At 38.9% G+C, this 72,089-nt stretch overlaps 1 protein-coding gene and 1 long non-coding RNA gene across 2 annotated transcripts in view; one reads left to right on the top strand and one right to left on the bottom strand.

The window, feature by feature from the left end:
• Positions 1 to 1,811, bottom strand: part of LOC113463703 — a 5,671-nt gene extending 3,860 nt beyond the window's left edge. Inside the window, exon 1 of the long non-coding RNA XR_003388443.2 lies at positions 1,536 to 1,811. This is a non-coding gene — a long non-coding RNA (uncharacterized LOC113463703). The remainder of the gene's footprint in view (positions 1 to 1,535) is intronic.
• A 38,044-nt stretch (positions 1,812 to 39,855) lies between these two features.
• LOC103721640 (AP-4 complex subunit epsilon) lies at positions 39,856 to 69,358 on the top strand. Its single transcript, XM_008811929.4, has 11 exons — positions 39,856 to 40,795; positions 42,201 to 42,386; positions 44,838 to 45,053; positions 45,165 to 45,275; positions 50,821 to 51,018; positions 51,128 to 51,259; positions 53,326 to 53,382; positions 53,503 to 53,619; positions 62,013 to 62,090; positions 66,623 to 66,766; positions 67,768 to 69,358. The coding sequence occupies exons 1-11, from the start codon at positions 40,229 to 40,231 to the stop codon at positions 68,839 to 68,841; spliced, it is 2,880 nt and encodes a 959-aa protein (XP_008810151.1). The 5' UTR covers positions 39,856 to 40,228; the 3' UTR covers positions 68,842 to 69,358.
• Positions 69,359 to 72,089: the final 2,731 nt, after the last annotated feature.

Below are 72,089 nucleotides of genomic sequence, written 5' to 3'. Positions count from 1 at the left end.
TAATAATTTTATAATTGGCCGATAACTTTATAGAAAAAGGGTTATATTACTAATCTCACAGTTACACTAATAGATCCAAAAAAATTTGAAAAATTCCTCTCTTTTCAAAATCCTTAATTTATTGATTATATCACAGTATCCCAGTATTGGACATCTTTCTATCTAAACAATTCTACCTCTACAAGATCCAATCCGAGAATTAGAGAATCTATGGAAATTCAAGATAATGATGGAGAGTATAAGAAAATGGTGAAGGAAAGGCAAGGCTGGCTAAGCAGCAGTGCCCGACAATTCAAATTAGTCTGATTAAGATAATCCGACTGAATATAGATTAAGAATTAGTATAGGGTACAAATAGGTCAACAAAATTGATGATGCAGTCTTGTAGTATTCAACAAGGATTAAGATGATGTTGATATACTGCCCAAATAGTAGAGAAATGCAAGGACCCTCTACTAGGGTCAACTTAGATCTAAATCAAAGGGGCCCGAGACCCTCTATTGGTTCATAGATCAAGTAGAGAGAATGATAGAAAAGAAGAGATTTCTAAGAGGGTGAAACAGGGCTGATTATGCGGCATTGCCTAACGGCCTATCCAACCATGGCAGCTTCATTCGCTCAAGACCAGACTAAGATAGGTTCTATAGGGATCGAGGGCGACTACATCTAGTGGTGTTTGATAAGAACTAAGGTGGAGTATCGTATGACGTTCCATAATAAGGGTTAATTCAATCGAGCAACTTCATCTAATTAGCGTCACTTAGGACTCGACAGAGCCTAGGTGGTGCCAACATGCTGTCAAACTAACCAGATGATTCAAAGCCCCTTAACTGGGTCAACTCAGGCTCAAAACAAAAGGGCTCGGGAACCCCACCTTTGCATCGACTCAATGTTAGCCAGAGCAAGAGGAGAAGAGAGAGAGAAAGGGAGTAAATAGAGAAAAAACTTAGAGAGAGAAAGGAACCGGGAAAAGAGGTTTTTTTTTTTCTTCTTTTCGTTTTCCTTTCTTCTTCTTTTTTTTTATTTATAATTTCTTCTTCTTCTTCGTTTGTATGGAAAAAATATGGAAAGATGCCTGTGCCCCCGTTTCTAAAGCAAAGGAATAGGTGGAAAGGAGAGGATGATGGTCCGACAAGGCGCAGCGGCCAGCGGCACAACCGAAGGTCCGACAATGGTAAGGAAGTAAGGAACGGCCAGCGGTGATGGGCGTCCGGTGATGAAAAAAATAAAACAAAAATCACCAAAATAGGGGGCAGCAATGATTTATCATTGAATCATGCCTCAACCACTTGCCAGCGGTAGGATATTTAGCATCCCATCTCAAGGTACCATCCCAGAGCTCCATCGTCATGCGGTGATGACCACGGTGGCCGGAAAGAAGAAAAAAGGGGCCGATTATCAAATCTAAAACTAGGGAAAGCAAACAGAGTATCCCTTTCTGGACCAAATCCGGCAACGACCCGGCCTTTAAGCCACAATCTAAAGCCTGAAAATAACATGAAGAAGGATCAATGAGAGAAAGGGAGCATCTTTACCTTGATTCCGGTCATGTTAGGCTTGCAGTTTCTGACGGTGGCGGACTGCAATTGAGACGAAGAAGAGGGAAGACACAAGTGATCTTCACCCTTGATGCCGGAACTTCGGTGGTGGAGGTCGGAGGGAAGCTGGGGATGAGATTTATAGGACCGAGGGGCGGGAGTCCTGTGCTCCGGGTGCCAAACTCCTACACATAGTCGCGGATAAAGACGACTCCCATCGGGAGTCCGTCTCATCCTCCGGAACGAGAAGCATGCGTGCATAATTATTCTTTAACTTTTATTTTGGGACGGTTTCTTTGTGCCTGCGAGTCGGGTGGACCAGACTGAGCCCTGTATTAGCCCATTGGGCTGTCACCTTGCCCCCCTACAAAAAAATCATACCTGAAATTTCTCACCAAAGCTTTCAGAAACTTTAGGGTATTACTCTCATGATCTCATTTTCAAGTTTCTAAATATTCTACTTATCAATTTCGTCATTGGATCTTATCATAAGAATAAGGTCTAATACCTCAAGTTCGACCTTCTTGTTAATAATCTGAATCAGATATACTTCATCTTTTACAAACAAGAATCCACATCTTAATTTTAGATAAGAATACCAAGTTTCTTTGCTAAAGATGTCAATTGATCTTAATTTAATCAATCTATCACATGGTCATAAATGACTCCAATCTACTAACATTTGAGGATAGAATATTCTTCGAGATAAATGATCTCAATTTCTTTCAAATAGATAAAGAAGTATAAGCTTCAGATTTAGAAAAAAAGATATCCACACTAAACCATTCCAAATTTGAGATCAAGAACCAATGGTCCACTAACCCTAGACTCAAGACTCTAAAACTTTTCTTGGCACAACATAAGATAGGAAAACCCATTAGTGAAAATCGCAAGGCGACATCTAGATTAGCCAAAACTCAAAAATTTTGTTATTTCTTTGCCAATGAAATCCTCTATAAGAATTTCCCATTAGCATACCGATAAAGATATATTGTGGTCATAATTCAACAATAAAGATTCTCCAATAGTATGAAGAGTACAAGCACCTATAAGCACATTGATGTTAAATACCTTGCTCTTCGCAAGAGAATAAAATACAACATAGTGTCAGTGGAACATATTAGTACGAGGTTGATGATTGCTGATCCAGCGACTAAAGTACTCATTCCTAGGATTTTTAGGAATCATTTGGCTCATATAGGACTCATTACCTCATTTTATAAATGATATGTATTAGGCACTTTGTAATAAAATGATCACATTTAGTTTTATAATAAAGTTTAGTTTATTGCATTTTATGCTGATCAGCTATTTACCATGAGATAAAGAGATAAAGTTTGTCTATTCATGAAGTAAAATTTTGCATTAAGAACTTGATTATGAGGTGTCATCAGTGTTATAATATTTGGAATTGATAATGCATTTATCGCCATGGTTAACATTGATTAGTACTTTGTATCCTATACTTTACAGAGAAATTATTTTTTTTTAAATGTGGATCCACATCAGTTTTCAATTAGCATATTCAAATAAAAAATTTATTAAACGTTCAAATAGTTAAAATGAAGGTGATTGTGTTAGGTTGGACCAAGTGAGAGAATGCTGGAATTTTATCCGATTGAGCCCATTCAGATGTGGCCCAACTAATAAATATTAGGATTTATTTTAATTGTTTTAATTTGATCTAGACTCTAATTCAAGATAAGCCTCTGATACGATGATGGGATATATTTTGTGATGGTTGCGATAAAGTTAAATTCTACATAACTGTAATGGAGATAATGTCCATTTTAGTCTCCATAGCTGACTCTGATAGCGTATTTGATGGGTAAGGCATGTTATAGAAGGACAACTACATACTTGATCTTCGACTCATTCAAGAGTGCATGTGAGATCCTTCCTATCATAAATACTTGGCATTGGGTTTAGAAAATCAAGATGCTGCTCGTGGGTGGCAAGGAGCACAACCAGATCTTCTTCTTGTAATTATAATCATGCTAGTTCTAGAGATTACGACAATATCAATGGCTTCATCTTCATGTAAGTTATATTGCCCCATACAATTTATTAACTTCGTGATTTTTTAGGTCTAGCAATTGTGCCACACCTATATTGATGACTTTCTATTTGACACTAGAATAACTCATTCCATGACCATGCAAGCATTAGTTAACGACATAATCCAATATTACACAAATCATGAAAATATTGTTACACTATTTATGATTACAATAAAAATCTTTTTTATAACCTTTTAAAATGCAACTCAATTAAACTTATCAATATCTATAAACTTTGTTTATGCATATCTAATGCCATGTGATGCACATGTGCATATAAAATGCCGTTAGCTAATTCACTCTCTCTTGGGATCCAATTGTTAGAATATTATAGGGATCACGTAACAACCTGCATCACTCATAATATTTTTCTTTATCTGCGTGACTCTGTATCAATCTGTATTAGTTTTCTTCGTTAGCATAATTTTGTTAGAGTGATTTGAGGGATCACATCACAACCTGTATCACCTATAATATTTTTCATTGTTAGTGAGATCTTATATCAGCCTATATTATTTTCTATATATGGAGTTTGTACACAAGTATATATAACCCCTGAGATGTACCGAATATGAAAGAAATAAAGAAATAAAATCACTTTCTCTCTTTCTTTTTCTTTTGTTTTCCTCTTCTTCTCCAAATATTTCAAACATGGTATCAGAGCTACTGATCACGTAACCTGTTGCCATCACCTCTTTTGCCTTTGCTGTGGTCATCGTCGTTGCTTGCAGATCCTTTGTTTCTCCTGCCTCATTTGGGGGATAGTCGGGGCTCCGGCTTCAGCGGCTTTCAAAGCCCCCTTCTTCAAATTGAGAGAAATCTAGCCTTTTCTTTTACTTCATTTTTACAGTAATCACGAAGAGATGCCATCATTGCCTGCATAGGCACTACAGTCGCCCCTCTAGGTGCTCCTGTTCCTCCGTGTCGGTGACCTCCTCTTCCACAGTCTCGTCGGGCAAGGACACACCGGCGCCACGAAAATGAGGGAGTTAAGCTCCCTAAGCACCCTCTTCCGGCGCTCCTATTCCTCCGTATCAATGACCTCCCTCCTCCACATCCATCTCGGGCAAGGACATGCTGCGCACCACCGAAGATGAGAGAGCTAATCTCCCTGAGCACTTACTTATGGTGCTCCTGTTCCTTCATGTCGGGCAAGGACATGCCGGCGTCAAAGGAGATGAGAGAGTTTAAGCTCTCTGAGCACCGATTTCTGGTACTCTTGTTCCTCTATGTCGGGCAAGGACACACCAGCGCATCGGAGATGAGGGAGTTAAGCTCCCTGAGCACTCGCTTTGGGTGCTCTTGTTCCTCTAACGAGGTGGCGGGCGCGGCACCCAGGAGAAGCCCTGGAAGTCGATGGTGGTGGCCATGAAAGCCTCCATCATAGAGGGTGTTGTCATTAGTCCACAGGTTCATTGAGGGCGCGACATTGCTCGGACTTCGTTACATCAAGCGGTTCCAGCCAGCGGGGTAACCACAGTATCCTTAACTCCGAGACTGGATCAGAGCTGCCCCGACTCCATCAATCCTGTGGAGTGATTGATTATAACCCTATTTGATTTTGATGAGCTCAAAGCATTTGAGTATATCTTTTGCTTACTAATGAATTCAAATCGGTGTTTCAGTGAAAATCTTGTAAATTTATGGTTAAGTGTCTCTAGATTTGGTTCAAGACCATTTTGGATAGTTAAGAAGTCAATTTGGAAACCAAAGTCTGAGACTCGAGACGACTCCGGACTATTATGAGTCGACTCAAGCGTACTCAGAAAGCACTGCACAGGCTCGAGGTCGATCCTGAACATATACGAGTCACTCCGACTGGAGAACAGACAGACGAACAGAAAGATCCAACTCAAAATCTGTCAGCGAGTCGACTCCGATGCTTGCCGAGTCGACTCCAGAATAGTATGAGTCGACTCCCAGGGAGTTACAGATAAAAAGACAGCAGAAGTTATTTTGGACCCTGAGAAGAGCCGAGCCGACTCCTGAGGAACGCGAGTCGACTCCGATGGGTTGCCAGGTCGACTCCAAAAGGAACGCGAGAGTCGACTCTCAGTGTAATACAAGGCCAAAAGTCAGAGAGCAACTTTCAGACACTGAGAGCCCGAGTCGACTCCCGCAAAGCTCGAGTCGACTCCGAGACAGCGCGACTCCAAAAAGACAGAAGACAGTATTTTTGTCTCTGAGAGGCGAGTCGACTCCAAGACAGTTCGAGTCGACTCTAAGGCAGCGCTACCCCAAAAAGACAGAAGACTGTTTTTCGGATAATGAGAGCCGAGTCGACTCCGAAACAGTCCGAGTCGACTCCAAGACGGCACGAGCCAAAAGACAGAAGATCGGCGAGTTCGGACTCTGAGCGCCGAGTCGACTCCCAGAATTTCCGAGTCGACTCGAGTGAGCAAGTTGAAGAATACATCTATGAATTCCTTGGAATGAGTCGACTCCAAAAGTGCCAGGGTTAAGTCGAGTCGACTCCCAGTCGACTCAGCTCCAGACTTTGGGGAGTCGACTCCGGGTTAAGTCGAGTCGACTCCCCAGTCGAGAAGTGCACTTTAATTCAAATCCGGAACAGTTGCCGAGGCCGACTCCAGAAAAGCATGAGTCGACTCCTGCTGCAGCCGAGTCGACTCCAGATCGCGCGAGTCGACTCCGATCCAACGAAAACCATTGTCAGGATGTGCAGAATGTGCAGAACGGCTAGAAGATTTGTGTCAACGGCTAGTTCTCCGTGGGGAAGGCTTAAATAGCACAGAGAACTGGAGCACGGCAGAGAAGTGACATTCCACTCTAAGAAAACAAGAAATCTTATCTGCAAAAGGATTTCAACGGAAAAGAAGGAAGAGGGCCATTAACTCGCATTCAACCAACTCTTTCCAGCAAAAAAGAAGTCTCCTTCAGCCTTCAAGTCTTCAAGACATTCAAGAGGAGATCCAGAGTTCGAGAAGCCCTCCTCTACATCGTCATAAACTTGTTTGAGGGCTCTTAACTTCTCTATTATTTAAATTGCTGAATATCTGCTTTCTAGAAGCTGGTATTTTTTCTCTTTGTTCTTTCTATCCATTTCGGTCCTTACTTGATTCAATCAGGGGATTGATCAAGGGTGTAAAGGTTTGTTGGTGAGCCTAGGTTGAACCAATGTGTAAGGTTTGATTGTGATCCCGAAAAAACAATCGGGTGGTCTAGTCGGTGAGCCTGGGAAACCGACCGAGTTCGTTGTGATCTCGTAAAACAACAAGTTAGGTTGTGAGCTTGTAAAACAACCGGCTGTAATCGAGGGGTTATAGTGAATTCCCAAGTGAGGCTTGGGGAGTGGACGTAGGAGCAAGGTTAGCTCCGAACCACTATAACATTGTGTTTGTGATTGCCTTTGTGTCTCTTACTTTCATTTCATTCACTAACATGCATTAATTATTACTCGCAAAAGTATTAATTAGTATTTCACAACCATTTAATTGTAATATTATTTTAAAACCCAATTCACCCCCCCTCTTGGGTTGTCAATCTGGGCAACAGTGGTTCAGAGCTGGAATTATACCAAAGAGTAAAGATAAAATGACAACCCATTTGGATCTTCTCCATTGAGGGTAGTCCACACTAGACCTCCATTCTTTAATGGATCCGACTATCATATTGGAAGCTAGGATGAGATATTTATCCAAGCCAAGCTATGAGATGTGGACACCATTCTAAATGGACATACATCCATCCATTTAGTGAGGGGTGTACCATACCCAAGCTTGAAAGGATTGGGATGAAACGACATTAGGAAGGCACAACTAAATGCAAAGCAATGAATGTGCTTTATTGGTGCATTAGATAGAAATGAATTCAATAGAGTCTCTACTTGCATTTCTGCAAAGAGATTTGGGATAGATTGAAGTGACCCACGAGGGACAAATCAAGTAAAAGATCCAAAATAATATATTAGTTCATAGTATGATTATTTTAAATGGATTCTAATGAACAATACTTGCATGTTCACTAGATTACTGACATTGTCAATGGCTAAAAGCCTTGGCAAAATATACTAAAGTGAGCTTGTCAGGAAGATTCTTCGTTGTCTACAAGGTATGGAAAGCCAGGTGACGGCAATCCAGAAGCCAAGGACTTAAACAAGCTGCCTCGAGGAGCTACTTGGATCCCTCATGAACATGAGCTAACAATAGAAAAACACAATGAAGAAGGTCCTCTCACAAGAAAAGGTATAGCACTAAAATCTGTTTCTACTAACAAAGATTTGTTTGCAGCAGTAGCAGTGAAGAGGAAGACAATGAGGGAGATGATGATGAGGCTCTCTTGTAAGGAAATTCGTAGATTCATCAACCGGAAGAAGTCCTCAATCAAGGAGAGGCCCTCAATTCCTATCACAAGGATAAGGTAAGGAAAGGAAAATGAGGGGATCGTTGTTATGAGTGTAAGAAGCGGGGCATTTAAGCTGAGTGTCCTTTGCTGAAGAAGGGGAGCAAGTACAAGAAAAGAAGTCTCGTCTCCACCCTATGGACTCCGATACATCATCATCATCATCGGATGAGGAAAGAAGAAAGGCAACCTATGTTTTATGGCTAACGACAATGAGGTAACATCGGAAACATTTAGACTTTACTTTCGATGATTATATGATGCTTTAATGAATTAATGGACGAGTATAGACAATAACTTAAACAAGAATTGAAATAACTAACCAAACTCACCTCCGTAAGTATGAACATTAGTTAAGGATAAAGATGTTATCATTAAAGAAAATTCAGAACTTAAGACAAGCCAAATCTTATTCAAAAGACTAATACCTTAATTAAAGATAACGAAAGGTGACCAAAGAAATATTAGAACTTAAGAACAATAAACAAATCTTAAAAGAGAGTTCACAAAAGATCTAAATGGACTAAAAACAGAAAAACAAAAATTGGCACTAGAATTGAAAGTACAAGCCTTTTGTAGAAAAATTACATATAGCTCAGAAAATTAAGAATGATACTTAATAGTCAACGAGCTGTGTTCAATAGAGCGGGTTAGGGTATAAACCTAAAATAAGCAAAAACTCCTTAATAATTTCTTTGTTAAAGCAGGAAAAGCAAACTAAGAAAATACATGCTTTTGCTGTGTAACATTAGGACATAAGCAATGTGTGTGATTATAGAAAGAAAACTAAAGAAAATTAAAGGGTTTGGGTTCCAAAGGAAACATTATACCATGAAGGACCCAAGAAACTTGGGTACTAAATTGTATGATTTGCTTGTGTAGGAGTGTCTTGCCAGAAGGCGACAAAATTGTTGGTATTGGACAGTGCTGCTCAGACACATGGGGTGAAAGGACCATCTTCCCCTTGGCCTAAGAAGGAGGTGCTGTGACATTTGGAGACTACAAGGTCACATCATTGGTATATGGTAAAGTAAATCACCCTTAACCTTTATTGATAATGTTCGATATGTTGATGGTTTAAGCATATTCTTAGCATTAGTCAATTGTGTGATAGAGGTTTCGATGTTTTGTTCAGCCATCTTATGCATATACCACTCAATGACAATAGTTTAGTTTTTAAGGAATAAGATGTGGGAATGTGTATGTAGTAGACTTGAGGATCTGCCAAACATACTCATGTTTAGTTGTTAATGAACTAAGATAATGATGCCTAGTTGGTTTGGCCCGTAAGTTAGGTCTGCAAGTATGGACACATATCAAAACTAGTTAAAAGAGATTCCGTGATAGGTTTTGCCAAACTAAAGTTTGAAAGAATAAAATATGTGAAGCTTGTCATATGGCAAACATCAAGGAACTCTTTAATCCATAAATTGTGTCTCTACCTCTAGACCTCTAGAATACTACACATGGATCTATTCGGACAACTAGAACCACAAGTCTAGGAGGAATAATATGGTCTAGTTATTGTAGTGACTTTTCTAGATATCTTGGGTATGTTCTTAGTCATAAAGATCAAGCATTTTCAGTTTTTAGAATTTCATAAGAAAGTATAAATGCTAGAGATACTTCAGTCATAGCCATTAGAGTGACATGGAACCGAATTTGAAAATCATTTATTTGATTAGTTTTGTAGTAAAAAGGAATAATATATTTTCTGACTAGGACACCCAACAAAATGGAGTTGTAGAAGAAAAAATAGAACCTAAAGAAATGGCTAGAACCATGCTATGTGAAAGTAACCTCCTAAGTATTTGGGGAGAAGCCATTAAACTCATTTATATATTAATAGAGTTCTATTGAGACCCATTATAAGAAAACACCTTATGAACTTTGGAAAAACAGAAAACCAAAAGTAAACTTTTTTCATGTCTTTGGATGTAGGTGTTTTGTTCATAATAATGGAAAGACAATCAGGTAATTTGACTCTAAATCTGATGAGGGTATATTTTTGGGGTACTCTACAATAGTAAAGCTATAGAGTATTTAATAAAGAACCTAGTTATGAAGAATCTATACATGTTGTTTTTGATGATCTAGTGATATCTTTCTAGCAAGAGAGTTGATCTTGATGATGATGCTGAAATTCTTGAAGAAAGATTGATGAGATGAATTACAAGATGATGAACAAATTATTGGAAATGCATCATCAAGCCAAGAGGCTATTGTGGATCATGGGCTGACTAAGGCTTGGAGGTATGGCTCACGGGCATCCTAAGAAATTAATTTTAGATGATCCATCTCAACTTGTTAGGACTAGAGCATCTCTTAGGAACTTAAATAATCATCTAGCTTTGTCTCACATTTTTGAACCCAAACACATAGAAGAAGCTGAAAACAGATGTAAATTGGATAAATGCAATGCAAGAAGAACTAAACCAATTTACTAGAAACAAGTATGGAACCTAGTTGAACGGACCCTCTGAATATTCAATTATAGGTACCAAATGGATATATAAAAATAAACTTGATGAAATGGAATTGTAATTAGGAATAAGGCTAGACTAGTGGCAAAAGGGTATAATCAAGAAGAAGGTATAGATTTTGATGAACCTTTGCTCCTGTAGCTAGACTTGACGGCAATTAGATTATTACTAGCCTTTGCATGCTCTAAGGATTTCAAATTATTTCAAATGGATGTAAAAGTGCATTTTTAAATGGGTATATTATGAGGAGGTGTATGTAGAACAAACCTCCTGGTTTTGAAATCATCAATACCCTAATCATGTGTATAAATTGAACAAAGTACTTTATGGTTTGAAACAAGCACCTAGAGCATGGTATGAAAGACTTAGCACAATTTCTACTAGACAATGAGTTCACTAGGGAAAATGTAGATACAACACTGTTTTTAAAGAAGAAAAACAAAGATATGTTAGTAGTGCCAGATTTATGTTGATGATATTATTTTTGGTGCTACTAACAATCGCCTCTGCGAAGAATTTGCTGACTTGATGCAGAGTGAGTTTGAAATGAGCATGATGGGAGAGCTGAACTATTTCCTCGGGCTTCAAATCAAACAATCTAAAGAAGGGATCTTCATCAATCAAGCTAAATACATCAAAGGAGATGCTTAAGAAGTTTGATATGGAGGAAGCAAGTCAATCAGCACACCCATCGAGCTCCATCATGCAAACTAGACCAAGATTGAATCAGGTAAATCTGTAAGATCAAAAGAGGTATAGAGGTATGATAGGTCTTTATTAATCTCACTGCAAGTAGACCTGATATATGTTTAGTGTATGCATGTGTGCTAGATATCAGTCTAATCCTAAGGAATTCATCTATTGCAGTCAAAAAATCTTTAAATACTAATAGGAACGAAAATATAGGCTTATGGTATTCTAAAGAATCTAGCCTGAACTTAATAGGATACACAGATTCAGACTTTGCTGGTTGTAAACTTGATAGAAAAGCACCAGCGGGTCATGTCATTCTTAGGAGAAAATTTAATCTCATGGTTCAGCAAGAAACAAAACTCGATTGCATTATCTACTGCTGAAGCAGAATATGTTGCTGCCGGGAGTTGTTGTGCTCAATCATGTGGATCAAACAACAATTGGAAGATTATGGAATTAAACAAGATAAAATTCCCATTAATTGTGATAACACAAGTGCTATTAACTTAACTAGAATCCAATTCAGCACTCAAGAACCAAACACATTGAATAAGACATCACTCATAAGAAATCATGTATTGAATGGTGATGTTACACTTTAATTCATTTGCACAGATGATCAACTAGCTGACATTTTCACAAAACCCTTGAGTGAAGTGCGATTTAGTGCTGCTTAGGAGAGGATTAGGAGTGATTGATCCATCCTAGTGATGTTCTCTTCTAGTTCATTGATTTTGATGATTAGATTGTGTTAAATATAGAGTTTCTCATCTATGATCATCAAATCAGATCATAACTTAGTGATTGTCCCTTGTTTGGTACGAAAATAGCATGATTTTTAGGTGCGTGCCAGAGTTCGAGTCGACTCGGATACGTTTTCAGAGTCGGCTCATGAGGGGGAGTCGACTCGCACATAGACGGGAGTCGACTCGAGGTCGATGGCAGCATCAGGGGAGTCGACTCGCACATAGACGGGAGTCGACTCGAGGACGATGGCAACATAAGGGAGTCGACTCGTGCAATATTTTTGGAGTCGACTCGAGGTCGAGTCGAACTCGCGACTTACTGGAGTCGACTCGCGATCGGGAGCGAGGTTTTAACCCTAATCCAAGCGTTTAATCAACACTTCTATTCACCGCCTCCACTGTTCACAAACCCTAGAGCCGTCTCCGACATCGTCTTCGACCTCCATTAGGTTTTTCCGTCGAGCTCTTCCGTCCATTAGGTTTATTCCCCACTCCCTAGGTCAAGCATGCCTCGTAAGATGGTTGTTCCCAAGCCGGAAGAGCCCCAACCCGCGAGCGGCAGCACCGAAGCGACGGTCCCAAAGCTCGAATGATCCCGTGAGGCCACAACCTCCGGTTCGTTCCCCGTCGAGGCCGGTTCCCCTGCGTCCGTGCGCCCGGGAAGGCGGTCTCCACCGGGAGATATGTCAACTTCGACTAACTCTCCCGGGAAGGCTTCACTATAGGGGATAGGTTGAGGGCCTAAAAGACTAGAGTTCTTTTGCTCACTAGATCTCCCCCACTTACCCCAGGGCTAGTTAGAGAGTCTATGGGACTGCTGTCAGGGGGTAATGGTGGGAATACAGGGAACCGTAGCGGGTGTCCCTCTATTCATTTCTGAGGATTTTATAGCACAAATCCTACATCTTTCCCAAGTAGGGGTATTTCCTACACACCCGACCGATAGGACTGAGGCCCTTACGGCCATATTAGGAAGTCCACCCCAGTCCCACTAGATGAGGTGTCCGCTAGTTCACTTTTCTGTTGAGATGCGGCTCCTCCTGAGTATTATATCTAGGACCCTATTTCCTAAGACCGGCCGTTTTGACTTTGTGTCGCGAGAGGGACCTAGCCCTCATGTATTACATTCTCCAAGACACCCCTATTAAACTTCCCTAAGATGATCTACAAATACCTATGTGAGCCACTAGACAAATCTAGGCTCACCCTTCCATATGGGATGATGTATACCCTGACATTTAGGGAGTCTGAGATCCCCATTTCTGAGGGGGAACCCTCTCGCGCATTGCGATACCCAGATCGCATGGGTGAGGGAACCCTTCACAGGATGGGTTTGTTGGAATTTGTATCCTAAATGTCAATCGTCAGCATATTGATGATTGAATTTTGTAAATGAATTGACAAATTAATAAAGTGTTATTTGGCATTATTCATCATTTCATCTTCAAATGAACTCTTATATGATAAAGTCCTTAGGACTTATGTTATGATAAAGGAGGATTTATCTTTGAGTCCTTAAACTTGTTTGCGACGAAATGATATGTTGTTACTAGGATGAACAACATTATCGAGATTAGGTCGTTGTGTGACATATACGTTGGTTGTCCTCTTAACCAAGGAGTGTGGAGACACTGGTATGCCACACAAGTGAAGTGTAGAAGTACATTTCACTAAACGTGACCAATTCCGGAATGCTCTACTGTCGAGAGATGTTCCGAGTGGATATGGGTATAAGTTTGGCCCTCTGACCTGAGACCGCAACCTGTGACTAGCAAGCAACTCACTGTACTTTGGTACCGGACTACCTGAATTTCTAATTCAGTGACGGAAGGTCACTGGGTGCAGTCAAGTACTTGCGTAGTCAGTTGTGAGTCAAGATGGAATTGACCCCTCCTGAAAACAGGAGATAATGTCTTGTGATTAATTTAGCAAAACCTTGGCCAGGGTAATCCCAGTGAGGAGTCACGGGATATCTAAAGTTAATTACATAATGGATGTACTAATTATAGGGTTGACAGTGAGCTCTATGTCATCCTGGCATTAGGAGTCAAAGGGATTGAATTATACAGTAACCATAGTTCAGGGTTCCAGAATATTTGCTTCGCATATATTCGACCTATCCGGACGTCGGGTACCATTGCTAGATGGTGACATCGATTAGTGTAGAAAATTGTTCCTATACTACCGGCTTAGGTTCGAACCTATGAGGTCACACGCATAGAAGATTCCTGATTGATCAAGAAAGCTGGTGAATGATTAAGAATCATTTAGGGGTAATTTGGTCAATTTGATTGGCAAATTATCTTATAAAATAATTAAAGTAATTATTGAATGATTAATTAGTAATTAAATTACTAATAAACTCAATTTGATTGAGTAATTGTGCTAAGGATGAGCCAAATTGAATTGGATTCAAGTTTGGGCTCAATCAGGGTTTCGACCTGATTGGATTAGGTCAGAACCAAAAAGGACTTAAGCTGATCAAATTAATTTTAAATTAATTTGTTCTTAATTGGGGATTGACCTAATTGAATTAGGTCCAACACAAAGTAATAATTCAATTTGATTGAGTTTGCATGAGCCAAAATTGAATTGGATTCAATTTGAGCTCAATCAGGGTCTGACCTGATTAGATTGGGTTCAACCAAATTGCTTTGTTTTAATTCGGGTTTGACCAAATTTGATTAGGTGCAATCCAAGGGGATTAGGCTAAGATGATGTGGCAATTATTGGTGACATGGAATTGGATTTCATGAATTTTAAATAAACCAAAATTATTGCATGGCACATGGACCCATTGCTTGACACATGGCGACATTGTTTGTTATTTGAATTTAAATTCAAACATTAAGCAATGTGTTAAATGATTTTAATCACTCAAACCATCAGCCAAGGTGGCGTCTGAGTTTTTGAATGGATTAAATTCGAATTTCAAGAGGTGATTTCGAAATTATGAAGTGTTTTACCTTGCCGCATGGATTTCAAATTCCTTCCCTCTTGCACATGTGTTTAAAATTTGAATTTAAATCAGATTTGGTTGAGATCTGATTTGGGTTGTTCCTATTCCTTTGCATGTGCCAACTAAAAGAGGTTTTCTGAAAATAAATTTCGAATTTTGAATGAAAATTCGGAGGCCATTAAAAGGGGTCAAACATGGGCACCAAAAACACATCCATTGCAGCCTTCTTCCTCACCCGCCTCCTCCTCCTCTTCTTCTCCATTTTACATAGGGTTTTCAGGGTGAATATCTAGAAGATTCAAGATCAAATCTGAGTCCTCTACTTCCCTTACAAATCTCATCTCTATCTGCTTCAAGACGATTGATCAAAAGTTGATTGAATCCCGGCGGGCAGATTTCAGCTTTCAAGTGTTCTGCAGCTGCTAGCACTGTTGCGGAAGAAGATCCTTCAGGACTTCACGTGTACTTCTCGTAGAGGCCATTCGTGTGCGTGGCTGCGAAGTCAAGAATCAGATTCACAACTTTCATCCATCATAAAAGGTATTAATCTAGCATTAATCATTTATTATGGTGTCAAGGTCTAGGTCCAATTTTCCGAGGTTTTACCCTCTTTTGGGGCTCCTCACGGAGATATCTTCCGAATCCATTCGATGGATATTCGGAGATTAATTGGAATAGAGTTCTTAAGTTTCAGATCTGATAGTTAATCATGCATAAAAGTTTTAGCATAATTGTTTAAACGATTCCGGCATAATCCTATATGTTCTTAAGGTGCTGATTTCTAGATTTGATCTTGTAAGCATGCATGAATTAAATTGTTTGATTCGGTTTTTTCCGCTGCGTTTTAAAACTTAAAAAGAACTACGTATGGCTTGATCCCCCTTATGAAGGGGTACGTAGGCAACCCGATCAGGTTCAGCCATGGTTTTCAAAAAAAAAAAAAAAAAAATTCAGCATGCTAAACACCGAAGAACCTAGGATTCACTTTCAGTGGTATGAGAGCCAGGTTTATGTTTAAACTTTTATGTTTTAATTCTTGCAATTAAATCTGAAATCATTAACATGTTTAGATTAGATCTAAAGTGCTTTTTATGATTGATTTAATTGCTGATTATGCATGATTAAGTAGATCTGAAATTTTGGATGCATATGATGCATGTTTGTGTTAGGATTAGTAATATGAATAAATCTGAAATCATAATATTGTTTAGATTAGATCTAAATAAAGTTTATGATTCATATGATCTCTGATTTTAATGAACAAATCAGATCTGAAAATAAAAGTGAAAAAACAAATACATAAGATGTATGTTGTTTGTATTAATTCATGTTGTTATGTATATGTGATGCATGAACATAAAACATAATGACTTAAACATGAATTAAATCTGATTACATGTGATTAATTACAAAAACTCAGATCTGAAAATGTGTTTTAAGAACTGAAAGACTGTAATTAATATGTAATTAAAAAGAAATATGCAATGATCAAAACTTTCATAAGTCTAAACTTAATTGAGAATTAAGTGTTATGAAATAGAATTGTAACTCAATTAATTGACATTGCATAATTCTTTGGGCATATGGGTTAGCTTGAATCAAGTTCTTAGGATTGGGTTAGACCTAAGGTTAGAATCAAACATGGTCTAATTAGAGTTAATTGATCAAATCTAATTAAGTAGTAACTAGATTAGGTCAAGGAAACTCTAGGTTAAATACAATAGTTGTAGATTGATCAATTCCATGTCTTTGATTAGACCAAGATGGAACTTGATTTAGGCTCAGAGGTGTAGCCCGAGTCATTTGAGTAATCAAATCGAAATTGATTAACCAGTCGGTGTCTAAGGTAAGTTTGGCAGTTTTGACCGGTGGTTTTTAATTGGGAGCTACTCGCACTGATTCGTCTTTGTCAAGTTAATGGCATATCTCTTCCACCGATCTCACTTACCTGGCCGACATGGTCAATCACATTTTGATTGGATCACTTAATGATTTGAGTTAGCCCATGCCTTAAGGAAAATCAGTATGACTGATTTAGGTGTCTCCTTAACCGGTTTGAGTCTAATCTGATTTGGTAAAGTCAGTGGGAGAAAATTAGACTAACCGGATCTTCTCATCTATCCTAATTATGAAATCCTCTAAAATTATTAGGTCCTTAAAATGAAATGGTTATGGAGATAACTAGGTCATAGCCTCCCATTAAGTTGGGTGATAATGGGTCCAATGTTTTGATAATTATTGGAGGCGCCACACGCCTGGTACTTATCAAGCATTGGAATTGTTATTCAATATATGATGAGTTAAGTGTACCTTCAATAGGCGGTCAGGTGAGCCGAGCCACACTCGGGCTTGGTCGTCTATTAGTTGATTAGACTTAACCCTATCATTTAATGGTTGGACCTGACTAGGGTATTCGGTGGAGGCGCCACACGCCTGCCGGAAAACCTAGGGCAAAATCATCACTAGAAGTTGCTTGGTGAAGCAATTGGTTAAGAACCTACCAATAGGTGCATATGGGTTGGCCGAGCCACACTCGGGCCTATATGGGATCTATTGGATTCTAGTGCCCACTAAAGAATTAGGAGTAATTTTTCGAATTAGAGGTAGAGGCTACCAATTTGTATAAAATAGTGGAAATATCTTTAGACTAAAGTCCAAGTCTACTGTGTTTAGTCAATTCATATACTAATAGCCAAATTTTCTTTTTATGCAGAAATGGCCACTAATTTATCACTTCGCTCATTGTTGGACAATGACAAGTTGACTGGTCCAAATTTCAATAATTGGCATAGGAAACTAAAAATAGTGCTAGAGCATGAGAGGATCCTTTATGTGATAACGGATCAAGCACCTGAGCAGCCCGCTGCTAATGCATCAAGATCGGCCAGAGACACTTATCAGAAGTGGCTCAGTGACCGGATCACTGTTCGATGCATCATGTTGGCAGCAATGAGTGATGAGTTTAGTAGGCGTTTTGAGAATACGCAGCCGGAAGATATCATTCAAGTGTTGAATGAATCATTCGGCGTTCCTGACGACGTTGAGAGGCACAAAACTAGTTGTGCCATCTTCAGCGCCCGAATGAAAGATGGGACCTCGGTAACTGATCATGTACTGTACATGATTGAGTTGATCGAGCATCTAAGCTCTCTTGGCTTTTCCCTTCATGATCAATTGGGGAAGGATGCCATACTAAACTCATTGCCTGAATCATACCGTCCTTTTCTCACTCATTTTCGTATGACGAAACCTGTAGTGAATTATCACCAATTGTTGGGGTTACTACAGACGTTTGAGAATGATCACCAACTTCTTAAGAAGACGGTGAATTTAGTGGGAGGTTCATCCAAGGGTCGCTCCTTTAAGAAAGGGAAAAAGAAAAATAAAATCCAAAAGAAACAGGTGCACCATGCTCAGCCTAATCAGAAAAAGAATAAAAAGGCTGATCAGAGCAAGGCGGAGTGCTTCTTCTGCAAGAAGCAAGGACATTGGAAGAGGAACTGTCCTCTTTACATTGCATCCCTCGATCCGAACCGGCCTAAGAAAAGTGGGCAATCAGTTGCCAATCAAGGTACTTATATGATAACACCTTGCAATTTTTCTATTTGTGATAATTCGACCTGGGTATTGGATACCGGTAGTCCTTTTAATATTTGCAATTCGTTGCAGGGGCTACAAGTCAGTAAGAGGTTTGAAGAAGGAGAAAGGTTCCTGAATGTTGGAGATGGAAGACCAGTTCCAGTTCTAGCTTTAGGAATTCTTAAACTTGAATTCAGCTCTCATGTAAATGTCCTTAGTGATTGTCACTATTGTCCAAGTTTTCTATTGAATATCATTTCTGTAGGCCTTTTGGCCAAAAATGGTTATGAAATGTCAATAAAAAAGGATTATTGCAATGTCATTTGGAATGGTGTTGTTGTAATGAATGGAATTCTGAGTAATGGCATTTACATTTTGTCACAGCCTGTTCATGTAATGTATAAATCCAATAAGCGTCCTAGAATAGATAATGTCACGGATGTCTACCTTTGGCATCATAGGCTAGGTCATATTAACAAGAATAGGATGAACAGGTTAAGTAAAAAGGGAATCCTTGATGTTAATGATTGTGAATCATTGACAACCTGTGAATCATGTCTTTTTGGTAAAATGACCAAATCACCTTTTACCGGAAAAGGTGAACGAGCCAGTGATTTATTGACCCTTGTACATTCTGATGTATGTGGGCCAATGAGCACAGATGCTAGAGGTGGGTATTCATATTTCATTACGTTTACAGACGACCTTTCTAGGTATGGTTATGTCTATTTAATGAGACATAAATCTGAATCATTTGAAATGTTCAAATTATATCGTAATGAAGTAGAAAAACAAACTGGAAAGAGTATTAAAACTCTTCGATCAGATCGAGGAGGTGAATACCTCTCCAGTGAATTTTTGACATATCTAGGAGAAAATGGAATTCTCTCCCAATGGACTCCTCCTGGTACGCCACAATATAATGGTGTGTCAGAAAGGAGAAATCGAACTCTGTTAGACATGGTTCGATCCATGATGGGGTTTGCTAATCTGCCCATATCCTTTTGGGGATATGCTCTTGAGTCAGCCTGCTATATTCTAAATAAGGTTCCAAGTAAGTCTGTAAATAAAACACCATATGAGATGTGGACTGGACGTAAGCCGATGCTCTCTCACCTTAGGATTTGGGGGTGTCTGGCGTACGTCAAACGTTTGAAGACGGACAAACTTGAACCCAAGTCTGACAAATGTTTCTTTGTTGGTTACCCTAAAGAAACTAAAGGATATTACTTCTACTTTGCTGAAGAACAAAAGTTGTTCGTAAGCAATAAAGCAATTTTCTTAGAAAAGGAATTCCTTGGTGAAGGAACAAATAGCTCTAATGTTGAGCTTAGAGAAGTTCAACATGTAGAAGATCCGACACCATCTACTGAACCAGTTGAGTCGGATTTGATTAGATCAGATCCAGAACCCATATTAGATGCACCATTAAGGCGATCGGGTAGAGTACCACGTCAGCCGGACAGATACTACGGTTTCTTGGTCCGGGATGGGGATCCTATCGAACTTGATGAAAACGATGAGGATCCGATCACATATATGGATGCAATGCAGAGGTATGACTCTGATAAATGGCTTGGAGCCATGCAATCCGAAATGGAATCCATGAAGGTCAATGATGTTTGGACATTAGTTGACCCACTCGAAGGAATTAAATCCATAGGGTGTAACTGGATATTCAAAAGGAAACGGGGCGCAGACGGAAAGGTAGAGACCTATAAAGCCCGTTTGGTTGCCAAGGGTTATCGTCAACGTTATGGTATTGACTATGACGAGACGTTTTCTCCTGTGGCAATGCTCAAGTCCATTCGGATTGTGCTTGCGATAGCAGCATATTTAGACTATGAAATCTGGCAAATGGATGTAAAGACCGCATTTCTAAATGGAGATTTAGAAGAGGAAGTGTATATGATACAACCTGAAGGTTTTACATCTGCAGATGAGTCTAAAGTGTGCAAGCTTCAAAAATCCATTTATGGATTAAAGCAAGCTTCACGGAGTTGGAATATACGTTTTGATAAGGTAATCAAAACATATGGCTTCATTAAGAATGAAGAGGAACCTTGCATTTATAAATGGGCAAATGGTTTAGTTATTATATTCCTTATTTTGTATGTGGATGACATTCTTTTAATCGGAAATGACATTCCTGCATTACAAGGAATAAAGGTTTGGCTATCATCTCAATTTGCCATGAAGGATTTGGGAGAAGCATCTTACATCCTAAGGATGAAGATCTATAGAGATAGATCTAGAAGATTGCTTGGATTATCCCAATCCACATACATTGATACTATACTGAAGAGGTTCAGTATGATTAATTCCAAGAAAGGCTATCTTCCGATGGGCCATGGAATTAACCTCTCTAAAAGGGATTGTCCGACAACCCCTCAAGAAAGAGAGAGTATGGATAGAATTTCATATGCTTCGGCAGTGGGATCTATAATGTATGCCATGACATGTACTAGACCAGACGTGGCATACTCACTAGGAGTAGTGAGCAGATACCAGTCTGATCCAGGTAGCAACCACTAAAAGGTTGTAAAAACCATCCTTAAGTATTTGAGAAATACTAAAGATCAGTGGCTTGTCTATGGTGATTCTGACTTAAAACTTGAGGGATATACTGATTCAAGTTTTCAGTCAGATCAAGATGATAGCAAGAGCGTGTCAGGATATATCTTCACTCTTAAGGGTGGGGCCATCTGCTGGAAGAGTTCCAAGCAGCATACAGTGGCAGATTCTACATGTGAAGCAGAATATATCGCAGCATCTGATGCCGCCAAGGAAGCTGTATGGTTGCAGAAGTTCATCACCGAGCTTGGAGTGACACCCTCCATTGATGGTCCAGTGCCTGTATTTTGTGACAATACTGGGGCCATAGCTCAAGCAAGAGAACCCAAAGCACATCAGCGGACCAAGCATATTCTACGTCGCTACCACCTGGTTCGAGAGATCATCGATCGAGGTGATATTGATCTTCAGAAGATTGACACAAAAGAAAATCTGGCTGACCCATTTACCAAAGTACTCGGCATCAAAGAGTTCGACGAACACAAGTCGAAGATGGGTATTAGATACTGTGCCGATTGGCATTAGGCTAAGTGGGAGTTGTTGGAATTTGTATCCTAAATGTCAATCGTCAGCATATTGATGATTGAATTTTGTAAATGAATTGACAAATTAATAAAGTGTTATTTGGCATTATTCATCATTTCATCTTCAAATGAACTCTTATATGATGAAGTCCTTAGGACTTATGTTATGATAAAGGAGGATTTATCTTTGAGTCCTTAAACTTGTTTGCGACGAAATGATATGTTGTTACTAGGACGACAACATTATCGAGATTAGGTCGTTGTGTGACATATACGTTGGTTGTCCTCTTAACCAAGGAGTGTGGAGACACTGGTATGCCACACAAGTGAAGTGTAGAAGTACATTTCACTAAACGTGACCAATTCCGAAATGCTCTACTGTCGAGAGATGTTCCGAGTGGATATGGGTATAAGTTTGGCCCTCTGACCTGAGACCGCAACCTGTGACTAGCAAGCAACTCACTGTACTTTGGTACCGGACTACCTGAATTTCTAATTCAGTGACGGAAGGTCACTGGGTGCAGTCAAGTACTTGCGTAGTCAGTTGTGAGTCAAGATGGAATTGACCCCTCCTGAAAACAGGAGATAATGTCTTGTGATTAATTTAGCAAAACCTTGGCCAGGGTAATCCCAGTGAGGAGTCACGGGATATCTAAAGTTAATCACATAATGGATGTACTAATTATAGGGTTGACAGTGAGCTCTATGTCATCCTGGCATTAGGAGTCAAAGGGATTGAATTATACAGTAACCATAGTTCAGGATTCCAAAATATTTGCTTCGCATATATTCGACCTATCCGGACGTCGGGTACCATTGCTAGATGGTGACATCGATTAGTGTAGAAAATTGTTCCTATACTACCGGCTTAGGTTCGAACCTATGAGGTCACACGCATAGAAGATTCCTGATTGATCAAGAAAGCTGGTGAATGATTAAGAATCATTTAGGGGTAATTTGGTCAATTTGATTGGCAAGTTATCTTATAAAATAATTAAAGTAATTATTGAAGGATTAATTAGTAATTAAATTACTAATAAACTCAATTTGATTGAGTAATTGTGCTAAGGATGAGCCAAATTGAATTGGATTCAAGTTTGGGCTCAATCAGGGTTTCGACCTGATTGGATTAGGTCAGAACCAAAAAGGACTTAAGCTGATCAAATTAATTTTAAATTAATTTGTTCTTAATTGGGGATTGACCTAATTGAATTAGGTCCAACACAAAGTAATAATTCAATTTGATTGAGTTTGCATGAGCCAAAATTGAATTGGATTCAATTTGAGCTCAATCAGGGTCTGACCTGATTAGATTGGGTTCAACCAAATTGCTTTGTTTTAATTCGGGTTTGACCAAATTTGATTAGGTGCAATCCAAGGGGATTAGGCTAAGATGATGTGGCAATTATTGGTGACATGGAATTGGATTTCATGAATTTTAAATAAACCAAAATTATTGCATGGCACATGGACCCATTGCTTGACACATGGCGACATTGTTTGTTATTTGAATTTAAATTCAAACATTAAGCAATGTGTTAAATGATTTTATCACTCAAACCATCAGCCAAGGTGGCGTCTGAGTTTTTGAATGGATTAAATTCGAATTTCAAGAGGTGATTTCGAAATTATGAAGTGTTTTACCTTGCCGCATGGATTTCAAATTCCTTCCCTCTTGCACATGTGTTTAAAATTTGAATTTAAATCAGATTTGGTTGAGATCTGATTTGGGTTGTTCCTATTCCTTTGCATTTGCCAACTAAAAGAGGTTTTCTGAAAATAAATTTCGAATTTTGAATGAAAATTCGGAGGCCATTAAAAGGGGTCAAACATGGGCACCAAAAACACATCCATTGCAGCCTTCTTCCTCACCCGCCTCCTCCTCCTCTTCTTCTCCATTTTACATAGGGTTTTCAGGGTGAATATCTAGAAGATTCAAGATCAAATCTGAGTCCTCTACTTTTCTTACAAACCTCATCTCTATCTGCTTCAAGACGATTGATCAAAAGTTGATTGAATCCCGGCGGGCAGATTTCAGCTTTCAAGTGTTCTGCAGCTGCTAGCACTGTTGCGGAAGAAGATCCTTCAGGACTTCACGTGTACTTCTCGTAGAGGCCATTCGTGTGTGTGGCTGCGAAGTCAAGAATCAGATTCACAACTTTCATCCATCATAAAAGGTATTAATCTAGCATTAATCATTTATTATGGTGTCAAGGTCTAGGTCCAATTCCCCGAGGTTTTACCCTCTTTTGGGGCTCCTCATGGAGATATCTCCAGAATCCATTCGATGGATATTCGGAGATTAATTGGAATAGAGTTCTTAAGTTTCAGATCTGATAGTTAATCATGCATAAAAGTTTTAGCATAATTGTTTAAACGATTCCGGCATAATCCTATATGTTCTTAAGGTACTGATTTCTAGATTTGATCTTGTAAGCATGCATGAATTAAATTGTTTGATTCGGTTTTTCCGCTGCGTTTTAAAACTTAAAAAGAACTACGTATGGCTTGATCCCCCTTATGAAGGGGTACGTAGGCAACCCGATCAGGTTCAGCCATGGTTTTCAAAAAAAAAAAATTCAGCATGCTAAACACCGAAGAACCTAGGATTCACTTTCAGGGTTTTGATAAGGTAGAGGGAGTCTGGGTCAGGAAATTCTCTTCCACACCTACCACTCGACACTCCCCCAGCCCTAATCATGATTCTGATATTCCCACTCATCCCTCCACCTCAGCACCATCCACCTCAGCCGGACCCTCCTCTTCAGCACCACCCACTCAGTCGATAGAGGTCCGGATCTCTCCTGAGCAGCTCCGGGAGTTGCGACAGGAGATTGTACGAGATCTTCGAGACGACCTACTGAGGGAGCTCCGAGGTCCAGCCACTGCCCCCTCTTCTGCATTGGTTCCCTCATTATCAGCCGTGACCGAGATGACGGCTCATCTGAGGGAGGAGATCTACAATGTCAGAAGCCTGATATAAGCCCAATTCTCAAACATGAGCGATTTCACAAGCAACACACGAAAGATGCGAGATGACATCCGACACGACATGGGCAGCCAGAGTCAGGGGGCCGAGCGTCTGGCGAATGTGTTGATCGCCGAGTTGGACACACTCCAGGCGAGTCTGACTGAGCTCTCCTCGATCCACAGTAGGGCCACCTCGGCGATCATCACGCAGCTAGGGAACGTCACAGACGGGGTCAGTCTACTCATGGAACAATCAGGACTGGGTAAGGGAGCCACATCCTCCTCGAAGAAACCCTAGCCTGCATTTTCATTTTTGACATGTACTTACTGCTTTACTCTTTGTATTCACAAGTGTACCTACATATACATCAATACAATGAGTAGACAATTTTCTTCAAAAATGTGCAAATTTCATCTCTAATTGCTTGTGTGATGTGACTTCTTTCTTTTTGATATGATGACAAAAAGGGAGAGAAATATATTTAATAGACATGTAACGGGAATCAATGAAAATCAATAAAAAGATAACTTTTAAAACACACAATAATTTATTCTTAGTGGATTCGATACCTCGAGGCTCATTATCTCTCTGTTGGGGCTCCTAATGAAGTAATCTCCAGAATATTCAAGGGATATTCGGAGATTAGTTGAATCATACTCAAGAACAAATTGGCAGATTTTCCCTCTAAAAACCAAAAATTTAAGTTCAAAAGCTTCAATACTCTAAAAGAAAATTCTGAGAATCAAAACAAAGATGAATGCATGTGTTGAGGGGGAGAATCTGAATTTTTAAGAAAACAAAATCATTAAATATATATAAGCCAAACAATTGATTGCATGACATGAAGACTTATATAATTCCAAATGAAAGGGGGAGCTTTAACTTCAAAATTTATTGTTTCACACCTTTCAGGTTTGGATAAATTAAATAACCACACACTTGAATTCATCTTAAAATTTTACTATAAATCTCCTTGTTTGTTGGGCAATTCACTTTACATATACTCAATGTTTTGTCATCATCAAAAAGGGGGTGATTGTGGAGTGATTGATTATAACCCTATTTGATTTTGATGAGCTCAAAGCATTTGAGTATATCTTTTGCTTACTAATGAATTCAATCTAGTGTTTCAGTGAAAATCTTGTAAATTTATGGTTAAGTGTCTCTAGATTTGGTTCAAGACATTTTGGATAAGTTAAGAAGTCAATTTGAACCAAAGTCTGAGACTCGAGTCGACTCCGGGATATTACGAGTCGACTCCAAGCGTATCAGAAGCACTGGTGTTGCCCAGAAAGACAACCCAAGAGGGGGGTGAATTAGGTTTTAAAATAATTTTGCAATTAAAACGTTTGTGGATGACTAATTAATACTTTTGCAAGATGATTAATTAGTTGCTATGTGCTGTGAGTGAAATGAGAGTGAGAGAGAGAGACACAAGCAATCACAAACACAATGTTTATAGTGGTTCGGAGCTATCCCTTGCTCCTACGTCCACTCCCCAAGTCTCACTTGGGAATTCACTATAACCCCTTGGATTACAGCCGGTTGTTTTACAAGCTCACAACTCAACTTGTTGTTTTACGAGCTCACAACGAACTCGGTCGGTTTTCCCAGGCTCACCGACTAGAACCACCCCGATTGTTTTCCCGGGATCACAATCGAACCCTTACACGTTGGTTTTATCCTCGGCTCACCAACCAACCTCTACACTCTTGATTCAATCCCCTGATTGAATCAAGCAAAGACAAGATGGAAAGAACAAAGACAAATAGAAAAACAGAGCTTCTAAAAAGCAGATATACAGCAATATAAACTAGAGAGAAGTTAAGAGCCCTCAAACACGTTTGAGTTGGAGTAGAGTAGGGCTTCTTGAAGTGTGAGTCTCCTCTTGAATGTCTGGTCGACTTGAAGGCAGGAGGAGACTTCTTTAAATGTTGGGAAGAGGTAGCTGGATGGAGTTAATGGCGCTCTTCCTTCTTTTCTGTTGAAAACCAGTTGGCCGAGATAGGATGCTTGATTTCTTTGAGTGGAATGGTGCTTCTCTACCTTGCTACAGTCCTCTGTGGCTATTTAAGCCATCCCCCACGGAAACTAGCCGTTAGACACTTTTTTCTGCCCGTTCTGCACACTCTGCACATCCTGACAATATGTCCGTTGGGGTCGGAGTCGACTCGCGCGATCTGGAGTCGACTCGGCTGTAGCGGGAGTCGACTCATGCTTTTCTGGAGTCGGCTCGGCAACTGTTCCGGATTTGAATTAAAGTGACCTCCGCGATTGGGAGTCGACTCGACTTAACCCGGAGTCGACTTGCCAACTTCTGGAGTTGACTTGCCATTTTCGGAGTCGGCTCATCCCATGAAGTCCATGGAGCTAATTTTTCAACTTGGCCCACTCGAGTCGACTCGACAATCTTGGGAGTCGACTCGGCGCTCAGAGCCCAAACTCTCGATCTTCTGTCTTTTGGCTCGTCCAGTCTTGGAGTCGACTCGAACTGTTCCGGAGTCGACTCGGCTCTCAGTTTCCGAAACACAGCCTTCTGCCTTTTTGATGTAGCGCTGCCTTGGAGTCGTCTCGAGCTGTCTGGGAGTCGACTCGGCTCTCAGAGACAATAATTCGATCTTCTGTCTTTTTGGGGTCGCGCTGTCTCGGAGTCGACTCGCGCATTGCGGGAGTCGACTCGGATCTCAGAGTCCGAAAACTGCTCTCTGACTTTTGCCTTGTGTACCACTGAGAGTCGACTCTCGCTTTCTTTGGAGTCGACCTGCCAACCATCGGAGTTGACTCGCATTCTACAGGAGTCGACTCGGTAATCATCGGAGTCGAAAATCGCTCTCTGACTTTTCTATCTGTAACTCCTTGGAGTCGACTCATACTACACCGGAGTCGACTCGGTAATCATCGGAGTCGACTCGCGCACTTCAGGAGTCGACTCGCTGACAGATTTTGAGTTGAGTCTTTCTATTCGTCTGTCAGTTCTCAGTCGGAGTCGACTCGTAATGATCCGGAGTCGACTCGAGCCCGTGCCAGTGATTCTGATATGCTTGGAGTCGACTCGTAATATCCCGGAGTCGACTCGAGTCTCAGACTTTGGTTCAAACTGACTTCTTAACTTATCCAAAATATCTTGAACCAAGTCTAGAAACACTTAGACAAGATTTTCACTGAAACACTCAATTGAATTCATTAGTAAACAAAAGATATACTCAAATGCTTTGAGCTCATCAAAATCAAATAGGGTTTTAATCAATCACTCCACAATCTCCCCCTTTTTGATGATGACAAAACATTGAGTATATGTAAAGTGAATTGCTCAATAAACAAGGAAATACGATCTATAAATGAATTCAAGTGTCTGGTTATTTAATTTATCCAAGCTTGAAAGATGTGAAACAATAAATTTTGGAGTTAAAGCTCCCCCTTTCATTTGGAATTATATAAGCCTTCATGTCATGCACTCAATTGTTTGGCTTATATATATTTAATGATTTGATTTTCTTAAAAATTCAGATTCTCCTCCTCAATATATGCATTCTACTTTGTTTTGATTCTCTGAATTTCCTTTTAATGCATTGAAGTTTTTGAACTGAAATTTTTGGTTTTTAGAGGGAAAATCTGTTAATTTGTTCTTGAGTAGGATTCAACTAATCTCCGAATATCCCTTGAATAGATTCTGGAGATTACTCCATTAGGAGCCCCAACAGAGAGATAATGAGCCTCGAGGTATCAAATCCACTACGAACAGATTATTGTGTGTTTTAAAAGTTTTTTTTTTATTGATTTTCATTTATTCCTTTTACATATCTATTACATATTTCTCCCCTTTTTTGTCATCGTATCAAAAAGGAAGTGAATAGAACACACAAGCAAGCAGAGATCAATTGGCACAGTATTGAAATGAATATGTCTACTCATTGTATTGATGTATATATAAATACATTTGTGAATACAATAAGTAAAGCAAAAGATACATGTCAAAATAAAACAAAAGCAGCTAGGGTCTCTTCGAGGATGTGGCTCCTCCTCTCGAGGATGTGGCTCCTCCTCTCAATCTGTTCTGTTCCATGAGGAGAGTGACCCCGTCTGTGACATTCCCAAGCTGGGAGATAATGGCCGAAGTGGCCCTGCTGTGTGTGGTGGAGAGCTCGGTCAGGGTCTCCTGCAGTGTGTCCAACTTGACGATCAGTACATTCGCCAAGCGCTCTGCCCCCTGGATAGTGGTGCCCATATCCTGTCGGACGTTATCGCGTATCTTCCGAGTAGTGCTCGTGACTTCGCTCATGCTGTGGAACTGGGCTTGGATCAGGAACCTTACATTGTCGATCTCTTCCCGCACATGGGCCGTCATCTCAGCCACGGCGGACAGGGAAGGGACCAACGCTGAAGAAGGTGCAGGAGAAGGAGCAGGCACTGAACCCCGGAGCTCCCTAAGTAGGTCGTCCCGGAGATCTCTAACTATCTCCTGCCGCAACTCCTGGAGCTGCTCAGGAGCGATCCGGACCTCCATGGGCTGAGTAGGTGGAGCTGAGGAGGAGGGTCCGGCTGAGGTGGTGGGAGCAGAAGTGGAGGGAAAGGTAGGATAGTCTGAGTCTGGGTCAGGACTGGGGGAATGTCTGGTGGTATGTGTGGAGGTGGATGATTTCCTAACCCAGGTTCCCTCGACCTTCCGAAACCCCATCCTGTGTAGGGTTCCCGGACGCATGCGATCTGTCCATCGCAATGCGCGAGAGGGTTCCCCCTCAGGAATGGGAATCTCGGCCTCCCTAAACAGAAGAGTGAACATCATGCCATAGGGGAGGGTGAGCCTAGGTCTATCTAGTGGCTCACATAGGTATCTATACATCATCTTGGGAAAGTTGATTGGGGTGTCCTGGAGGATGTAGAACATAAGAGCTAGGTCTCTCTCAGATACAAAATCGAAGCGGCCAGTCTTCGGGAAGAGGGACCTAGAGATGATACTCAAGAGGAGCCGCATCTCAACAGAAAGTGAGCTAGCGGACACCTCATCTAAGGGGGACTGAGGTGGATGTCCTAGAATGGCCGTAAGGGCCTCAGTCCTATCCTCGGGGTGTGTGGGAGCTACCCCTACTTGTGGAAGGTGGAGGATTTGGGCTATGAAATCCTCGAAAATAAACAATGGGACACCGGCTACAGTTCCCTCTATTCCCCCATTGCCCCTATGGACAGTACCATAAAACTCTCTAACTAGGCCAGGGTATGTGGGGAGATCTAAGGAACAAAAATACTCTAAACCCTGGGCCCGCAATCTCTCTCCTATGGTAAAGCCCTCCCGGGAGAGATAGTCAAAATCGACGTATCTCCCGGTGGAGACCGCCTTCCCGGCGCACGGCCTCGAGGGAACCTCCCTTGGCGGGGAACGAGCCGGAGGTTGTGGCCTCACGGGATCGTTCCGAGCTTTGGACCGTCGCTCGGTGCCGCTCGCGGGTTGGGGCCTCTTCCGGCTTGTGACAACGGCTTTACGAGGCATGGTCGACCTAGAATGGGGTAGAACGCTAATGGACGGAGGAAGGTCGACGGAAAAAGTCCTAAGGACGGTTGGAGACGATCTAGGAGACGGCTCTAGGGTTTTTTGAACAGTGGCGGCGGTGAATAGAAGTGTTGATAAAACGCTTGGATTAGGGTTAAAAACCCGGATCCTGACCTCGAGTCGACTCCACTGAGTCGCGAGTCGACTCGACCTCGAGTCGACTCCAAAGTATGCGCGAGTCGACTCCCCCTCATGAGCCATCGACTTAGAGTCGACTCCCGTCAATGTGCGAGTCGACTCCTCTTATGCTTCATCTTCCTCGAGTCGACTCCCGTCTGTGTGCGAGTCGACTCCTTATGAGCCGACTCCGAAACTTACTCAAGTCGACTCTAACTCTGGCACGCACCTAAAAGTTATGCTATTTTCGTACCAAACCAGGGACACTCACTAAGTTATGATCTAATTTGATGATCATAGTTGAGAAACTCTATTTTTAATCATCAAAATCAATGAACTAGTGGAAAATACCACTAGGATGGATCAATCACTCATAATCCCCTCCTAAGCACACTAAATCTCTCTTCACTTAAGGGTTTTGTAAAAATGTCAGCTAATTGATCATCAGTGCAAACAAATTGAAGTGTCATCACCATTCAGTACATGATCTCTTATGAAGTGATGTCTTATCTCAATATGTTTAGTTCTTGAATGCTGAATTGAATTTTTAGTTAGGTTAATGGCACTTGTATTATCACAATTAATGGGAATTTTATCTTGTTTAATGCCATAATCTTCCAATTGTTGTTTGATCCACAAGATTTGAGCACAACAACTCCCGGCTGCAACATATTCAGCTTCAGCAGTAGATAATGCAACCGAGTTTTGTTTCTTGCTAAACCATGAGATTAAGTTTTCTCCTAGGAATTGACATGACCCGCTGGTGCTTTTCTATCAAGTTTACATCCAGCAAAGTCTGAATATGTGTATCCTATTAAGTTTAGGCTAGATTCTTTAGAATACTATAACCCTATATTCTTTGTTCCTATTAGGTATTTAAAGATTCTCTTGACTGCAATTAGATGAGATTCCTTAGGATTAGACTGATATCTAGCACACATGCAAACACTAAACATGATATCAGGTCTACTTGCAGTAAGATACAATAAAGATCCTATCATACCTCTATATAATTTCTGATCTACAGATTTACCTGATTCATCTTGGTCTAATTTGCATAATGAGCTCATGGGGGTGCTGATTGACTTGTTCCCCTCCATATCAAACTTCTTAAACATCTCCTTGATGTACTTAGCTTGATTGATGAAGATGCCTTCTTCAGATTGTTTGATTTGAAGCCCGAGGAAATAATTCAGCTCTCCCATCATGCTCATTTCAAATTCACTCTGCATCAAGTCAGCAAATTCTTCGCAGAGGCGATTGTTAGTAGCACCGAAAATAATATCATCAACATAAATCTGTACTAACAACATATCTTTGTTTTTCTTCTTTAGAAACAATGTTGTATCTACATTACTCCTAGAAAACTCATGTTCTAATAGGAATTTGCTAAGCCTCTCATACCATGCTCTAGGTGCTTGTTTCAAACCATAAAGTGCCTTGTTCAATTTATATACATGATTAGGATATTGATGATTTTCAAAACCAGGAGGTTGTTCTACATATACCTCCTCATTAATATACCCATTTAAGAATGCACTTTTTACATCCATTTGAAATAATTTGAAGTCCTTAGAGCATGCAAATGCTAGTAAAAGTCTAATTGCTTCAAGTCTAGCTACAGGAGCAAAGGTTTCATCAAAATCTATACCTTCTTCTTGATTATAACTCTTTGCTACTAGTCTAGCCTTATTCCTTATTACAATTCCATTTTCATCAAGTTTATTTTTATAAATCCATTTGGTACCTATAATTGAATATTCAATAGGTCTTTCAACTAGATTCCATACTTTGTTTCTAGTAAATTGGTTTAATTCTTCTTGCATTGCATTTATCCAATTTACATCTTTTTCAGCTTCTTATATGTGTTTGGGCTCAAAATGTGAAACGAAAGCTAGATAATTGTTTAAGTTCCTAAGAGATGCTCTAGTCCTAACAGGTTGAGATGGATCATCTAGAATTAATTCCTTAGGATGCCCGTGAGCAAACCTCCAAGCCTTAGTCAGCCCATGATCCATAATAGCCTCTTGGCTTGATGATGCATTTCCAATTAATTTTTGATTATCATCTTGTAATGTCATCTCATCTATCTTCTCTTCAAGAATTTCACCATCATCATCAAAATTAACTCTCTTGCTAGAAGAGATATCATTAAAATCATCAAAAACAACATGGATGGATTCTTCTATAACTAGGGTTCTTTTATTAAAGATTCTATAGGCTTTACTAGTTGTGGAGTACCCCAAGAATATACCCTCATCAGATTTAGAGTCAAATTTTTCTAGATTATCTTTCCCATTATTATGAGCAAAACACCTACATCCAAAAATATGAAAATAGTTCACTTTTGGTTTTCTGTTTTTCCAAAGTTCATAAGGTGTTTTCTTTATGATGGGTCTTAATAAAACTCTATTTAATATATGACAAGAAGTATTGACAGCTTCTCCCCAAAAGTACTTAGGGAGGTTACTTTCACACAACATAGTTCTAGCCATTTCCTCTAGAGTTCTATTTTTCCTCTCCACAACTCCATTTTGTTGTGGTGTCCTAGGTGCAGAAAAATTGTGTGTTATTCCCTTTTTACTACAAAACTCATCAAATAAATGAATTTCAAATTCGGTACCATGGTCACTTCTAATAGCTATTACAGAAGTATCTCTAGCATTTGTTACTTCTTTATGAAATTTCTTGAAAATTGAAAATGCTTGATCCTTATGGCCTAAGAACATGACCCAAGTATATCTAGAATAATCATCTACGATAACTAGACCATATTTATTTCCACCTAGACTTGTGGTTCTAGTTGGTCCGAATAGGTCCATGTGTAGTAGTTCTAGAGGTCTAGAGGTAGAGACACAATTTATAGATTTAAAGGAGTTCCTTGATTGTTTGCCAAATTGACATGCTTCACATATTTTATTCTTTTCAAACTTTAATTTTGGCAAACCTATCACAGAATCTCTTTTAACTAGTTTAGATATGGTGTCCATGCTTGCATGACCTAACTTACGGTGCCATAACCAACTAGCATCATTATCCTTAGTTTCATTAACAACTAAACATGGGTTGTGTTTGGCAAGATCCTCAAGGTCTACAACATACACATTTCCACGTCTTATTCCTTTAAAAACTAAACTATTGTCATTTGGGTTTGTTATGATGCATAGTGATGGTTTAAACATAACATTATAACCTCTATCACATAATTGACTAATGCTTAATAAATTATGCTTAAGACCATCAACATATCGAACATTATCAATAAAAGTTGAAGGGGTAATTTGTACTTTACCTATACCAATGATGTGACCTTGGTTATTGTCTCCAAAAGTCACAACACCTCCCTTCTTAGCTTCAAGGGTGAAGAATTGATCCTTGTCACCCGTCATGTGTCTTGAGCAGCCACTATCCAAGTACCAACAATTTTTGTCGACCTTGGCTGCAAGACACTCCTACACAAGCAAATCATATAATCTTAGGTACCCAAGTTTTCTTGGGTCCTTCATGGTTAGTAATGTTGGTTCCTTTTGGAACCCAAATCCTCTTAATTTTTCTTTTAGTTTTCCCTTTCCTATACTTACACACATTTGCTTTATGTCCTAAAATTCCACAACAAAAACAGGTTATTTTCTTAGTTTTACTTTTCCCTGCTTTAACAAAGAAGTTACTAAGAAGTTTTTGCTTATGTTTAGGTTTATACCCTAAACCCGCTCTATTGAATACCGCTCGTTGACTATTAAGTATCATATTCAATTTTTCAGAACTATATGTAAATTTTTCAACCAAGGGTTTGTATTTTTCAAGTTCTTTAGTTAGTGTTTGTTTTTCTGCTTTTAGATCATTTAGTTCTTTTGTGAGACTCTCATTTATATGTTTATTGTTTTTGGGTTCTAATGTTTCTTTGTTCAGCCTTTCATTTTCTTTAGTTAAGGTATTATTCTTTTGTATCAAGATTTGGTTACTTGTTTTAAGTTCTGCATTTTCTTTGATAAGAACATCTTTATCCTTAACTAATGAATCATACTTACGGAGATGAGTTTGGTTAGTTACTTTTAGTTCTTTGTTTTTAACGTTTATTGTTTTGTATTCATCCATTAATTCATTGAAAGCATCATATAATTCATCGAAAGTAAAATCTAAATGTGATGCGGATGTTACCTCATTTTCATTGGCCATGAAGCAGAAATTGGCCTTTTCTCCTTGTTCCTCATCCGATGATGATGATGATGTGTCGGAGTCCGATAGGGTGGTGACAAGGGCTTTCTTCTTCTTGTACTTGCTCCCCTTCTTCAGTAAAGGACACTCAGCTCTGATGTGTCCCGGCTTCTTGCACTCATAATATCCAATCCCCTCATTTTTCCTTTCCTTACCTTTATCCTTTCGATAGAAATTTGAGGGGCCTCTCCTTTGATGAAAGGACTTCTTTTGGTTGATGAATCTTCTGAACTTACGTACGAGAAGAGCCTCATCATCCTCTCCCTCGTGATCTTCTTCTTCACTGCTGCTACTGCAAGACAAGTCTTTGTTAGATGATGTAGATTTGAGAGCTATTACCTTTTTCTTATGGGAGGACTCTTCTTCGCTGTGTTGCTTCATTGTTAGCTCGTGCGTCATTAGGGATCCAAGAAGCTCCTCAAGTGGTAGTTTGTTCAAGTCCTTGGCTTCTTGGATTGCCGTCACCTTGGCTTCCCATGACCTTAGTAGACAGCGAAGAATCTTCCTGACAAGATCACTGTTAGTATAGTTTTTGCCAAGGCTTTTTAGGCCGTTGACAATGTCAGTAAATCTAGTGAACATGCAAGTGATTGTTTCATTAGAATCCATCTTAAATAGTTCATACTTATGAACCAATATGTTTATTTTGGATTCTTTGACTTGATTCGTGCCCTCATGGGTCACTTCAAGTCTATCCCAAATCTCTTTTGCAGAATTGCAAGTAGAGACTCTATTGAATTCATTCCTATCTAATGCACAGTAAAGCACATTCATTGCTTTGGAATTGAGTTGTGCCTTTCTCATGTCATGGTCATCCCAATCCTTTTCGAGTTTGGGTACAGTGACACCCTCTACATAGATGGATGGGATGTATGGTCCATTTACTACAATGGTCCACATCTCATAGTCTTGGGCTTGGATAAATATTCTCATCCTAGCCTTCCAATATGAGTAGTCGGATCCATTAAAGAATGAGGGTCTTTGGGTGGACTGACCCTCAATGTGGGAAGATCCAAATGGGGTTGTCATTTTGATCTTTTACTCTTAGGGTAGAAGAGTTTAGGCTCTGATACCACTTGTTGCCCAGAAAGACAACCCAAGAGGGGGGTGAATTGGGTTTTAAAATAATTTTGCAATTAAAACGTTTGTGGATGACTAATTAATACTTTTGCAAGATGATTAATTAGTTGCTATGTGCTGTGAGTGAAATGAGAGTGAGAGAGAGAGACACAAGCAATCACAAACACAATGTTTATAGTGGTTCGGAGCTATCCCTTGCTCCTACGTCCACTCCCCAAGTCTCACTTGGGAATTCACTATAACCCCTTGGATTACAGCCGGTTGTTTTACAAGCTCACAACCCAACTTGTTGTTTTACGAGCTCACAACGAACTCGGTCGGTTTTCCCAGGCTCACCGACTAGAACCACCCCAATTATTTTCCCGGTATCACAATCGAACCCTTACACGTTGGTTTTATCCTCGGCTCACCAACCAACCTCTACACTCTTGATTCAATCCCCTGATTGAATCAAGCAAAGACAAGATGGAAAGAACAAAGACAAATAGAAAAATAGAGCTTCTAAAAAGCAGATATACAGCAATATAAACTAGAGAGAAGTTAAGAGCCCTCAAACACGTTTGAGTTGGAGTAGAGTAGGGCTTCTTGAACTGTGAGTCTCCTCTTGAATGTCTGGTCGACTTGAAGGCAGGAGGAGACTTCTTTAAATGCTGGGAAGAGGTAGCTGGATGGAGTTAATGGCGCTCTTCCTTCTTTTCTGTTGAAAACCAGTTGGCCGAGATAGGATGCTTGATTTCTTTGAGTGGAATGGTGCTTCTCTACCTTGCTACAGTCCTCTGTGGCTATTTAAGCCATCCCCCACGGAAACTAGCCGTTAGACACTTTTTCCTGCCCGTTCTGCACACTCTGCACATCCTGACAATATGTCCGTTGGGGTCGGAGTCGACTCGCGCGATCTGGAGTCGACTCGGCTGTAGCGGGAGTCGACTCATGCTTTTCTGGAGTCGGCTCGGCAACTATTCCGGATTTGAATTAAAGTGACCTCCGCGACTGGGAGTCGACTCGACTTAACCCGGAGTCGACTTGCCAACTTCTGGAGTTGACTTGCCATTTTCGGAGTCGGCTCATCCCATGAAGTCCATGGAGCTAATTTTTCAACTTGGCCCACTCGAGTCGACTCGACAATCTTGGGAGTCGACTCGGCGCTCAGAGCCCAAACTCTCGATCTTCTGTCTTTTGGCTCGTTCAGTCTTGGAGTCGACTCGAACTGTTCCGGAGTCGACTCGGCTCTCAGTTTCCGAAACACAGCCTTCTGCCTTTTTGATGTAGCGCTGCCTTGGAGTCGTCTCGAGCTGTCTGGGAGTCGACTCGGCTCTCAGAGACAATAATTCGATCTTCTGTCTTTTTGGGGTCGCGCTGTCTCGGAGTCGACTCGCGCATTGCGGGAGTCGACTCGGATCTCAGAGTCCGAAAACTGCTCTCTGACTTTTGCCTTGTGTACCACTGAGAGTCGACTCTCGCTTTCTTTGGAGTCGACCTGCCAACCATCGGAGTCGACTCGCATTCTACAGGAGTCGACTCGGTAATCATCGGAGTCGAAAATCGCTCTCTGACTTTTCTATCTGTAACTCCTTGGAGTCGACTCATACTACACCGGAGTCGACTCGGTAATCATCGGAGTCGACTCGCGCACTTCAGGAGTCGACTCGCTGACAGATTTTGAGTTGAGTCTTTCTATTCGTCTGTCAGTTCTCAGTCGGAGTCGACTCGTAATGATCCGGAGTCGACTCGAGCCCGTGCCAGTGATTCTGATATGCTTGGAGTCGACTCGTAATATCCCGGAGTCGACTCGAGTCTCAGACTTTGGTTCAAACTGACTTCTTAACTTATCCAAAATATCTTGAACCAAGTCTAGAAACACTTAGACAAGATTTTCACTGAAACACTCAATTGAATTCATTAGTAAACAAAAGATATACTCAAATGCTTTGAGCTCATCAAAATCAAATAGGGTTTTAATCAATCACTCCACAACTGGCACAGGCTCGAGTCGACTCCTGAACATTACGAGTCGACTCCGACTGAGAACAGACAGACGAACAGAAAGATCCAACTCAAAACCTGTCAGCGAGTCAACTCCTGAAGAGCGTGAGTCGACTCCGATGCTTGCCGAGTCGACTCCAGAATAGTATGAGTCGACTCCAGGGAGTTACAGACAAAAAGACAGAGAAGTTATTTTGGACCCTGAGAGCCGAGCCGACTCCTGAGGAACGCGAGTCGACTCCGATGGTTGGCAGGTCGACTCCAAAGGAAGCGAGAGTCGACTCTCAGTGTAATACAAGGCAAAAGTCAGAGAGTAACTTTCGGACACTGAGAGCCGAGTCGACTCCCGCAAAGCCCGAGTCGACTTCGAGACAGCGCGACCCCAAAAAGACAGAAGACAGTATTTTTGTCTCTGAGAGGCGAGTCGACTCCAAGACAGTTCGAGTCGACTCCAAGGCAGCGCTACCCCAAAAAAACAGAAGACTGTTTTTCGGATACTGAGAGCCGAGTCGACTCCGAAATAGTCCGAGTCGACTCCAAGACGGCACGAGCCAAAAGACAGAAGATCGGGAGTTCGGACTCTGAGCGCCGAGTCGACTCCCAGAATTTTCGAGTCGACTCGAGTGAGCAAAGTTGAAGAATACATCTATGGATTCCTTGGAATGAGTCGACTCCAAAAGTGCCAGGTCAGCTCCAGACTTTGGGGAGTCGACTCCGGGTTAAGTCGAGTCGACTCCCAGTCGAGAAGTGCACTTTAATTCAAATCCGGAACAGTTGCCGAGCCGACTCCAGAAAAGCATGAGTCGACTCCTGCTGCAGCCGAGTCGACTCCAGATCGCGCGAGTCGACTCCGATCCCAACGGAAATATTGTCAGGATGTGCAGAATGTGCAGAATGGCTAGAAGATTGTGTCTAACGGCTAGTTTCTGTGGGGATGGCTTAAATAGCCATAGAGAACTGTAGCACGGCAGAGAAGTGACATTCCACTCTAAGAAAACAAGAAATCTTCATCTGCAAAAGGATTTCAACGGAAAAGAAGGAAGAGGGCCATTAACTCCATTCAACCAACTCTTCCCAGCAAAAAAGAAGTCTCCTTCAGCCTTCAAGTCTTCAAGACATTCAAGAGGAGACCCAGAGTTCGAGAAGCCCTCCTCTACATCGTCATAAACTTGTTTGAGGGCTCTTAACTTCTCTATTATTTAAATTGCTGAATATCTGCTTTCTTAGAAGCTGTATTTTTTTCTCTTTTTTCTTTCTATCCATTCGGTCCTTACTTGATTCAATCAGGGGATTGAATCAAGGGTGTAAAGATTTGTTGGTGAGCCTAGGTTGAAACCAACGTGTAAGGGTTTGATTGTGATCCCGGAAAAACAATCGGGTGGTTCTAGTCGGTGAGCCTGGAAAAACCGACTGAGTTCGTTGTGATCTCGTAAAACAACAAGTTAGGTTGTGAGCTTGTAAAACAACCGGCTGTAATCCGAGGAGTTATAGTGAATTCCTAAGTGAGGCTTGGGGAGTAGACGTAGGAGCAAGGGTTAGCTCCGAACCACTATAAAATCATTGTGTTTGTGATTGCCTTTGTGTCTCTTACTTTCATTTCATTCACTGCACATAGAATCTAATTAATCTACTCGCAAAAAGTATTAATTAGTATTTCACAAACCATTTAATTGTAATAATTATTTTAAAACCCAATTCACCCTCCCTCTTGGGTTGTCTATCTGGGCAACACATCCAATTCGAGGTTTCTTGTTCTTCTTCAATTGTGCTTTCGTCTACGAGCATCATCTTCGGTTGCCTTCTCTCTAAAATCTGTCATCGCTGCAGCTATCATCTTCTTTGTGTCTTCTCGTTGCCACATCATTTCCAGCTCTTTATCTAGTACGTTAGTTTTTCGATACATTCGTATCCAGTTTTCAAACTCAAGTTAACACGTATAGTACCATCTTGAGTTTGAGGAGGGATGTTAGAATAATTATAAGGATCATATAACAATCTGCATCACTCATAATATTTTTCGTTATTAGCGTGATTCTATGTCAACGTATATTAGTTTCCTTTATTAGCGTAATTTTGTTAGAGTGATTTGAGGGATCACATGACAAACTGTATCACTTATAATATTTTTATTATTAGTGAGGTCATATATCAGCTTATATTATTTTCTATACATGGAATTTGTACACGAGTATATATAACCCATAAGATGTTCCGAATATAAAAAAAATAAAAAATAAAATTATTTTTTTCTCTTTTTTTCTTTCTATCCAAATATTTCAACACAAATGTTGCACGTGGGTCGCATACACCCTAATGGCCTCCAAGGTCCCTGAGCAAATCCCATCAAATAACCTGGTTACAGTTCGTACAGAAAAAAAAAAACCTGGTTGCAAACCAGTATAGAGAGAGCCCCTCGTTTTAACTTCAATGAGCACCACAATTCTTCCCAAATTCTCCTTGCCAGTGACGCCAAATAGAAACAAAGTCAGTCTCTCTCCTTCCCCTCTCTCTCGCCGAAGGCGGCATCTGTCCCAGAACGAGAAGGAGAGAGAGCCCGTCCGACACTCTCAAAAAACCCATCGATTCCATAGTTCTACGTCTCCTCTTTCTCCCTCCTCTCTACTCACCGCCTCTCTTCTGAGATCCAGATCTTGATCTCCTTCTCTCCCGTCCTCGGTTGGATCTAGGGTTCTTCTTGCTCTCAAGCCCTAGCAGCGCTCTGCTGCTGCGATTGGATCCCGTGGAACGGATCTTGGCGGATCGAAGCTGGAGCAGCTGAAGACAATCGGGCGGGAGCTCGCCATGGGCTCCCAGGGCGGATGGGGCCAATCGAAGGAGTTCTTGGACCTCGTCAAGTCCATCGGCGAGGCCCGCTCCAAGGCCGAGGAGGACCGCATCATCCTCCGCGAGATCGATACCCTCAAGCGCCGGATCGCCGAACCCGACGTACCCCGCCGCAAGATGAAGGAGTATCTCATTCGCCTTGTCTACGTCGAGATGCTCGGCCACGACGCCTCCTTCGGCTACATCCACGCCGTCAAGATGACCCACGACGACTCCCTCCTCCTCAAGCGCACTGGCTACCTCGCCGTCACCCTCTTCCTCAACGAGGACCATGACCTCATCATCCTCATCGTCAACACCATCCAGAAGGACCTCCGCTCCGACAATTACCTCATCGTCTGCGCCGCCCTCACCGCCGTCTGCAAGCTCATCAACGAGGAGACTATCCCTGCTGTGCTTCCCCAGGTCGTCGAGCTGCTCGGCCACTCCAAGGAGGCCGTCCGCAAGAAGGCCGTCTTGGCCCTCCACCGATTCTACCAGCGAGCGCCCAACTCCGTGTCTCACCTCATCTCCAATTTCAGGAAGGTACAGGGGTCTTTTTTTCTTTTCAAATTTAAAATACTCTGCCTGCCTTGCATTGTCCGATTTTAGTGCAATGTATTTCTTGCTGAGTAGACTGACCCTTGCTGTGAATTTCTATACATCATGTTATATATATGCTTATGATTGTTGCTCATTAAAGGTGCTACCTTTGGTTTGTTTTGGGTGTCAAATTTATTCCTTTAGTGCTTATTTAGTTACTCTGAGATTATCCATCGGGTTGGTTCTCTTCCTCGCTGATTGAACAACCAAGTGAAGATTGTGGTCCTGCTTTAAGAGGGAAATGGAATAGATTCCCAATATTTCTGTTTCCATGTTCCTTTAATTTGTAAAACATAGGGAAGCCAAATAGTAGATGTTCCATGTCTTCATGTCTGCTTGAGCAAAGTCATGTTCTTTCAGTTATCTCTTGATAACTTCCAAAGTTATTCCGAAGATTTTGGTTCATTCCTTTTGCTTTGGACTTTGCCAGCTTAAGAGAAATTTGCTTCTTGTGTCTTTTACTGAGAACTGGAGAATTAGGTTGGGTTATATGAAAATTTTTGATAATTGCCATTTTCTACACTTTTCTACATGTTTATTAATTATGAATTGCTTTTTCATGTTATAATGTATCATCTATTTCTGATATTTATTATTTGATACACATCAAATGGATCCCAAAACTGAATTATGTTTCTGCATTTGTGAACTAGCACATGTTAACGAGCCTAGTTGGTATTAGGAAGTGGTCCATGTAATTTGACCATGAACTTTCTTGTAAAAATTAGGGCATAACATTATATAAGAAATGGCTTGAAAGAAAAGGAAATGCAGGCCCTCCAGGAAAGTGATCATGGACAACCAAAAGAAATCAAGCAGTCATGAGCTTTTACAATATCAATTAGTAAAGTAATTTGTGAGATAGTTATACTCTAAAGACTGTTTCTGCTACTGTGTTTGAAGAGCCACATGCTCCCATTCTGTTCAAGCCCCCTTCTTAGTATTTTGACTTGGAAGTGAGTGTGAGTGGTGGTCAGTGCGTGGAAGCATGAATATTTGAACAAAAAGCTGGGACACAGACATAGAGAGAGACGTAGACGTGGGAACTTTAACATGGGGAAAATGTCATATTAATTGCAGCTGCTGTTGTTACATCATAAGTTGTAAGTTGAAACTAAAGATATCTTAGATGGGGCCAAATTACTCTCTGATCACATGATAAATGAAATAATTGGTAACTTTATAGCTTTGGCTTTCATGTTGTAGTTGAGTTTACATGAGGGATGCTATCTTTTCAAGAATCTAAATATACATTGTATTGAAGTTTTATTGATTACCTTGGTTATTAATATATATTGCAGGTTTTCTGATCAGCTGATGCTATTTCAATTATTTATGCTTGTTGCAGAGGCTATGTGATAATGATCCAGGGGTGATGGGTGCAACACTTTGCCCTCTTTTCGATCTTATTAAGGAAGACATAAACTCGTACAAGGATTTGGTTGTTAGTTTTGTTAGCATTCTTAAGCAAGTTGCTGAAAGAAGGCTTCCAAAGACCTATGATTACCATCAGATGCCAGCTCCTTTTATTCAGGTATAATGGTACCTACAAATTATTTATTCTAATCCAAGTAACAGTCCTGTCAAGTATTCATGACATGCAGTCCCTCTGACCATGGATTCAATTATTTGAAACAGGTGCATTTGAACTGATTACTTTGTATATTAACTAAAATTAACATCTTTATGATGCCCACTCAACCTCAAATTAATCATTATCCATAAAATTTTGAATTGCATATTTAATGTGGGCACATCAAGTCAACCTTGATGGTGCCAATTCTTGATGAGGGTATACGAAGAAACTGGATGCTTGTGTACCTTCTACAAGTCTTGAAGGGATTCTATTCTAAGTTATTTTCTAAGCAAAGTGTTCCTGCAGTAAGCCTCCAGAATGTTAAGAAACAGCTTCCGAGGGCATATGGAAATGCTGTGTCTCTTATCTGATTAGTCGAGTTGTGGTAGGTTTTAATCTCTATGTTGACTAGTTCCCAACCATTGAAAACCCTAAACCTAGTTCTTCTTGGTGGTTGAAGAGAGAGATAAAAGAGAGGATAGCGAAGGGAGAGATAAGGTCTTTTAGGGTCAAGAGAGACAGAAGATGCTGGGCACAAGGTTAACTTTTACTATTGTTGCATAAGGAAGGTTAGAGAAAGAACATTGGAAGGAGAAGAAAAATTTGAAGGAGTTGTTCCATTTTGGATAACAAGTTAATATTTTTCTTTTTGGTAGAACTTATGTTGTTTCTTCACTATATTTAATATAGCATATTATCTCATAAGTCCAAAACTCCAAATCCAAGGGCTATAAAATTACTAATTATTTAGTGCGTACCCTACTAACATGACTTACCCTGTCGCCATCATCATAGGTGTATGGTTGTCTTTACATATTTCTTGTACACATGTTTGTGTAAAACATTTGCTTTGTAAAATGATTTTTGTGTAGGTAAGTCATACTGTTATAGTGAACCATTGCCTAAACTGCAACAGGATGGGTTCTACTATTCCAAAGAAAATTTACTTTTAGGAATGTATCCAGCCTCATATTCCATCCCTAAAGTCAGGTCCAAATCTTTAATTGGTTGGGTTCACCCTATTTTCCACTTGTTGCCTCATATAGTCTACCTCCCACTTTTTCTGCTTCATGGCTTTTGATCTGATGACTACTATTTTTCTTGAAACCAATCTTGTCCTTTCATCTTGCCTCTAATTGGTCATGCTCTGCACAGGCCTTATCCTCAGTGGATGCATGAGTATGGTTTGTGTATATCTGTGCCATAATTTGTATGTTTATGAATAAGTGCTATGAAAGACTGATTCTATGTGCCCATGCAATAACTAGTATAATAATGTTCGATTACCAAGAAAGGCCAATTAAGACCTTGAGTTTGTGTAAAAGGATCAGGAGAGAGGAGATGAAGACCTAAAGGAACGTTGATTTTCTGTGGAAGGATTTAAAACTTATGCTGACTGAATATGTAGCTGTTGATAGGAAGAAATGACTATGAAGGATTTATACCACCAACCTGGCATTCATGAAATTAAATAGCTTGTTAACTTATAATACTTATTTATAAAAGATCTAGGATAGTCTCCTCACGAGAGGAGAGAGTCTACTTTACCTCAAGTTTAGGTTACTTGGCATCCCCTTGTCATATGTCAGCTAGGAGTGTCAACTTGGCTATGTACTCTATGGAACAATTGTTATTATACTCCCAGAACAAGTGATGCCTAACACATTTTAGTAATACAAAAATGCTGGTGCAGGCATTATGTTTATGTGAAGCATGCAAACTTAGATTTTTATTAGACAACACATACAACATGATTTTAGTGTACCGACCAATTAGAAGCATTTTTGGATTTCTGTCATTGAACATAGGTTTACTTGTACATAAAGGAGAACTAGTGCGACATATAGGCCTTGATAAGTTTTGCACATTCGAGGCAAGTGTCTGAATCAAGGTAGGTTAAACCGGTACTGTTAGGCGTACCGGTCGCCTACCGAACCGGTTCAGGACAGGTTCGGACCGGTGCCGAACCGGTCTGCATAACACAACGCAGCGCGCAGGCGGGCGCGTTGCCTATAGCTTGTGCGGGGCGGGTGCGCTGTGGCGAATTGGTGCGAACATCGCTCCCTAGCCGTACCGGATGGTTTCGCCCTGTACGCATCTAGTACCAGCCGGTTCTGGCCCCATAGGGCCGTCCGGTACGCATCTAGTACTAGCCGGTTCTGGCCCCATAGGGGCAGGAACCGTTTTTTAAGGCCAAATTGAACCGGCCAGTACGGGCTGAACTGGCTAGTACGGGCCGGTTCAGCATACCTTGGTCTGAATACTATAAGCTTAATGACTTATTATTTGATTTTTAGTTTATTTCATAGGCTTTCTTGCCTTTTTGCTTCCTTTCGTGCTATTCAAGCAAGTGATGGTGCGAACTAAATTATCCTTTTTCATCATTATCTTTTGTTTCATTATTTGCAGATAAAACTACTAAAAATCCTTGCATTACTTGGTAGCGGTGACAAGCAGGCAAGCGGACATATGTATACCATCCTAGGTGATATTTTTAGGAAAAGTGAACCATCAAGCAACATTGGCAATGCTGTATTATATGAATGCATATGCTGTGTTTCATCCATCTTTCCCAATCCTAAGTTACTAGAGGCTGCTGTTGAAGCTACTTCAAGATTTTTGAAGGTTTGTTAGCTAAATTTTTCCAGTTATGGTTTATAACATGCTTTATTGCATTAGTTACTTCATCTCTTTTTGACACTTTTTCTCGAACCTCATATTCACTTTTATTGGCAGAGTGACAGTCATAATCTTAAATATATGGGTATTGATGCTCTTGGTCGACTTATAAAAATAAATCCAGATATTGCTGAAGAACACCAGCTGGCTGTTATTGATTGCTTAGAGGTAAGGGCAACATCTTTTTTTTCTGAACTTCCATTGCTTGCTAGAGTTGCCCCTGATTATTTTTCCTATATAGTCTTGTCAAAATGAAAAATGGTCGAGTAATGTTTATTTGTTTATTTTGCCATTAACGTTACTATATTTGAATAGTATATGATTTCTGGATATGCTTTTCTCCATGTACATGAGGTTTTGGCGATTCTGCTCTTTGTAAAAATAGATGTCCATAGTCCAATAACTTGCAGCTCGTAGATTCTTTTAAATTTCAGAATGATGAACATTTATGCAATTATTTGTGGAGATAGGTGTCTTGTATATTGTAAGCCTTAGAGAGATGTGTATAAGTGTGGGTTTCCAGTATGTACAAAGCCTGGGTGCTGCACTGCTTTTGCCACCCATGTTCAAATTTCAGATGTAGAAGAGATTATAGTTAGCAAGCTGGCTAGTGCATTCTAAGCCTTTACAGGGTCTGCTAACCCACACACTTGTGGATTTCCAACATCTAGACAACCTGGGTACTGTATGTCTTCCCATGTTTCATGCTGATCTACCTGTGGATCTGGCCAATCAAAGTGATCATTATCCACTCCAAAATATGATCTGATGCAAATCCCCGAGGGTCATGTGCAAGCAATGATAGGCCAAAGGAGATGAACAGGTCAAAAGTTTCTAATGGATCTAAAGGTTTTTGTTTTGCTGCATAAAACTGGGTCAATTTCAGTCTTAACAAGAACAGAAGGCATTCTCTGAATTCTCTGGAGTTTCTAGGATAATGTTTTCTATCAGAGTTGTTATTTAATTATTAAGAAACAATTTTCTAGGATAAAGTTTTGCTATTAGAGTTATTATTTTAATTATTAAGAAACAATGAAAGGCTATATTTGGTTGCTAGGTTCTCATTTCAAATGCATCAGTTCTTCAGAATCATCAAGAATTACTGATTCCAATTCGTATGTTTGAACAAGATCAGTAATCTTGGGTGAACGAGGTGAACCTTGTCATAAACAGCTTCTTTAGTAGTATATTCTGGTTAGGTGCAAATATATCATATACTTTACAGTTTACAATATATGCAAACATTATCATACTTATTTGATATTCAATATAATATTATGTAATATTAATATTTACCAAGTAATATGACATTATACAATAAATTATTTTTAAAATGAATAATATATATTACTATTTTATGCATAATTTTTATGAATAAATATATAAATATCATTATTTTATTACTCAGGCGCATATCCTACTGTTTTATGCTTTCCGTGGGAGTTTAATACCAACTGGAATCAACATTCCCATGTCTAGTTCAGTTATCCAACATGGGAATGAGTTCAAATGTGAAACTACTACCCATTCCCGAGAACTATTCTTGCAAACCATATGTAGCCAAAGAGTGTTTGTGCCAGGGTTCGCTGTACCGATTGGTACCGGTCGGTGCCGAGCGTACCATACCCGTACCGATGGGTACCGATATCGGTACACCAATGTCGGTACGTCTGGCGTACCGCATACCGTACCGTACCAACACTCGGTACGCCTATACTAGTGCGGCACCGGTACGGGGTTCGGTACCGGTACGGCGAACCTTGGTTTGTGCCCTGATGAGTTTTCTGATGAGTTTGTTTTTTGATTGCCTAGGTCTCTGCGCTGGTTTTTGTAACGACATTGCTGATTTTAGGTGGGCTTAGATTGAAATTTAAGAAGACTAAATGGCTCTATCGCTCTCTTAATAGCTGGAGGAGATCGTTTCAACCTGGAAACCAACTCAAATTTTCCTTACCTGAACTACAGGTTTCATTACAACAGCAAAAGGGATAATAGCACAGAAAGCGAAAGAGGAAATAAAAAGAATAAGCAAAAACACTAGAGAAGAGAAAAGATTAGAGAGGAGATGTGACAGCTGGATCTGGCTTCTATCCTTTTTCTTCCATCAATATTGCTTCAAAAAGTCTATATCAAACTATCCACACTTCTGTAGACTGACAACCAGCCCCTCCTTTCCTGTTTTAGTTTCACATGGATTCTACATAAAAAAAGGAAATAAAAGCAATCGACAATGAGACACCCAAATCCTTCCTCAGAAAAGGCTAATGAAACTAGAATTCTTTGTTCAGTCAACAGCCTTACAGAGAATCTCTACTGACTTTCTCAGAACCATAAAATACTTACCAACTAAAATGAAGTATACTTCAAACCAGTAAGTGATCTGAGCAATTTAATAATGATTTTGAACTATAATCATTGTCTAGTTACATCTCTTTAGTGTGGACATTAACGAAATATGTCCATTTGATCAATTAATCGCCATGTTGGAAATCAGAACCCTTATTGCCTGAAATAGTGAACCGATGGTGGTGTTCATTGCTTCCCATGCTTTCTTCAGTGATTGTGCCAGCCCTTTCCTCCATTTATCCCCCCCCTTTGTGTATCATGAGCCTATCCTTGATCAAACATTGCATCGTAATTACCTCATCAAAGCAAGTTGCTGTTATGATCCTTGAAATAACAGCAAGGTGATTCAGTAGAAAACATCTTTATACACAGAATCAAACTGGAATATGATATGCAATGAGGGACCAAAGCTGTAATCTTGGGCTATCAGATGAGGAAATCTAACTGAGATTCATCTCCTACTTGGTTGTTGGTTTGTTTGATGGCCTTGATTGTTTAATTGAAGAGTAGGGGCGGATTACCTTTCAGTTACTTGGTGGTTTCTTCATGTTACCACAACAACTTGAAAATTTTAAGTTGGTTTGCTTGTAGATCTATTAACTAAAGTAAGTGCATTATTAGGGGAATACAATGTAAAAGAAGAGGTTGAAGAGTTGGGCGCGTTTGGTTCGCGACTAGAATCAGAATAGATGGGAATGGGAATCGGAATGGATATATCCTCCAATGCGTTTGGTTCGTGACTGGAATCGGAATCGGAACTGGAATGAGATTTGAATACTAGGGGAGAGTAGGAATTAGATTTTGGGGGATTGGAGCCCATTTTTCCCTTGGAATCGGAATGGGAATAGGACTCCCCCAACCAAACAGCTGGAATGGGAGTTGCTCATTCCTATTCCCATTTCAGAGTCCAACTCCCCCAACCAAACATGCCTAGGATTCTTTGGAAACAAATGTGAAGAACAATTGCTTGTTATGGACGTAAGGACAGTGGAAGGAGACAAAGTAATAGTACTAGAAGATTAAGGTGTCTATGTAAACATAAAAAATTGAATGGAAAACATGGTAAGCTGTTCCTAGTCTTTTTATTCAACTAAATTGTAAAGATATGTGAAGCTGACTTATGGGAGATCCCCAGTGGATAGGTCCTTGTTGAGAAATTCTAGGGTGTAATTAATCATATATTTAGTATAAGAGGTGCGTGTACAGCATGAAGCATAAGTTCGAATTTATTTAGGTTCAGAGGGTTGAGATGCCTTTGAAGGGCCTTACTTTGGAAAGATAGTGGTATGGGGAGAAATTATATGAACCATGAGTTCTAATGTCTTGGCAGAAGAGATCTTTTTTATACTAATAAAGACAGTCGTCTTTGATGTCTTAAAGCACAAGGGGAAGGATCATTTGTAAATCACGGATCCCTTTCTGACCTTGGGAGGAAATATGATTTTACTGGCCAATCCGTTATAAACACTTGATCAAACTTTAGGGAGGATATAGGAGCTGTGGATTTTTGGTGATAAGAATGTGGTGGTTCATTTTTTTTTCTTTTGTTCAGTTTAACTAGGTCTATTTTCAATTACAATTTGTTTTTTCTTGATTCCAACGGTCATTGTGCTCCAAAACCTTTTCATCTGAATGGATGAGAATACATGGCTTTGAGGTTCTGATGCAAATCAAATCTGAACAGCACCGGTCTCAATAGATTTATGGCTGGATTAATTTATGATCTAATCAAAAATTAGGTCTGAAGTAAAATTGGTGCAAGCTTCCTTCATAATCGAGAGAGAGAGAGAGAGAGAGAGAGAGAGAGAGAGAGAGCACAACAATATGAGTAAGCAACTTGCAGTTTAAGGAAAAAGAGGCTAAAATTGAAAGCACAAGGAAGGGAAGAAGTAATCCAATATATGGATCATAGAATTTCTTAAGAAACATAAATGTTACTATGTATAACCCTAGACAAATCCTCTTCTGAAATGAATTTTAAAACCCTAAATATCTCCTATTCACCTTCTATCACCTGCTGCTCTGAAATCAAGATTTTTGACGAATCCAATCTCCTCCCAAAATAATTAGAAGGATGGAAGCATGTCTGGGAGATATATGATTCAAAATTAATAAAAATCTCTGTTTTCTGTGTAATAATGAGTTAGCAAAGTTTTAGATGGTGGTTTCACATCTTTAGAGTAAAACTTGCATAAATTATAAAAGGCTAAGATCGACATGATGGGAGCTCAAAGAAGTTTTAAACGGTGGTTACTAAGTTTTAAGTGCATCACTAACATTAAATAATAATCAGCTTACACAAGTTTTGAACAATGATTGCATAAATTTTTGAGTACAGTTTGCATAAATTTGTGAAAATTGATTTAATATAAAATGAACATTGACAAATGACAAGCTCGCACAAGTTTTCAGAAAGTGGTTGTACAAGTTTTGAGTAAAATTTGCACAAATTTGTGAAAGAGAAATTTTAGAGTACAGTTGGTGTAATGAAAGATATATAAATTTTGATGAGCTTGTTAACGTGCTAAATTTATATTCCACTTATTTGTTGTGATGTAATCATGTAACAAATTATAATACTGACTATTTATTTTGCAATTTTATTATTAATTAATTAATTAATTATGTAAGTTTATCATCATCCTAGTTTTTGCTTGAATTCTCTTTTCTACAAGCTTGTGTATGCCCTAAAAACTTAAACAAGTTCTGTAGAATGACTGCTCTATTCCGATTTCTGGACTCTTTCTCAGTCCTCTGGAAATTTATGTCTTGCTTAGAACCTATAGCTTAGGATGAAGCCGCTTGTCATGAATATGAGCAAGAATCATGGTGGCCAGACTATTCATTATTTTCCCCTTATTCTTCTTTATGAGAGGGGGTTTACCTAGCCAACGCTCAAGCCTGAAGGTGAAGCTCATAGGAAAACTTGGGTAGATGCGGGAGGAGGGAGAAGAGGATGAGAAAGAGGAGGAAGATGAGAGAGATGACTGCGGGGGGCGGGGGAGATGGTAGCGAGGAGGTTAGGATGTGATGGAGGGAAGGGGCATATTAGGAAGAGAAGATGAGAGAGAAATGCACTCTCCATTATGGCTGAAGAAAATCTCTTACTTGAAAGAACTATGGATATTTTTGTCCCAAATTCTAAAATCTGTCTCAAATCTGAAAAAATATAAAAAAGGATGTATTTTTTCTTGCAAAACTGTCAGAGCTTTATACATCTTGTTTATAATATTTTGATTACTTCTTATTTAAATTATTTCTTAAAGGCTAAAAGAAAGATGTAGTGATACATGCTCTTGCAGATTTCTGAGATAATTTATATAAACTGATCGAACCAGTGCTTTGTTGGAATGCATGTTTTGCACAGGATCCTGATGATACTCTAAAGCGCAAGACCTTTGAGTTACTTTATAAAATGACTAAGTCCTCAAATGTTGAAGTGATAGTTGATCGCATGATTGATTACATGAGAAGCATAAATGATAATCATTACAAAACAGAAATAGCATCGCGCTGTGTTGAGCTTGCTGAACAATTTGCACCAAGCAACCAATGGTTTATCCAGGTATCTACAAGTGTTATTGTATTATTTCCAGCTTCTTGCTTTGAAAATGATATTCTACATTTGACTTTGGAACTCCATTGATAGTGTCTCTAACAAGTTCACTTCCCAGACCATGAATAAGGTCTTTGAGCATGCAGGTGATCTTGTAAATGTTAGAGTGGCACATAATTTAATGCGACTAATTGCTGAAGGATTTGGAGAGGATGATGAAGGTGCCGATAGTCAACTGAGATCCTCTGCTGTATGTACTTCTTCTAAGTTCTAATTGTGTGGAAAATCTTAGTGGTTTTGCTTAATTTTTACATATATTCAGGTGTACTGCTTTAACATGCCCTTGGAAGTGCATGTGTAGAAAGACTCATTTATGCTTTTTACATATCAGATGCATAGCTATGGGTTTAGTGGTTTGAGTGTATTGAAATTTGCTGTCTATAAAATAGATTTGCACTCACCTCATGCATATTGAAGGTCAAAAAGCTTTATAACTTGCCTGTTACATGTTGAATCAATTTTTCTTTTTTCCTTGTATGAGAGTATGCTTCAATGTCCACCTAATAAAATTGCATTGTGACATGACTAGTATTTTTTTGGTGACAGGCTGGTAATTTCTGATAAAAGGAGATGAGAGAAATTAAACAAATTTACAATATAACTTCTTTTTTCTATCCTGTTTGGATAAAGACAAGAACTTAAGTGTTAGCAAGAGACCTCACCAATATTTGGCATTTTTAGGCCCTATTTGGCTTGGTTGCCAATTTTCATTTTGTGGTTTTTGTTTTCAAAATCATGGATGCGGTTTGAAAGTTGTTTGGTAGCTGATTTTATGTTTCCAGTTTTTTCAAAAACCATCATCCAGTTTTTAGAAAAAGTAGAAGCCAGGAATTCTCGCTTTTACTTCTTTTGAAAACTAAATACTGGTTCTCTTTTACCCCTGCTGCCGCCGCCATGGCGGCCACCAATTGTCACTGCTGCTGCTACCACTGCTGCCACTACCCTAGGCCAAAACAGGCTTCAGGTTTTCAGAAAGAAAAAACAGAAACTGTGTTTTAGTTTTTAAAAAAACTGAAGACTGATGGGTATGCCAAATGCCACCTTAGCTTATGACTATGAGTCAACCTTTTTCCTGCTTAATGAAGTATTCCGTAACCGGCAGGCTTGATCTAAGTTGGTGAAAATTTTCTGATGGTTTCCTATCTTGTTGAAGTTTTACATCTTTATGTTAGTCACTGTAGCTGCATTATTTGCAAATATAATTTACCCATGCTAATCTTGTGTTGTTACCATCATTGTATGAAGTAGGTTAGTCAAGTTTTATTGGATAATGGTAGTAATGTTCTGTATATGCGCATAATTAAAAACTTATTATTCTGTATGAAGGTGGTATTTAATTCCATATTTGAATTTTCTCTCCTAAAACTAGCCCAAAAAAAATTTTCATGTACAAAGGGAGTTTTTAGCTATTCAAAACACTTGTTTATCAGTTTTAGTGATATGAGGGGCTAGGGATAACTAGACATGCAAATACACTTTAAAGAACAGAGTTGAATCTTTTGCTACCGAACCGGACAGCATGGGGTGTACGATACCGGTTCGGTACCGATATATGGTACAGGGGGCGTATTGAGTACCATACTGTACTGAAATAGTGATAGGGTGGTACCGATATGGGGCCGATACCGAGACGGCATACCTTGATGACTTACCTAAATTGTAACTCAATTGTGTTTGTTAAGAATAAAGTCATCAAAATAATGAGCCAGACTTCTTAATCCATCATAATGTAAATTAGAAGATTCTTAAAAGAAAGTGAAATATAGAAAAAGGAAAAGCGAATAAATCGTTTTCTTAAAAAATCTGTTGTAGACACCATAGGAGTCCATGCATATACCATCAGATGTGATTTGCATTCTATAGAATGAAATCTATAGAATCATACTAACCATTATTTTATAATACTAATCTATGTTTTTAATATTTTAATTCATTAAAGATAAAAAAAATGAAAATCCATGGATAATAGCTTTATATATTTTTCTAGTTAAAAGAACGTTTGTATCTAATTCTACCTGGCCTATTACCCAAAATAATATTATTCTACATGGTTGTATTAGGTGCTGCATAAAATACTTAAGTACCATTGCACCAAAAAGTTATCATGGAAAATGTTTCTTGTTGTGTTTTTTCAAAAATTCTGAGGTTTATTGCTATCATGTGTTTTGTTCCTTTTCTCTTAAATTTCCGGTCCATCTGTCATTTGCTTCTTTTCCATATTTATAAAAGTTTTGACTTATTTTTCTTTTTATGCAGGTGGATTCATATTTATGTATTCTTGGGGAGCCAAAGCTTCCATCTGTATTTCTGCAGGTACTTATCTGTTCTCTCTAAGCTAAGCCATTGTTATCTACCTTCATTAGGGCAAATGCTGATACTTCTGCAACTTTTTTCCCAAAATTATTCTTTCATTATGTACTTCTATAAGTGCAGGTCATATGCTGGGTTCTAGGTGAATATGGGACAACAGATGGAAAGTATTCTGCTTCTTATATAATTGGGAAGTTATGTGATGTGGCAGAAGCCCATTCAACTGATGACACTGTCAAGGTATGGTTAACACTTGTTGTTTGTGACTGAAAACATTTTACTCACATCATTAAAAAGTAGCACATCGATTTTCTTTTGCTTTCTCAAACAACCTTGTGGATTAGTGGGTGGAACTTAGTTTCTATTTTTGCATGAGGGATTTAGTTGTTGAGTATGAGTGGAGCATTTACTGATTCTGATTCTGACAGACATTTTATTTAAGTTGGATTTTCCCCCTTTTCTTTTCTTCTTTTTTTTTCTTTGAAATGGTGTAAAGGAAGCATAAACAGAGGAGTTTTTGGACCACATTTGCAAGTTATTTGGGTGACCAATCCTAGAATGCAAAGAACCCCTTATTGTGGTGATGCTGGAAATTTCTTATTTCACATGAAACTTTACTTTTAATATCTATCCTGTTGAGGTAGTTTTTTGTGGTTATCTTTTGTTCTTTAGGAAGTTCAATTTTTCACAAAAGAAAAAGCAGTATCTTATATACCCCATGCTTCTGTTGCAACTATGAGCTAGAACTATTCCCCTCTTGATGATTAGGTTATGCAAACATTTGCACAGTACTAATTGATTAAATCTCAAAAAACCCCATCCCCTCTCTGGAGGAAAAAAGAGAGGGTGGTCCTTAATCCCATGGTTCTATTGTAACCATGAGCTAGAACTATTCCCCTCTTGATGATTAGGTCATGCAAACATTTGCACAGTCCTAATTGGTTAAATCTCAACACCCCCTCTCCAGAGGAAAAAAGAAAAGGTGGTCCTTATGGTAGTATTAAGTAGTTGAGTGATCTAAAAGGATCTCGAGACTCAATATGGATCATTTTGGCCGCTACAGGTAGGGCTGGATACTGTCTAAGAGCAAGATTCGCCATATTGAGAAGTCGAGTTGCAAGCCAAAGTTTTGGAAGCCATAACATGGTCATACGACATTTGATTGAGATTATCTTGTTTTTTTTTTTAATCAGACAACTTTTTGAGATCTACGACATGACGCCTTGCCCTTTAGAGGGTGGCGCTCCTAGTGATCAGTCCAAATTTCATTGTTTGGGGTCTGAAATGGATCAGTCAAACTGAAAGTTTTTTTTTGGGTAAAAAATTTGATTAGGTGTATATGCCAATCTGAGAAGAATCAAATAGAGAGACAGAAGACATAATTGATGTAAAAATTGAGATATACTTTCTAAAGAATTTTATTTTTTTCGAGTTTATTTCTACTAGTCACTTCTATTTTAGGAAGGACAATCCTATTAGAGCTAGAAAAAGAAATCCAATCCGAATTGTGCAAAGACAGACCTTACCATTATGAATAGAGGCTGTGTACCCCAATTTTAGATCAATCGAATGAAAAAAAGGGTTTTAAGCCTTGCTTCCACAATCTACTATTTTTTAAATTTTTTTGAGAGATTTGAGTTAAGCTGTTTGAGAAAAATCTTCTCTCCTCGATCGGACAAAGTTGGTATCAGAGGGCCTTAGTTCATGGTTCGGATGTGCGAGCAATACAAGTAATCAGGAGGACTGTCCATGCTTCAAGTACATCGAAGGACAGGCAAGTATGACTATTAGTTCTTCCTCGATGGATGAAGAGCGAAGGGATGTCTCACAGCTTAGGGGGCAACATTGTCCAACTCATCGAGATCGTCTCTCGCTTGGCGATACTTTTAGCACAAACATTAGCAACTTCTGTTGTGAAGATCTCTCTTACGTCTGCAAATGAAGATCTACCATCTAGCAAGGAGGATGACCTACCTACAGGTACACAAAATCTCTATTTTCAAAATTTTAAAGTTGAAGCTTGAATTGAGATCCTTGTATACGAAAAGACTATTGATGCGGAGAATCTAGATAACTGGTTAGACAGTTAGAGACCTACTTTACTATCTGTGGTTACCCTAATGTCCAGAAGGTAGCTTTTACTCGTCTCAAGCTTTCTAGCCATGCTCTTATTTGGTAGAATTTGTACATGAGGAACAATGACGTTTCTAATCTAATATGGAGCAAATTCAAGAGCCTAATCAAGAAGCAATTCTACCCAAACGACCATAAGGAGGATCAGTGGATTAAGTTGTAGTACCTATGACAAAAGTATCATCAATCCATCTAGAACTACACCATCAAGTTTCACAAGATCTTACTTGGAATCTTTATTGATGATTATGCAGTTTTTATGAAATACGTCGGAGGTCTCCATGACAGTACTCGGAAGGAGTTGAAGCTCTTCAAAGTTGAAGACTTCAGCATAGCTAGTGTGATCACAGTAACCTCTGCGGACACACTAAGGATAAGTGTTGGAAGCCTCCACCCGAGTTGTAGCCAAAGAGAAAGAAGCTGAAGGATGATGATTCTAAGAAGAAAGGGAAGATAGTCTTCAATGCTATAGAGGTTGAGGAGTTGCCCGACCTCGAGCAAGCAGACTTCAATTGAGCTTGATGGCAAGAAAACTTGAAATAGTAACTGAGGCAAACCTAGAGGCGCGTGAGGAACTCCGCTTGAAGATCAAGGTGAAACAGAGCATCATCATGGTTATTATGATCCTGAAAGCCAGAAGAACCTCATATATGAAAATCTGGTTTAGAATCTAGAGTTGCAGACCAAGCTTTATTCACGTCTTTACCCTCGTGGTTGGATTCAGAAAGTGTTGAGTTGAAGATTACCAAATAGTATACCTTCAAGTGCGCCATAGCTGAGAGGTATGTTGACAAGATAACTTATGAAGTAGTTTCTTTGAATGTTTGCTAGGTTATCCTTGAGAGACCGTATCTTTCAGATCGAGATGCAGTCTTCCACCGGCTTCTGAGGAAGTATCGATTCGTAAAGGATGGGAAGAAGTTCATTATCAATGCCTCCAAAACACAAAAAAATGTAGATCTTGTGATTGCTGTGCAGGCAAAGCGACTCGTTAATGCTTGCATAAGGTTTGTGTTGTTGATGATACGAGAAGCCGATGCCACACAAGAGAGGTTGAACTTTTTGATAGAAGACTTGAATCTAAGTTAGAAAGCTTAGATATGCCAATTGTTGAAGAAGTTTCTAGACCTGTTCGAGGATGTAAAGGGGATGCCAGCCAAAAGAGTAATTGAGCATGAGATTCAACTGGTAACTGATGCACCTTTGCCCAACTTGAGGCTCTACTGCAGCTCAATGATAGAGAACGAAGAGATCAAGAAGTAGGTTGTGGAGTTACTTGACCAAGGCGTGATCAAGCCTAGTTATTTACCATGCTGATCTTCTGTGGTTCTAATGCCAAAGAAAGATGATGGATGGAGGATGTGCATCGATTATCATGCCTTGAACAAGATTACCGTAAAAAAATAAGTACACTACCCCGAATTAAAGATTTATTGGACCAACTCAAACATGCACACCACTCACCATGCTGGATTTGAAATCTAGGTACCATCAAGTTTGAGTTCGCGAGGGAGACACCTAGAAGATGGCCTTCAAGATGAGGTAGGGTTTGTTTGAGTGGCTGGTTACGCTGTTCGGTTTATGCAATGCCCATGCCACCTTCATGAGGTTCATGAACGAGGTACTACGATCGTTCTTTGAAGACTTCGTGACTGTATACTTCGACGATATTTTGATCTACAATAATACTTGGGAAGAACATGTCATGCATATCATGAAGGTCCTAAAGGGGCTGCAAAAAAAATCAGATGAAGCTGAACATCAAGAAGTGCGAGATCGGGAAGTAGTCTTTGTGTACTTAGGCTTGTGATTGGTGGACGTGATCTGAAAATTGATGCAAAAAAGGTGAGGGTCATTAAAAATTGGCCTAGACCCAAGACGGTGACCGAGGTCAAGAGCTTCATGGGTGCGTGCTAGTACGTCAGAAAATTCATCAAGCACTTCTCAGTAATTGCAGCAACCCTACACGGTTGGACGAAAGTGAACAAACAATTTGAATGGTCGAAGAAGCATGAAGATATCTTTTAGCTTCTAAAGAAGATTTGCGAAGCACCTATCCTAGCATTGTACAATCTGCCCTACATTAGGCCGTGAAGCATTGGCGATCATATTTGTCGGGCAAAGAACAATTGTGCTCGACACATGAAGTGAATGTCTTATCTGCAACAATTCAACTTGGTGATCAAATATAAGAAAGGGGCTATGAACAACTTGGCCGATCTTTTGCCCCGGCCTCCAACAACAGTAGTCTCCATTATATTTATTGCAATGCAGATATAGCCACTCTGCCATGAGGAGTACAAAGATCTCTATGCAACAGATCTAGACTTTCAAGAAGAGTTGGAGAAATTGATGAAAGGCATGCTAATAGAATTCACTTTGAAAGAGGGACTGCTATATAGGGAAACATGTTTGTATCCTTTAAGCTGCTGATATAGTACATTGGATTCGAGAGGCCCACACTTCAAAGGTTGCAGGGCACTTTGGAGTGGAGAAGACTGTTGAACTTAAAAGGGTATGTCTATTGGCTGAAGATGCAACATTAAGGGCTGTTTACTATGCAACACATTGAAGCCCTCCAATAGGAAGTTGGGATTTTATACGCCACTACTAGTACCTAGCACACCTTGAGAGAGCGTCTCAATGGATTTCTTGGGAGGTTTACCCAGAACAAGAGAAGCCATGACTACTTGTTTGTGGTGGTTGATCAGTTTAGTAAGATGGTATGCTTGATCCACTGCCATCCACCCATAGATAGATGGACAAACTGAGGTCGTGAATCATACCATGGTGCATCTCCTTTGAGGCTAGAATTCCAAGTATTCGTCGACTTGGGATGATAGCTTGCCATACCTCAATTTGCTTATAATTGAGCTATCCATGGTTCTTCTCAAAAATCACTATTTGAGATTAGAGCTGATTATGGCCAGGCCTCGGGCCTAAACTCTATTCATTTTTAATCAGGCTTCGGGCTGGGCCAATGTAAAATTTGATATTTTTTGTGCCTAAACCCGGCTATGTTTGAGATTTGCTTGGCTATCTACCACAGAATCTCTTTGATTTAGAGTTTATAGTTGGTTCTCCAAAAAATAGAAAGGACGAGGGAGACCAAGCACAGGCTCAAAGATTTTTGGGAACATCATAAAAGTGCATCAACAGGTTGAGGCGTAGCTGCATAGATTCCAACAATGTTACAAGGATCGACATGATAAGTATTGCGTGAAGTGCAATTTTCGCTCCATTGAGGGAAAGACAAATTGAAAGGTGAAGGGAGAAAACTAAAGGCAATTTGATATGGTCCCATGAAAATTCTGAAGAAGAAAGGGGAGAATGCCTTCCAGCTTGACCTACCACCATACATGGAGATGTACTCAATAGTCAATGCTAAGAATTTGAAGTTGTTTGAGCCTTCTATGTTAGATGAAGACCAATGCCAAGAACCAGTGCTGCCATCTGTTGATGACCTATGGATGGAGCAAGAAAAACCATTAAAAGAGGACTGTATTATCGAGAGGAAGGTTGCAGAAACTAGGTGCGGTAGGATCGAGTCTTTTCGGATTGGTCGATAGGATTAGTTTTCGGTTCAACCGCGAGATGGGAAAGCAGACGTTTCTCTATCTTCAGTTTTGATTTAGCGCAAGCTAAATCTTCTAAACTGGAAGAGCTGTAATCCAGCTCCTTAAACTCGATATGGATCATTTTGACTACTACGGGTAGGACTGGACGAGATTGAGGAGCAAGGTTTACTGCATCGAAAAGTTGAATCGCAAACCAAACTTCCGGAGATCATAATTTGGTTATACGACGTTCAATTGAGATAATTTTTTTTATAAATTTGGGCAACTTTTTGAGATTTATGACGTGACACCTCTCCCTTTAGGGGGCGGCACCCCTAGCGATCAGGCCCAAATTTCTTTGGGGTTTGGAACGGCCGGTCAAACCGAAAGTTTCCTTTACGAGTAAGATTTTGATCGAACGAATCTTCCAATCCGAGAAGAATCAAGCAGAGCGATAGAGAATAGAGTTAATATGGAAGTCGAGATCTATTTTCTAAAAAAATTAAGCTTTTTCAAGTTCATTTCTAGTAGTCATGTCTATTTTCGGAAGGAGAGTTCTATTAGAATTAGAAGGAGAAATTCGACTAGAATTGTGCAAAGGCAGACCTCATCATTATAAATGGAGGTTATGCACATCGGTTTTAGATCAATCAATAAAAGAAAAGGGAACTTAAGCCCTACTTTCTCAATTCTTCCATCTTCTAAATTTTTTTGAGAGATTCGAGTTAAGTGGGTTGAGAAAAATCTTTCTTTCTCCCCAATCGAATCATCGAGGCATAGAGTTTAATGTGAAATATTACTGAAATGATTATGGAACCTTGGGTTCACTAGAAACAAAAATTGAGTAAAGAAAATGAGTGTTGAAGTAAAAGAGAAGAGGGGAAAAGGAACCAAATTATTTATCTAAATGATAAGTAATTTAATCTCATTAGAGACCATCATATAGAGACATAGGCCACACTGTAGCACAAATCTAATGAATCTAGGATTCCAAGTCTGACATATTAATTAGTTTCTTTTAATGTAAGGTTACTTATAGTAGGAACTTAAATGAGAATAAAGTTGACATTCTGAATAGGAATTATTTAATGATCACATGGATTCAAACTTCTAAATTTAGGAAACCAAGACTCTAAGACCCTTCTTCCTACTTTTCAGCCCATTAATGCATCTGAAAATGTATTGTAAAGATAAAATAGAATGACCTAAATGTGCCATTTGTTTTTAGTGCACCGGTCTCATCTTTACATAGTCATAATCAATTTAACCTTGCTCCACTATTGGCTGCTCACTATTTGATGGGGGAATCTAATTTTGACCCTTCTTAATATAAATAATGACAACATGGAGAAGCATTTGAGTGCTGTTGGCATGAGGTGTATCATTGTGTATCGTGCTGAAACAAAAGGAAAAAGGGACATGAGTTCCATTTTGAATTAGCACCACTTGATACTGACCAAGTGGCTCCACCGGTACATCGTATTGACTAAGCGCTGGGTGGTGGTACAGGCCTGGGACAGAGGCATAGCCTGGCCTTAAAACTGTGATCTTGGACTCGATTACTATAGATCTACTATATAATTACATTCAATTGGTGATTGGATGTTGTAAAACAACCGATCCACCATATCATTGATGGATGCATCTTTATATTGAATTTTTTGGTCTTGATTACTGATTCAACAATTAAATGTTAAATTTACACCCAACTGATGAATGGATGTAGTAAACAACTGATCCACCATATCATTGATGGGTGCAACTTTATGTTGAATTTGCTTGATCTTGATTATTAATTCAATGTTTAAATGTCATAGTTAATTGTTTTAGATGCCTTTGATATCAATCATTCATGCTTGATTGTTCAGATTTTGCCATTGATATTCGTGAATAAATGGGAAAATCTTCAGCCATCAATTCCTCCATGTTTATTGACTTTTCTTACCTCTTCAGTCATAATCTCTTTAGGTTGTTGACTGCTCCTATGTTTCTCACATTAATTTCTCTGCATTTCTCTATGTCTGTGTGTATTTCTATATGTATATATATGTCCAGAATTTGTATATGGTGCTTCGTGAGTCTGCTTATTAGTTGCAGCCATTACCAGGAAGCCTTGTCCCAGATGTTTAAGTTTAGCTTTGTGGATCTCCATTCACAAAAGAAATTAGGCCATCTTTGATGTTATATCAAAAGAAGAGGAGATTCACTACATTCATAAATATCATTATTTAAATCCCTTTACATGCTTTTGATTCCTGGTTGTCAACTTAATGTCAACTCTCCACCTTTTTCTTCGGGGGTTGGGACTGATATTTGCAGTTGTATGCGCGGCTTCCCATATCTGGGACTTGAACCTGAGTCTTTGGTGTAAGATCAAAATATCCTAATGAACCAGAACACGATAGATCTCTTCCACATCTGTAATGATGAAAATATGTCTCTAAGATGTTTTCAGTTACATTTTTCTATTGCAAAAAAAACATTTTGGAAGTTCAAAGTTGCATTCCTGTTAATGTCATTGACAGTAAATCCACAATTTTGCCATTTAACAATGAACCTTGGTTTTCTGTAATTTAGATTCTAGATTATATTGTCTCTGATGCATTGGTCTCCATGATGTTAATGACAGCACCATTGTATTATAATAAAAAATTAAAAATTTGTGTAGGATGTATTACTATTTTGCTAAAATGCTATAAAATCTTTCAGAAAAATCAACAAATACTGATGTCCTGGTATAGATTTGGAAGTTGTGACTAATTGCTGTATGGGCCAGCATATTGTTATTTCTGTGATTAATGATATAATCTGACTTAGATGTAATGGTGCATGTGATTTTGTACTGCATCTGTAGTTTTTCTTTACTAATTTATCTGATAATGTAATTGCATTTTTGTTACTTGTAATTCATATGTGGTTTCTTTTTTTCTTGCTGTTGGAAAGGCTTATACTATATCAGCAATCATGAAAATATGCGCATTTGAAATTGCTGTTGGAAGGAAAGTGGAACTATTGCCTGAGGTAAATCAATATTTTATTTCATTGTCCTTTTTCTTTTGTTAGTATTACCATATTCTTTTATTATTCATTTTATATGAAGTCTGATCATACTCCTTTATTGCTGCTACAAATTTCTTGTTGGCTTTGCTAAGTGTTTAACTGACAGAGCATGCTGAACTTACTTTCTATCTGGAGGAGTAATAACTTGTTTAGGTTACTGGATGGCATTATGAAAGTTCCCTTTTCTACTTCCCATATGTTGCAAGTGTCCAAGTTGAGCTTTTTCTTTGTTCTCAAAAGATAATTTGCTTTATTCTTCCTAGCTTTCCTAATGATAAGATCATTTTGTATTACATAAAATGCCCTAGAAGTACCTTGCAGAAGAGTTGTTGATGTCAGCCTGCTGTTTAAATCTCTTGGTTGCTGAAGAATGAGTTGAAATGTTGCCTCCATTCATTTTCTTTTTTTTTTCTTTTTTCAGCTGGGGGGGTTGGTGGTTGTAGGGTATTTTGGGGAGAGCCATCTTGTTGTGTATCCCAATGCCACAGACTGCTCCGTAATAAAAAAAAAAGGAAAAAGAAAGAAAAGGACATGAAGAGAAAGACTTAGAGAGAGGGCTCCTATTCCATTTGGAAAATGTTGATCAGATGTCAGCTACAACTATATTTCAATGATTGCGTTGCTGACTTTTCTGTGATAGAAAATGTAGATCAGAGCTTTTTTTTTTGTTTGACATAGATCAGAGATCATTAGCATTCTGCCACCTATAAGTATTTTATAATTATTTCCTTTCTGGTGCTTAGAATATTGAAAACATGTTTTAATGGTTTATAATATAAAAATATATAGAAATTCAGCTTATACTTGTAGTGTATGATCAGGCTTTCATGAAGATGAATATGGAATTTATCAAGATAGATATCCATCACTGATCTGTAAATTTCTGTAGCTGATGCTTTAGCGAAGCTAAGATTTCCTGCCCATGACAAGATCCTGCATTATACTTCTGTATGATAATCTAAAGCAATATGACTAAGGTTTCACTACTCTAGGTCCTAATAGGCACAGACATATCAAAATTGCACGAAATGTCTACTTCCAATATGTATTGGATATTGATACTTGTAAGATATCACTTGGATACATGTCGTATACTTATTTTGGGTTTCCTATTCTTTTGAAAATGAAAAAGGCTCTAGACATTTCATTGATTCTTTTGGGATCCTTACAGAATACCTCCAAGGATAAAAGAGAGGGCTTGCCTTTATTTTTTTTCTTTTTTTTCTGTTTTGAGAAATTGACCCTTCAATGATCGATGGTTAATTTTAGAGTCTGGGAAGTTGATGTTATTGCACGAGTATGGGTTTTGTTCTATGGATTTTGAATCATGATTAAATGCTGAATTTATGGGTGTTGATGGCATTGTGGTATGGACTACATTGCTGTGATAATTTACAATGCCTAAGGGATTCTTGTTAACATATATGTGTATGCTATTATTAAAAAAAGGCCCCCTAGTGCATGAGGCTGCTGCCATTGTGGAATTTGGGGAGGATCAGATGTACGCAACTTTACTCCTGTGTGGAGAGGTTGTTTTGATGTTTCGGACCTGTGACATCCAAATTATAGTGGAGCAACCATACCATTGCACGATTGTGTATAACAAATTTGTATGTATTTATATGTGTTTGCTATAGCCATAAGGTAGAAATCCTATCCTTTTTTAAAGATTTGTTGTATAGGCTTACCCATATTGTCATACTTGTGCCCTATATCCATACCCATGATGATCATGCTTTTCTCTAGCATTGACATTTAAAACTTGTATAGCTACAAATAAAAAAATAGTCTATACATCTTTTATCGAAATAAAGGTCAAAGTCCATTTAAATGGATAATAGCTGTATAAAAAAAGTCCATGTTTCATAATGAGGAGATGCATGTTATTTTGAATGTCACCACATTGAGAGCTAGAATTCAGATCTTGAGGATCAGTACTGCATTGATGGCCTACATACCATATGTTTCTCAATACGGGGTGGTATGCTTTGATGTGCCTAGAAAGAAGTGTACCAACGTACATGATTCGTATGTATCTGCCTTGATGAGGGGGACATGCCTCAGTATAGGTAATACATCATGATGTAGGCCTAGTTCACCCAGTACTGATGCATATCGAATTCTATGGTACCAGGGTAACCCTTTTGATTGAGAGAATGGAGATCCAGGAGACAATTACACAGGCTTTGGCATAGATAAAGACAAATAAAAATAAGAGCATGATATCAAATCTCTCATAAAGAGGTTGGAGAAGATGCTGAAGAGAGAGATGGAATAATTGACTATTTATACAAAGTATTCTGTCAATTGGAGATAAAATAGTTTCACAAAGAGGTTGACATCAAAACTAGCATTATGCTTATCATTCTCCACATAATTCAAGTAATCTTGTTGTGATGTCTTGAGCAGACAGATCAGATCCAATTCTGCATGTCTCAATTCTACCATGTTTTTTGTGGTACAAAATTCTACCATGTTCAGTTGACCATGGATGTGCTGTAGATGTAATCAACTGGGCCAATAGTTTTTGCCTTTCTAGAGTTCCAATTTAGATAGTAGGTGCTTTTCTCCAACCTATCAGAATGCTGGTAAAGTTCTTCAGGTGAACAACTGTGAGAACACTTCTAATTTCTGCATTTTGTGGGCATGAATTTGTAGAGCCAACAAATGGTGCCAGTGATTAAAATATAATGTTTGAATCTTCTTGGTTATTATAGTAGTTTTCTTTGCATATTCTTGAAGCTGGTGTGAGTATTTATAGGCTTGTTTGTTGAAAGGAGTGTTTGAAGAAGTGGCAATGGTTGTAGTATTTCTCCTTTGATATTATTTTCAGGGTTCTTTCCACAAAAATTGTTTCCAAACTCCTAATACTCTTGTGATTGTGATCAGTCGCTTGAAATGCCTTCTCTCTAATCCTTCAGGCTTCTATTTCTCATCTTGCATGTCATGCATGTGAATATGCTCTTCCTCCCGTTGTCGGTCGGTCTCATCTTCTGGACTGTGGGTGCACTTGCAAGATTGAATATTTATATGAGAATCTAAATGCTTTTCACTGGTTTAAGAAAATGTCAGCGTGTTGTCATAATTAGAAGCCATTAACCTTGTACATTGTGGCAGCACAATGGTTTAGCTTCCTACCATGCATTAATAGCTACATCCACAAGTTGCCATTGATCAGATTTAACTTTGACACCAACATGATGCTAAACAGAGAGGAAACAATCAAGAATTGTTATCTAAAGGTAATGAATGAGAAAGTGAAGGCAGACTGACTATTCTGAGATATGACTGGGAACTCTGAATCCATATTTGACTTAAATTTTGTCTCTTGTTCCCACTATGTTTTTCCCTTTACTTATAAGATACAAAGAGCAAATATAGAAATGCTTTTCTAGTTGAAATCTATCAAGAGTATAACGGCAATCAAACTCTTTTCTATATTCTATATAAAAACACTTATAAATTTCTATCCAAAAGCAATGATAGATTTTGAATCTAATAGAAGAAAACATGATCATCTACATTACACTCTAATGGACTTAAAATATGATTACATTTTCAAAAGTCGGAAGAAAATAAATTACTGCTGTAGCTTTCAGCCTTTTCTGACCCAAGAAAAACTGGGATTTTTTCAAGGGTCATGCGATATCAAATTCCAGATCTCTAAAAGACCTTTCTATTGAGTCTCATCCATTTGATCTGTGAGATCTCCAAACTACAATTTTAACATGAATCTTATATAAAAATTATAAAATTATACTATATTATAATTTATGTATTTGTAATTTAATACAATTCAAAAGCCTGACTTTATACAATGTAATAATATGTGCCAAATATTTAATCTCAAAACATTGTAACATCACTGTCGTAACTAATATATTCATATAGATAATTTTCATGAATTTTCATAATTAATTTCTTGTCAATTATTGCTTTTGGTTATATTTCCAATATATGTGCATTTGCGTGTGCACTTTTACTAGTAGATATAAAGCTAGCAGTGCTTGTATAATGGGCTTCACCTTTATTTTCTTTCTATAGTGATAAATTTTATTCGAAGTTTCCATTTAGTTTGCATTATTGAACTTCTTCCTACAACAGGAAAGGTTGGCTGTTTTCTTTTAACTTGGATCAAGTTCTTGCTTGCTTATCGGATCTGTTATGTAACTGAATATGTTTTATAACACCAAACCATTCTCTGTGTTCATATAAGAACATATGAAGGGTCACATCAGCGAGGATTGCTTTCTTTTTCTCCTGTTCTTTAATGATTGAGTCTGCAGCAAAATCATTTTGGTAACTTATGTGATTACTCTACTTCCCAATTAGCTGGGAAAGGCTTGATGATTATGATTATGATTTTGATTCTTTTTGGATTAGTCTACTTAACCATAATTGTAGGTTTTTTGCTGATTGACTAAACTATACTTGAATTTTATCTCTTAGAATAGTTTATGTATTTTGATTAACCTTCTGATCACTTGTTACAGTGTCAATCCCTGATTGATGAACTATCAGCATCACATTCAACAGACTTGCAGCAGCGTGCATATGAGTTACAAGCCTTGTTGGGCTTAGATAGCCAAGCTGTTGAAAGTGTGATGCCATCGGATGCAAGCTGTGAGGATATTGAGGTCATTATTGAGCACTTTTTGGTGTATTTACTTTATATCTAATAGTTATGATCATACATGGCTGTTTTCTATAGAAGGCTATTTTTCTCACTTCACTTCTACTTCAGTCCATACATGCTGCATATGCTTTTTTGTGTGGGCAATACTAATGATAAACTGTTTTAAGACATCTAATAGTATGCATGATAGAGAATTTATTGTACATGTGTAGTCATGTTGCCAATTCTTGTTCACATGTAGGCTGTGGGGTATCTACATGTTATAATCTAATCTGCTACCTTTTCTGCTGATTAGATGTTGCATGTTGGTTTTGCACTTGGTTGTAGCTTGGAAAATTCTGTGTGATAGTTTTTGTCGGCACAGAAGTTGAAAATGAGTCCAATAAGTTATATGCAAGCAAAAATGGTGAAAGAACAAAAGTGGTTCTCCTTCAATATATGGTTACATGTTTATATCATATCCTCGTTCCTTCTGGTAATGAATATAAATTGCATATTGTTTCTCAGCATTAAACTGTTGGAATCTCAGCTAGTTTTATCCTTGACGAAAATTATGTGATGCCTTAGTTGAATATGGTAACACAGTAATCTTAAGAATTGTATTTGATGAAAATCTTTGAACTTGATTTGTGCTGTTAATTGATGGCATACGATCCAGTGAACAAAACGTTCAGCTAGATTAGTTTCTCGCTGTTTAGCACATCTCATTTCTGACAGCGGCTTATAAGTTGTCATGAAATTAACTTGTAATCCGATCTAATACATCATCATACTTCTGGCTGTATGTTCTTGGTAATGTGGTGTCACTGTTAACTAACAGCGGCTTATAAGTTGTCATGAAATTAACTTGTAGTCTGATCAAATACATCATCGTACTTCTGGCTGTATGTTCTTGGTAATGTGGTGTTACTGTTAACTATTGCTGCTGCTTATTGGTCCTGCACCCAAGCCTGGCAACTGATCAGTATTTTTTTTATTTTTATTATTTTTTTGTTATTGCAGATTGATAAGAACCTCTCATTCCTTGACAGTTTTGTGAACCAGTCCATGGAAAAGGGAGCAAGGCCTTATATTCCTGAGAATGAACGATCAGGCATGTTCAATATTGGCAATTTCAGAAGCCAATACCAGCATGAGGCTTCTAGTCATTCTCTCAGGTTTGAGGCATATGAGCTTCCAAAGCCCTCACCTCCACCAACCATCCCTCAAGTTGTACTTCCACTCCCAACCACTGATCTAGTTCCAGTGCCTGAGCAAACCTACCCTAGAGAAACCCACCATGCCCCTAATCTTCCATCTGCAACTGATGCCTCATCTGTTGATTTTGGAGTTAAACTTCGGCTTGAAGGTGTTCAGAGGAAGTGGGGTAGACCTACATATTCATCACCCTCCGCATCTTCTAGCTCAAGTACTCAGAAGACAGCAAATGGGGCTACCCATCTTGATGGACGAACAGTGAGCTCCCAAACACGAGATAATTTCTATGATTCTAGGAAACAGCAGGCTGAAGTTTCAGCTGAAAAGCAGAAGTTAGCTGCTTCTTTATTTGGTGCTTCAACTGCTAAAAGTGAGAAGAGACAACTGCCTACCCACAAGACACCTAAGGGTGTTCCAACGACTGCAGAGAAGCCAGCTGTTAAAGGAGCCATTTCATCTTCTGAACCTCCCAAGGAGAAGACAGTTCCTTCTTCCCCACCTCCAGATCTGCTTGACTTGGGTGAACCAACTCCAGCAAGCACTCCATCTATAGATCCCTTTAAGCAGCTGGAAGGGCTCCTAGGGCCAACATCAGCCCCCTCAGCTATTGATCACTCTTCTGCAGCTGGTCCTAAAACACCAGATCTTATGGCACTTTACACAGATACTCCACCAGCTGCGGTAAGCTCTGGTTCCTTAAATCCAGAACTGGCTGACATATATACTGTTAATAAGAACTCGCATGGAACAACAAATGTGGCAGCCATGAATAAGGGCCAGAATCGCCAAGATTCCTTGCAGAAAGATGCAACTGCAAGACAGGTGGGCGTGACACCAACAGAGAATAACCCTAGCCTATTCAGGGACTTGCTGGGCTAGAGAAGGAAGCTGGGGTGACCCCTATGTTGTGACAAAATATATAGAGTTTGACTGGAATCCAAGTGGATGGTATACCTTCTGGCTATGCTGGATTCTATCACATCTGAGTGTACTGAAAATTGATTATTTGATTGATACGGTTGGAAATTTCGAGCTCTTGGTGGAAGAATGCTTGGTTGAAATTTATAGAGGACGTCATGCGTGTTGGTGGGGTAGTCCTTGTAATTTTTCTGGGACAATGTCACGTTCGGTGGTCAAGGTGTATATGCAGTCTGTGTAGTGAAAATGTTTATGCACTTTTGCTTAGTAGAGAGGGGGAATCGGTGCACTTGAGGAGGAATACGCTGGTGAATAGAATGGCTAGATTTGTTGAAATGCTTGCAATGAGAACTGTATTTTTTCCCACCTAGTTGAAATAAATTTTAAGACCTTTCAGGAACATTTTAGAATAAATTATTGGGCTTTTTATGGACTCTTTTTTTTATAAAAAAAGCTCAGCTGTAATTTTCTGCCTTGAGCTTGGATTGAACTGATGGACGAATGCAATGGAATTTCTACGTAGGTTTCTGAAGTGCTTCCGTTGCTGCCATACAGGGATATAGGGACATCGTAAGGTAACATGGATGGCAGTTTTGGCACCAGAGAATTCTTGTGTGTTGCTCGTCAATGGACCTTATTAGCGTGCATAGAAATGGTAAATTTCGTTGTGTTTTAAGCAAACCATTTTACTCCGTTGGTAAGTCGGTTATGGATTTTGGCAGTTGATAACTCCAAAAGCTTCAACCCCAGGTAGATTTCAAGGTAAATTGGCGTCTTAATCTCTGATATTAGTTACAACTTAATAAAATCTTTTGGTCTCCCTGTCCTTTTGTCCTTTGGTTGCTGCTATTGTTTCTGTGACTTCTGGAACCGGATGTTTGGCTGTGAACTTCTGAATGTCATAAAGATACTACAATAGGCTTTTGAGATTTTTCACCCTAGTCATTTACCGTGGGCTGTGAATTTTGACTCGTTACAATTTTGAATTAGTATCTTTTAGAATTTCATGAGATCTTTAAACATATAACTAAATAAAGCCATGTGATATGTTTTCTTTCTAGAAGGGAGGAAGGGAAGATTTTGGTATAAAGAGAATATCAGCTTTCTTGAGCATGACTTTAAGGGGGTGTTGCATATCAGTGATGACCCAAGATCAAGGATGATGTAAGTGAAGATGATGCTGTTTAGTTGCACTCTATTAATCTTACATGGTAGTTAGGGGTGCAATCGAACTGAGTTGAGTAGCTAAAGGTTTAAGCTTAACTTGATTTAAAATATTTAGGCTTGAAACTCAAATTGATATCAATCAAGCCTTAATATCCAAACTCGAACTCGACTCGATCAAAAAAAATAATTGGAGATCTACTCAACTTGACTTTAATATCAATTGAGCCATACTTGAGCTCGAGTTCAAGCCTTGGTCATAACTAAAGAATAGAGTTAAAAGTTAGGAGATGGGTCAAACAAAAATATATATAAATATTATATTTTTGAAATATTAAAGTAATAATATATATTATAAACAAAATATAATATTATTAAAAATATATATTTGATTAGGCTTGCGAACCTTCGAGCTAAGTATTTTGCTATTGGAGCTCGACTTGAAAAACTATTCTAGCTACTCGAGCTCAACTCAAGCTCAGTAATAGTTGAGTCGAGTCGAGCTTGGCTTCGAGTCAAAGCTCGAACAGCCCACGAGCTGCTCGACTCATTTGTACCTTTAATAGTAGTAATTTCAAATCACCCTTACTCATATATTTACCGCCCAACCCAATGATCCTAAACCCATTCTTGAGGATGGGTTTCCATGATCATCCGAGAGTAGTGATTGGTTGAAATTTGGGAACAAAAATACCTCTAGTCCAGCAAAAAAAATAGTATATCAGTATATCATTAATATATTATGTTAATATTATATATATATTATATTATATTGATATTACATATATAGTATTTATTATATATTATATTATAAGATATTATTAATTATATTGTGATTATATTGTTATACAATTATACTTTTATACTTATAATAAAAATATGTTATTATACTTTATAATATATTATGAAATTATTTAATATATTACTTCTATTTGCCTTATTTTTAATCAAAATATATATTTGTATTAAAATAATAATATAATATATATAAATGAAAATATTAATTTATAATAATAATCAATATATTTTTATAGGGTTAATTATTTTGCTATCAAAATTATTTCTGATCTATCCAAATAATTCTGCATATAAATTTCATAGACCTACTACTAGCAATTTATGTGTATTTTTTGTGATTTATTTGAGAATTTTATTTAGTAGTTGCTGTTGTCGATCTTCTGTTTACCTAAAAATATGCTAAACAGATCGTTGTTAGAACCAACAAACAAAGTTTAATTTAATTATACTCTTACCCTTTTCTACTCGAAGAATAGTGGTCGTAAGAGGTCGTCCACAGGAAGGCGATTGGAGTTGCATAAAAATTAAAACGTTCACTCGGATTCAAAATCGATTTTTGAATGATAGAAGAAAAACATTACTTTGAGGATGTTAAATGATTCTTTGGTTTACCAGAGAATATTTTTTTTATTTAAAATTAACAAAAAGCAGGTACTTAGATTCAAAGAGCATTTATATATTTAACTAATTTAAGACGAGCTTTAGCATAAATTAAAATGGATAAAAACAGTGCTAAGAAGATCAAAGCCTGGAACATAAATTGCATAAAAGAAAATTTAATGTATTGCATAAAAAGTAGAAATTAAACTGAACCTAGAACATGGATTGCATGAAAGAAAATTGATTGATTTCATAAAAAGGAATGATTACAAAAAGTAAATAAAAATTGAAGAGGAAGCCTAAAGCTTCTTTCTTCTGCAAATAAAAATAAAATAAAAATAAGAAAATTTCCTTTTCTCTCCCTTTCTCTCCACGGTGGATCTTCAACATAAAATATTTTTTTTTCTTTCTTCTTTCCAAGAACAGAGCATCCCCTGTTCTTTTGCCCAACTGAGCACACCCCCTCTCCCCTCTTGAACCAGCCGACCCACCTCCCCTCTTGCTGATGACTCCCTCTCCTTTTATAGATCAACCCCCTGGAAGGAGGGGGAGGATGCTTGGGATCACGGAAGGAAGGAATCGGATGCATGATTGGATGCTTGATCAAGGCAGAGGCGGACTCGGAGGCTTGACTGCAGCGTGATCCG

This window comes from Phoenix dactylifera, chromosome 6 (genome assembly GCF_009389715.1).
Source record: "Phoenix dactylifera cultivar Barhee BC4 chromosome 6, palm_55x_up_171113_PBpolish2nd_filt_p, whole genome shotgun sequence".
NCBI lineage: Eukaryota > Viridiplantae > Streptophyta > Magnoliopsida > Arecales > Arecaceae > Phoenix > Phoenix dactylifera.
Note: the sequence above shows the minus strand (reverse complement) of the source record. Positions and strands in the feature narration are given on the sequence as shown.

Bases quoted from the DNA above. Each gene is read 5' to 3' on its own strand.
- LOC103721640 (XM_008811929.4), top strand. From the start codon at position 40,229: ATGGGCTCCCAGGGCGGATGGGGCCAATCGAAGGAGTTCTTGGACCTC. The intron at 42,387-44,837 runs GTATAATGGTAC...CATTATTTGCAG, and splicing joins TGCCAGCTCCTTTTATTCAG to ATAAAACTACTAAAAATCCT. The intron at 51,260-53,325 runs GTATGTACTTCT...CTTTTTATGCAG, and splicing joins GTCAACTGAGATCCTCTGCT to GTGGATTCATATTTATGTAT.